Source organism: Oryx dammah, unplaced genomic scaffold (assembly GCF_014754425.2).
Source record: "Oryx dammah isolate SB20612 unplaced genomic scaffold, SCBI_Odam_1.1 HiC_scaffold_5, whole genome shotgun sequence".
Classification (NCBI taxonomy): domain Eukaryota; kingdom Metazoa; phylum Chordata; class Mammalia; order Artiodactyla; family Bovidae; genus Oryx; species Oryx dammah.
In genome coordinates this window covers 59174473-59246561 of record NW_024070189.1, presented here as the reverse complement: position 1 = coordinate 59246561, position 72089 = coordinate 59174473, and the positions used below count along the sequence as shown (strand labels likewise).

Below are 72089 nucleotides of genomic sequence, written 5' to 3'. Positions count from 1 at the left end.
AATTCCCCTCCTAAGTATAGGATTAACTAGATCATAAAAGGCATTGTTTACTTCTTCCTTGTTCTCTTTCTTGGATCACTCGCTCTGGGGACAGTCAGCAGCTGTGTCAAAAGCCTGTGCTCTAGAGCCCACATACGATAACTACTGAGCAACAGCTAGAGAGCAGCCCCTGCTCGCTGCAACTAGAGAAACCTCATGTACAGCAACTGTGTGCCGCAATGAAGACCCAGCACAGCCAATAGAAGAAGTTTGATACTGAATGGCATTGAAGTTGCTCACCCTTTGCCTAACCACAGAGAGATCTCAGGAAGTCTTCCCAGCCACCAGATTGGGTGAGAGCCTTGCCTCCTGCTCCATGTCAGACCAAATATCCTCTATCTGGCCTTGTGCAAGATGTATCATTTCTGTTGGTTTGGTTGTTGGTTTCTTGGACAGACAACAAGCTGTGGGAGGACAGGTCTCAATTTGGCTTGTTCTCTGCTGTGGCCCCGAGGTCTGTCACACAGCAAATTCTCTGTATATAGACATTAATAATGAACAAATAAACTCAGGAGACCTGAGAAATCTCTTCAAATGCCTGAAGTGCTGTATGCAGCCAAAGAACTCTCTTCTTCTGGCCTATAGAAGGCAAAACAAGGACAAAGTGATTGTCAAGTTTAGGTTCTAAGTCAGGAAGGATCTTCTAATAATAAAGGCTGCCTGTGTTACTGACCCCGGTTCTTAGAATCTTTAATCGATAGAAATTGATAAGAGGCCAGAGGAAAAATGCAGGCAAAGCTTTACTGGGACCGATTCTACAGCAGGAGGGAGTGAAAACAAGTAATGGATTGTCTTGCTTGCTCCCCTTAGTTGGGGTGGGGGAGGGTGTGGGGGGTGGTAGTGGATGGGAATGAGGGGGTAAGAGGGAATGAGGAAGGGGAAGGTGAGGTAGTGGGGAGGTGGGGAGGCAGCTGGTCCCTTAAATAAAGTGAAGGTATGGGCAAATTTGTGGGTCAGGCCAGAGGGATGGCTTAGGTTGAGGGTCCCCAACCTCCAGGATCTAATGCCTGATGATCTGAGGTGGAGCTGATATAATAATAATAGAAATAAAGTACACAATAAATGTAATGTGCTTGAATCATTCCAAAGCCATCCCCCATCTCCGGTCCGGGAAATGTTGTCTTTCACAAAACTGATCCCGGGTGCCAAAAAGGTTGGGGCCCACTGGCTTAAGTGGTCTGCCCACCCCCTGGGTGGCTCCATGTGCAGGGATCATTCACAGTACCCTGCTTTTGCTCCCTGAACCCCAGAAGTGGCAGTTTGATTTTGGTCTTTTTGTATCTTGTTCACAATTTGCCCCAGCTGCAGGTGCACAGTTATTTTCACTCCCTTATAGTTTCTTGATATTCTGTTGCTCAAGGAGAAGTTTGTCCAGGTGTAGGAACTGCAGTAAAGGGTCCCAGATTCCAGCCTGTCTCACCTGTAAAGTGGTAACCAGTGGTCACCAAAAGGGTTTACAAGAAGTCTGGTGGGCTCGCTGTGAGGGATGGGCTGTAGAGAGAATTCCAGACTGAGCTGAGGTTATGAGTTCCCAATATCCCAAGCAAGCTGGGCTGCTGGGGAAATCATGAGGGTGTCTTTCTGGTGGGGGAAGGGCAAGGAAGTGGATTATTTTTGCACTTGAGGAACTTGCTTCTGATCCAGGCTGGCTGAGCAAAGCTGGGTGTTTTCATTGGTTCACACTTCCCCATCCCAGCCCCACTTTCCTTCTCAGGCCTGAGGGAGGCTCTGTGGCTGGCACTGGTGACACCTGGTGGCCAGCTGGACTAAGACAAAAGCAACCCCATCATCTACCTGTCCTGTCCATCTGCTTCATAGGTGTCCTATACAGTGCTTGGACTGGAGGAGGCCTGGCTTTTGAGGAATGGATGGATGAATGAACACAGGCAGTAAAGAGGAAGAAGAGATATTGTCTCTCTCTGATCTGGAGATCTAAGCAGATGGACCAACCTGGACTACAGGAGGGGGCCAGACAATTCATCCACTCAGAGAAGTATAGACAAAACGGTCTCTGCTCTCTCTTTTGCCTCCCTCCTCTGTGTCTGTCCTGTGTCCTAGGGGAACATATGAGGTAGGGGAAGGGTCTATTTTGGGAAAAGGCTAAAGTTAATTATTAATAAAAGTTGCTCCTGCATCTAAGCTTAATTATCGTATGAAGCTATGAATAGAGACCCATGGGCTGATTTGGAAGTTCCCGAATAAAGCTCCTTTCAGGGCAAGGACAATGAGGCACAGAGAGGGCAGGAACCTGCTTAAGGTCCCACAGCAAGAATGTAGTAGGGCCAGGAGTCCCAGGTCCAGTTCCTTAGGTCAAATCATAGCATTTGACCTCCTAACATAGAAGCAGAGGAAAGGAACAGTTGGTATGGAGCCTAGAGGAGCAATTACAACAAGCACCTTAGCCTGGCAAGCAGGGCTTTCCCGTTACCTTATGACACTCCCCCACCCCCAGCACATGCCTTTCCTTTCAACTGAAGAAATGAGTGTGCATCACCTCCCAACCCACCCAGAGCCCTCCTCTCAACCACTCTGCTTTATATCCATCCCTTCCACTGTATGGATGGGCTTAACCTCTCTGAGCTTCAGTTTCCTAATCTGCAAAGGGATTGTTTGAGGTGTGAGAAAGGCTGCTAGCCAAATGCTTAGAACAATGTTTGGCACAGGGTAAGTATTCAATGGGCTTCCCAGGTGGCGTTAGTAGTAACAAACTCTCCTGCCAATGCAGGTTAGACTTAACACATGTGGGTTTGATCCCTGGGTTAGGGACAAACCTGGTTGGGTTTATCCCCTGGAGGAGGGCATGGCAATCACTCCAGTATTCTTGCCTGGAGAATCCCATTGACAGAGGAGCCTGGCAGACTGCAGTCCATAGCGTCGCACAGAGTCGGACACGACTGAAGCAACTTAGCATGCACACACATAAGCATTCAGTAAGAATGACAGCTGTTATTGCTGCTGTAATTAAGACCCAGTTCAAGTCCTTCCCACAACTAGATGGAGACATCCTTGAGCACAGAGGGCGGAATACCTTGATTCTGTGTCCAGAGAAGCCCTGGGACACAGAGAAGACCTCTTTTTGGCTCTAGAGGGCATCTGCTGACTGGTTTCTCTTAGCATCTTCTCTACGTGCTGCTATCGGAGCCTGGCTTTGCAGCTTTCATCCCTTAAAGCTGTAATGAGTCACTTGTCTGAACTGGGTTTGAGATTTTTCTGATGGATCAAAAAGCCAAGAGAGACAAAGTACTGCTGGTGTACCAAGATGCCATCCCCAGCTCCCCTGGGTGGCACAGGGGTAGGGGGGACTCAAAACCCCCAGCAGAAGAGCAGAGGTGGGTTCTTAAGGCCACAGAGAAGAAAGCTGATCCACCAATATGGGTTCTCCTTGGCATCCTTGGGAGGTGGTTGTGCCCTTAATCAGACCCCTCTGAGTAGCAGCGTGAGGGGAACTGGAAGGACCCCTACTTCCTAACCCCTGGATACTTCCACTTCTCCATCTTCAGGGCCAGTTTATTCTTGGTTGCTCTTCTCTCTTCCTGCACCATGCCAGATCCTTGAGCTTGGAATATGCCCAGATATTCATTCATTTGGGATTCAGGAAGTATTTATTGAGTCCCTTCTCTGTGCCAGGCACTTTACCATAGGAGGTTACATTCTGGTTGGGGGTGGGGACAGACAAAGAAGCAGACAAGCAAAATTCCACTTAATAAGTGTTATTTTAGGAGTAAGCCTAGGGCAGGAAAGAGGTGACCTTTAAACTCAGGAAGTGGAGGAGGTATAGTCACCGGGCAAGAGGAACCTGTGTACAGCCCAGGAGGAAAGAGAGCCTTAGCTTCTTTTTTTAAAGATTTTTATTTTTGATGTGGACCATTTTAAAAGGCTTCGTTGAATTTGTTACAAGAGCTCTAGCTTTTGGAGGAGTTGCAAAGAAGTAGGTTTCAATCATGAGAGGCTTATTAGACATGGGTGCCAGTGTCAGGGATTCTGATTTGGTGGACATGGGGGTGGGGATCCAGAATCTTCACATTTAACAAGCTCCACTAGTGATTCTGAAGTAGGTGGGGTTATGGCTCAGCATGTGAGGGAGACATTGCAAAAGACGGGCTGGAGATCGCAGGGACCAGGCTGTGAAAGGCTGGTGGGTCAGCCCGATGAGGTTAGTCTTTATACCAAAGGAATCAAAAGGCCACTGAAGACCTTTCATCCAGGGAACAACAAGAATCTTTGCAATGATCCCTCCTCCAGCTGCAGTGTAGAAAGAGGACAGGACTGCTGGCTGATGTGACCTTCCAGCCTTGAGTAGGTGTTGGCCTGAATTGAGAAAAAGGCAGTGGGGCCAGAGAAGTGGCTGAATTTGGGAGAAGAGGGAGGCGGACAGGAGCAACCCCAGGACTTGGTAATGGGCTAGCTGTGAGATAAGGGAAATGAGGTGGCTAGAGGGCGAGGAAATGGGTGGTGAGGGGCCAAAATCTGGTACAGAAAGTCCAAGGAGTGTGAGGAAATCCCTAAAACCCAGTTCCCATGCTGAATTTATGATTAACATCTCTGTCCAAAGCTTTATTCCCTTTCTTGTCCCATCCCTGTCCCCCTCAGGATTGAGGACTGTCAAAGAAAAGGGAAGACTGAAACTGAGCAGGACCCTGTGGGGCCTTCCCAGGTACAAGCCCCCATTTCTTGTTTGGCCTTCCCTGAGTTCCAAAGAGCAGACTCAAGCAGTTATGACTAGAGTAATGAATCTGAAGAGATATAGACAAAAATGTGAGTTGTTCTGCAGAAACTCAGACCCCCACCCAGTGGAGGAGGATGATGACATGCTGCCCACAAGCATGTAGACTCCAGACTGATTGGAACCAGAAGGCTAATGATTGAGATTCCTGAAGCATCACCTGTTACCTCACCACCATTCAGAAAAATGTCCAGGAGCTGATTATACTCCCTGTAACCTTCACCCCTTCTTGTTACCTTTTAAAACCCTTGCATGAAAGCTATTGGGGAGTTTGGGCCTTTTGAGTACTAGCCACCCGGTTCTCTTGCTTGGTGCCCTGCAGGAAACACTGTAATGTCCCTCACTGAAATCAAGTATCAGTAGATTGGCTTTGCTGCATTTCAAGAAAAAAGACCTGAGCTGGGTAACAAAGGGATTCAATGTGGAATCTGAAGGGTCAGAGAGGTCAGATCATATTGTCAATGCCTGATACCTAAGGGTAGGGAAGGTACAACCCCTCAGGGACCCCAGAGTCGGGGAAACCACACAGCCTGGTGCATCCCTCATCCATAGTAAGACAGAGACCACCAGAGAGGCCTGGCCCACAGCTGGGTCCATACCCTTCCTCCATCCCTCTGGTTACCCGCCCCAGCAGCTGCCATTCCTGGCACGCTTCTGTGCAGTCCCCTCATGGGGCTTAGTTGCCAAGGGCCCGGGCTCTGCTAGATGGCCCTGATCCAAGCATCTCTCAGCCCCTCCTGCTGCTTGGCTAGCACTGGGAAAGGACCAGGAAGGCAGGCCGCTTGCTCCTGCTATAGTGCCCCTTGTGTGGCTGATTTGGGCCTTCTCTGTGGACATGGCCAACCCATCAGAATGGGTCCGCTGACTGGCTGGCTCTGGCTCTCATCTCTGTACTTTGGCCCAGAGAATGTGTGCTTTTGCCTGTGTTTCCTAGGTGCGCAAAACTGGGCATCATCCTTGAGAGGTTTTCATCCTCACTCCCACATCCAGGCAGTCATTGAGTCCAGTGGTTCATTCTGTCTCCCAGTCATCTCCAGGACTCTTTCACTGATCCCTGCCCTTTCTCAGGTCTGCTAGCATTACAATTAAAGGAATAGATTCCAGGATCAGCACCTTGCTATGGCTTAAGGAAACAATCTTTTCATACTCTGCTGCTGCCGCTGCCGCTGCTGCTAAATCACTCAGTCGTGTCCAACTCCTAGTGACCCCATGGACTGCAGCCTACCAGGCTCCTCCATCCATGGGATTTTCCAGGCAAGAGTACTGGAGTGGGGTGCCATTGCCTTCTCCATCCCATACTTTAGTTTCCCTTAAAATCATATGAAAAGAATACTAGTTCAACTTAAAATTGTTGGTAAGACTAAATGAAATAAACTCTCTTCATTACAAAGCAAGTGGTCAATAAATGTCAGCTATTTAACACTTCTCTTTGTGTTTCTGGTGTATACTCACTAGTCCAAACTCTTCAATGACTTCCAACTGCCCTCAGGATCCCATGCAAACCTTTAGCTTGGCCTGTAAGGGCCTTTCAGTCTCATTTCCTGTCACTTCCCATCCTTTGGCTTTATCATAGATTCCTCTGTGCCTTGGCCTATAGACTCTTTCCCATTTTTCCTACTTGCTAAGACTCTCTTTGCCATCTGATGGTGGTGGTTTAGTCACTAAGTCGTGTCCGACTCGTGTGACCCCATGGACTGTAGCCCACCAGGCTCCTCTGTCCATGGGATTTCCCAGGCAAGAATATTGGAGTGGGTTGCCATTCCCTTCTCCAGAGGATCTTTCCAACCCAAGGATTAAACTTGGGACTCTTGCATTGCAGGTGGATTCTTTACTGACTGAGCCACCAGGAAAACCCCAGATGCCATCTGAGACTCATCTCAAAAGCCTGCCTGTCACATACCGTGCAATGACCCCAGAGCTTTAACATGCCTGAAACCGGAAGTGTTAGTCCCTCATTCTTGTCCAGCTCTTTGTGACTTCATGGACTGTAGCTCACCAGGTTTCTCTGTCCATGGAATTCTCCAGGCAAGAATACTGGAGTGGGTAGCCATTCCCTTCTCCAGGGGATTGTCCACCCAAGGATCGAAATGCATTGCAGTTCAGATTCTTTACCATCTGAGTTCATCTCCTGAACTAAGGACAGTGAAGGAGGAGAGCTGGAGAAATGGCAAGAGGATAACATGGGAGGGGCTGGAACCTCTGGAGGAGGTATCTCAGCCCTTGGTGTACCAGGGAACAACAAGGGACCCATTTTTGTGGAAGGGGGCTTCTGGGAAACTTGTTTTGGAGTTCTACCTGCATAAGAATTAAAAGGCATCAATTATCCATATCAGAGAAAGAGAGGGGACTCCCAGCTCCCTATTGGCACTGCCAGGATCATGTCCCTGACTCTCCTCCAGGTTATCAGAGATACAACTGCTAACACCAAAGAGTATCAAAAAAGAGACTACCAAAGTTCTTGGGTGTTCTTTCTTGCTACTGCTTTTCTTTAGACCCAGAAGTTTAAATCTGCTGGGGCTTCTTACTCTAGAATTTATGGGCCATGGGAGGCAAGAATCCATCAGAGGGTAAATATAAAGCCAGTCAAAGGCCATTAACTCCCATCTCTACCCAAGTTTTTCCAAATGTGGGCTTTTCTCCCTTTACTACAGGATTAATACATGCTCATTTGCAAATAAATCAGAAACCACAGATAAGCAACAGCAAGAAATATTTAATATAATGTTTTATCATTTTCTCCAAAACTATGAAAAGTTAAATAAAAGACATTATAAACATTTGTTTCTGTCACTACAACCTGCTGCTGCACAGTTTGTAATGGCTGTAGCCTGTTTTGTTGGAGATGGGGAACAGGGGCTGTGCAAGCATATGCCTGCATGCGTGTGCCCCAGAAAGGATGGAGGGGTGGCTGGACTGGGAGGGATCGCTTTGTGACCCCAGAAGTGTCTTAAATAATTGGAGGGACAATGATAGACGATGGAGAGTATTGAAAATACCACTGGGTGTCCTGAAGGTGAGAGAGGGGTCTGGAAAAAAATTCCTGGTAAGAGGTCAGGGGAAGCTGAAGCACTGCAGAAGGAAGAGGACTGACAGGTTTGAAAGTGCAGGCTGCAGGGAGGTGGGGCATACTGGTTTCAGAATCCCAGCAGGACTTCAGATGCCAATCTGGCCCTTTGGTTGCCATAATTTTGAACTGTTAAGGACCTTCTGTCTTCTTTTCCTTGTCTGTAACAGTATCTTCTTCCCAGAATAGTTGTGAGGGATTTGGTACCTATTAAGTACTCAATCAATGCTAGCTATTATTATTATTACCAAGTGCTAAAGATACGGTCCCTTCTGTGCTCTGTGCTCAGTAACAAGAGGCCACTGTTATGTATTACTGGTCCACCACTGGAGGGAGAGGGATCAAAGGAGGCCTGAGCATCTTGAATGTGAAAGCCCCTCAGGAAGCTCCAAGGCCAGAAAGGCCTTTATGATGATTATTAAGCAATAGCAGAGGCCCAGTCCTAAACCTAGCCCCATCACCCACCCCCTCTTTCTCTGGAAGGGTCAATAGTCCCCCTAGGGCTTTGTTAGGCAAAGTTTAAAGACCAGGTGGGGGACTTCCCTGGTGGTCTGGTGGTTAAGGCTCTGAGCTCCCATTTTAGGACACCTGGTTGGGGAACTAAGACCCCACATGCCAAACAGCATGGCAAAAATAAATCAAGATCCAGGTGGAACTAGGTGAAAGCCACAGCGGAAGCTGGGCCAGGCGAGAAAGTTCTCCTCTCTCCATGCCAGCAGATAGCATGCAATCTCCAGATACAGGTGTGGGCAAAGAAAGAATGAGAGGTGCTGCTGTGAGCACCACCCCCTCTCATGCCTCCGTCTCTCCCCAAGGGTGTTTGACAGACTGTGCCTGGAACCAGAGGGAAAAGAGTAAGTTACAGAGGGTCTTAAAAATAATCTTCCCTAGCTACAGAACTCAAGTGAAGGAGCTGAATCGGCAGTAGGAGGGATGAGATTAGACTACAGAGGGATTTTATTTACCCACTGACAGCAATGTAAGAGAGCTACTCGAGCGTGTGTGTGTGTCTGTGTGTGTGTGTGAGTCGCTCGGTCCTATCTGACTCTTTGTGACCCCATGGACTGTAGTGCCCTTGGCTCCTCTGTCCATGGGGTTCTCCAGGCAAGAACACTGGAGTGGATAGTCATTCCCTTCTCCAGAGGATCTTCCTGACCCAAGGATCAAACCCAGGTCTCCTGCATTGTGGGCATATTCTTTACCATCTGAGCTACCAGGGAAGCTGGAGCTACTTACAGAGAGGTTAGAAACCTTCTGTCAGAAACCTGTAAGAATAATAACTACCTAGTTACGTGCCTGGTGCCTGGCATATGAATTCACCAGATTCTGCAGCAATCCCATTGGGTCAGTGCTATTATTATCCCCAGGTGAAGAAACTGTGCTCAGAGTTGGGGAAGCCACTGGTGCAATATTATTCAGCAAAGTAAATGGCAGTGGGGGCAAAACCTCCATCCGGTGGGTAACTCTGCCTCTTGGACACACACTTTAAGGAGGGACTGCGTGGGCCCACTTTTGGAGCTTTCCTCAAGGCCTCTCAGGGATACTTGTGTTTGATTTGTAGTGTCTGGTAACTCTCAGAAAGCTGTGTTATCTTCTTAGAGATGAACGTGGATGCTATTTGTCACTGGCTACCATCAGTGGGGGCTTCCAATGAGTTACAAATAAGGCTCAAAAGCCACTCGGTAGAAGTCCCTAGTGTCCTCCCTTCAGGGCCAGGGGCTTTATTCAAAAAGGGAGCCATCTTTTGCGCGGTTCTCATCTGCAGGGTAGGAGGTAAGAAGGCAGGAACTGCACAAGCATTGCCCTTCATTTTTATTTTTTACAGATTTATTTATTTAATTTTATTTTTTGGATGCACGCTGGGTCTTCATTGCTGCATGCAGGCTTTCTCTAGTTTCAGTGAGTGGAGTTACTCTTCATTGTGGTGTGCAGGCTTCTCGTTGCAGTGGCTTCTCTTGTTGGGTAGCACAGGCTCTAGGCACCCAGGTTTCAGTAGCTGCATCAGGCAGTCTCAGTAATTGAGGCTCACAGGCTTAGTTTCTCCTTAGCAAGTGGGATCTTCCTGGACCAGGGAACAAACCCGTGTCCATTGCAATGCAAGGCAGATTCTTAACCACAGGACCATCAGGAAAGCCCCATTCTTTTATTTTTTCCAATTGAAGTATTGAAAACAGATTTACAATGTTTCAGGTATATAACAAAGTGATTCAGTTACTCTCTTTCAGATTCTTTACCAATATAGGTACAAGATGTAGTTCCCTGTGCTATAATGTAGGTCCTTGTGGTTTATCTATTTTACACATAGTAGTGTGTACCTGTTAATGCCAAATTCCTAATTTATCCCTCTCCGCACGTCCCGTTTGGCAGCCGTAAGTTTGTTTTCTATGTCTATGAGTCTGTTTCTGTTTTATAAATAAGTTCACTTTAATCATTTTTTGATTCCACATGTAAGTGATTTCTATGGTATTTGCATTTCTCTGTCTGACTTACTTTACTTAGTATGATAATCTCTCGTCCAGCCATGTCACTGCAAATGGCATTATTTCATTATTTTTATGGCTGAGTAATATTCCATTGTATATACATCACATCACCTTTATCCATTCATTCAACCTGAAGGACATTCAGGTTGCTTCCACGTCTTGGCTATTGTAAATAGTACTGCTATGAACACTGGGGTGTGTGTATCTTTTCAAATTAGAGCTTCTGACTTCTCTGGATATATGCCTGGGAGTAGGATTGCTAACTCATATGATAACTCTCTCCTTTTTTTCTTTTGTTTTTTCAAGGAATCTCCATGCTGTTTTCCATAGTGGCTGTACCAATGTAATTCCCACCAACAGTGTAGGAGGGGTCATTCATTCTTGATTTTGTCATTTTCATGCTTGGGATTCCCATCTGTCTACAATACCATTTTTACAAATGAAGACACCAGCTTGAGAGATATAGACATGCAGGTGTCTGAGCATAAAACACAAGTGGCCAGAAAGCATACGAAAAGGTATACCTAACCCATTTGTGATGAGGGATGTTGTTGGGTGTAGGGAAACATGTGGTCTTATTTACTAATACTGTTGGTAGAGAGTGTAAATCTTATGGCCTCCTTAGGAAATAATCTGGCAATACCTACTAAAAATTTAAATTTGCATATCCTTTCATCCAGTAATAATACATCTAGGATTTATCCTACAAATGTGTCAAGAAAAATTAACCTTAATTTTCTCCTTCAATAGGGGATTAATTAAATTACCTATGATAGAATCCTTATTATGAAAGATTCTAGAGTCTTTAAAAAGAAAAGTATAGTTCTGAATGTAACATGTAAAGATGTCCCTGATATATTGACATGTAAAACAGCAAGTTGAAGCAAAAAATAGTATGCTTCTCTTTATGAAAAGAAAACACATAATTAAAAAAATTATTTGAGTAATTAAAAAAAATTTTTTTATTGGAGCTCCATTTCACCCAGTTTCCTGGGTTGCATGGGATGTCTTCCCTATATTTGGCACATACTAAGCACTTAATAAACATGAGCTGAGGGGTTTCCCTGGTGGCTCAGTGGTAAAGAATCTGCCTGTCAGTGCAGGAGACCTGGGTTCCATCTCCAGTCTGAGAGGATCCCACATGCCACAGAGCAACTAATCCTGTGTACCTGCACCACAACTATGGAGCCTGTGCTCTAGAGCCTGGGAGCCACAACTACTGGGCCCATGTGCCCCAGTTACTGAAGTATGTGCCCTAGAGCCCATGCTCTGCAACAAGAGAAGCCCCTGAAATGAGATGCCTGCTTACCTCAACTAGACAGTAGCCTGCACAGCAACAAAGACACAATACAGCCAAAAATAAATACTTAAATAAATCAAAGTATTAAAAAGAAACATGAGCTGTTATTATCGTGCCACAGTCCTTTTCAGAGTCTCATCCTCAGGGCCCTCTTCTTCCCTTTACATTCAAATATTCAGCCTCTGGCCCCAGTTAGGGACTCAGTCTGCCAGGGCCAACCACCACACATAGAGAGCTTCCAGCAAAAGCCCCAGATATGGCAGAGCAGAGATGAGCCATCCACTCTGTCCCCTGTCTGAATTTCTGACCTGGGAAATCCATGAGCATATTAAATTATTACTTCACTGAATTTTGGGGTAATTTGTTACATGGTTACAGTAACTTTAAACACTCCTTCATTAGGATGTGAGCTCTGTGAGGGCTGGGACTTTATCTCCTTTACATCCTGGTGCCCACTGTTGATAGCATAGGAGCTAGCACAAAATAGCTGCTCCATGAATGTTTGTTGAAAGAGAGAAGGTATCTTTCTCATTGAAAGTGAAAGTGAAAGTGAAGTCGCTCAGCCGTGTCCCACTCTTTGCAACCCCATGGACTGTAGCCTACCAGGCTCCTCCCTCCATGGGATTCTCCAGGCAAGAGTACTGGAGTGGGTTAACATTTCCTTCTCCATCTTTCTCATTATTCTCTATAAAATAACTCATATAATTTGTCCTAAGGAGTTAAGGGCTGAAGTGTCCCTTTGCAAGGGTTGTTTATATTTTAGAAGGGAAATTTTGATTCCCTGGAGTAAACCTCAAGGTGGAGATTCTGGGGCTGGGGTAGGGTGTGGCTTACCAAGGAGACCCCACACACATACACACATGCATGACTTCCAGTCTGGCTTTGGTGTTGGCAGCTGAACATGCTGATCTTACTCAGGCCACCCTGTGAGTGTGACAGGCCATCCATTCCCAGGGTCTGGGCAGTATTTGGAGTAACCTCTTATTCTCAAAGGGTAGTTTGGTTGCAGGGTCTGGTCTACAAGATGACAAAGGGGTCTTGGGGAGAAACAGGTAGAGCTGGCAGGGGACAGATGCTTGTCCTGGGAATTCTGGAACTGGATGCTGGTACAGGGGAGAAAACGGCCACAATAGCTCCCTCAACTCACGAGCCCTTGTGCCTGCTTTTCCTATGCCTGGAAAGGCAGCCCTTCTTCACCAAGGCCTGATGCCACCTATGTGTAACTCAGTTTTCAAATGAGAGGTTGTCCCCTCCAAAACTCCTTTCCTGAAACCCACAGTCTAAATGAAGACCCCTCCTTTGTGCTACACAACTGTCTGTGCTTATCTTTACCAAAGCCTTGGCTTCCTGATCTGGAAATCGTTTACTCATCTTAAAAGTAGTATCTGCCTCATAGGGTGGTTTGGAAGATTAAATGAAAATAAAGTTCAGAGTCACGGGTCAGTAAAAATGATGACTGTTGTTGTTTTTACTGTTGCTATAGGATTTACCCCAGGGCTTCCCTGATAGCTCAGTTGGTAAAGAATCTGCCTGCAATGCAGGAGACCCTGGTTCAATTCCTGGGTCAGGAAGATCCGCTGGAGAAGAGGTAGGCTACCCACTCCAGTACTCTTGGGCTTCCCTTGTAGCTCAGCTGGTAAAAAATCTGACTGTAGTCCGGGAGACCTGGGTTTGATCCCTGGGTTGGGAAGATCTCCTGGAGAAGGGAAAGACTATCCACTCCAGTGTTCTGGCCTGGAGAATTCTATGGACTGTATAGTCCATGCGGTTGCAGAGTTCGACATGACTGAGTGACTTTCACTTTCATAGGGTTTATCCCACATGATTAAAATCACCTATATTTTTGTCTTGGGATTATTAATATGGTCCCAAATCAAAACCAAAATGAGCTGCCATTTCATACCTACTAGGATGGCTATTTAAAAAAAAGACAAGCATTGGTCAGAATGTGGAGAAGTCAGAATCTTCTTACACTTCTGGTGAGAATGTAAAATGGTGCAGGTCTTTTGGAAAACAGTTTGTTAGTTATTCAAAACGTTCAACGGAATTTTCATATGACACATCAATTCTACTCCTAGGTATCTACCCAGAGAAAGGACAACACAGGCCCACACAAAGACTTGCATGTGAATATTCATAGCAGCCTTATTTACAATAGCCAAAAAATGGAGACAGCATTTCAGTTGTCAATTAACGGATGAATGCATAAACAAAATATGGCATATCCTCATAATAGGATACTATTCAGCAATAAAAAGGAACAAAATATTGACACACAGTACAATATGGACGAACTTTAAAAGCATGGTATGTGGAACATATATTGTATATAATTTCACTTTCATGAAATGTCCAAAAAAGGCAAATCTATAGAGATAAGAAGTAGATTACTGTTCATATAGGGCTGGGAGTATGACTAAGGGTTGACAGTAAATGGACACTAAGTTTATTTATGGGGTGATAAAAATATTCTAAAATCAATTTGTGGAGATGGTTGCCTAACTATAACTTATAGAATGATGGTTGCATAACTTATAGAGTTATGGTTGTATAACTATAACTAATGTACTAAAAATCATTGACTTGTACTCTTGAAATGAGTGAATTTGATGGTATAAAAATTATATGGCAATAAAGATTTTTTTACAAAAAAAGAAAGGATTGCTAGTGACCAATATTTTATTGTAAGTGTGGGAAAATAAGTAAGTGCAAGAATTTTCCTGGAAAACAATCTCTTCATGTATATAAAAATCTAAAACATTCACATCATTTGACCTAACACTTTTACTTCTAGAAATTTATTCTAAGGAAATGGCTAGTTGGGCAGTTCGGTTCAGTTCAGTTCAGCCGCTCAGTCGTGTCCGACTCTTTGCGACTCCATGGACTGCAGCAAGCCAGGCCTCCCTGTCCATCACCAACTCTCAGAGTTTACTCAAACTCATGTCCACTGAGTCGGTGATGCCATCCCAACCATCTCATCCTCTGTCGTCCCCTTCTCCTCCTGCCTTCAATCTTTCCCAGCATCAGGGTCTTTTCAAATGAGTCAGTTCTTTGCATCAGGTGGCCAAAGTATTGGAGTTTCAGCTTCAGCATCAGTCCTTCCAATGAATATTCAGGACTGATTTCCTTTAGGATGAGCAGAGACAAAGATATTTCCTGCAGCATTGTTAAGAATATTAAATATTTTGAAAGCAATCCAAATATCCTCTAATAGGGAATTGTTTATATAAGTATGGAAGTATATGTAGCTCTTAAAAAGCATGAAATACAGAAACCTTTTTTCACGAAGATGGTGGCAAAGGCTAAGAAGGAAGCCCCTGCCCCTGCTAAAGCCGAAGCCAAAGGAAAGGCTTTGAAGGCCGAGAAAGCAGTGTTCAAAGGCATCCACATCCACATCCACAAAAAAAGAAGATCCGGATGTCACCCTCCTTCCTGGCATCAGCCAAACACTGTGGCTCAGGAGGCAGCCCAAATATCTTCGGAAGAGTGCCCCTAGGAGAAACAAACTTGACCGCTATGCCATCATCAGATTCCCCCTCCCCACCGAGTCAGCCATGAGGAAAATAGAAGACTACAACACACTGGTGTTCATTGTGGATGTCAAGGCTGACAAGCACCAAATTACACAGGCTGTGAAGAAGTTCTATGACATTGATGTGGCTAAGGTCAACTCCTGATCAGGCCTGATGGAGAGGAGAAGGCACATGTTCAACTGGCTCCTGACTGATGCTTTGATTGTTGCCAACAAAATCAGGATCATCTAAACTGAGTCCATCTGGCTAATTCCAAATATAAAAATTTTCACTATTAAAAAAAAGGAAAGCATGAAGTACATCTCCATATATTGACATGGAAATATGTTCATTAATACATATTTTTATGGAAAATTTTCAACATACACAAAGGTGGACAGATTAGATTACAATAAGTTCTTATACCTCCATTCAGTTCACTTTAGCCGCTCAGTTATGTCCTTTAAGATTGACTGGTTGGATCTCCTTGCAGACCAAGGGACTCTCAAGAGCCTTCTCCAACACCACAGTTCAAAAGCATCAATTCTTCAGTGCTCAGCATTCTTTATGGTCCAATTCTCATATCAGGTCAGTTGGTAAAGAATCTGCCTGCAATGCAGGAGACCCCAGTTCGATTCCTGGGTCGGGAAGATCTGCTGGAGAAGGGATAGGCTACCTATTCTAGTATGCTTGGATATCCCTTATGACTCAGCTGGTAAAGAATCTACCTGCAATGTGGGAGACCTGGGTTCAATCCCTGGGTTGGGAAGATCCCCTGGAGAAGGGAAAGACTACCCACTCCAGTATTCTGGCCTGGAGAATTCCATGGACTGTATAGTCCATGGGATTGCAAAGAGTTGGACACGACTGAACAATTTTCGCTTTCACTTTCTCACATCCATACATGATTATCGGAAAAACCACAGCTTTGACTAGATGGACCTTTATCCGCAAAGTAATGTCTCTGCTTTTTAATATGCTGTCTAGGTTGGTCATAGCTTTCCTTCCAAGGAGCAACCGTCTTTTACTTTCATGGCTGCAGTCACCATCTGCAGTGATTTTGGAGCCCAAGCAAATGAGCCTGTCACTGTTTCCACTGTTTCCCCATCTATTTGCCATGAAGTGATGGGACTGGATGCCATGATCTTCGTTTTTTGAATGTTGAGTATTAAGCCAGCTTTTTCACTCTCCTCTTTCATTTTCATCAAGAGGCTGTTCAGTTCCTCTTCGCTTTCTGCCATAAGGGTGGTGTCATCTGCGTATCTGAGGTTATTGATATTTCTCCCGGCAATCTTGATTCCAGCTTGTGTTTCATCCAGCCTGGCATAGCTCCATTACCCAACTTCAATAATTATTATGTCATGGGAAATCTTATTTCATTTGTACCTTCACTTGTTTATTTCCTGACTCATTTTAAAAGAAATCCCATACATTATTTCATCTATAAAAATATTTCAGTATGTATCTCTGAAAGTAAAAGGCCCTATTAAAAACCATAACTATCATCCCATTGTGTGACAATCATACTGTCATCCCACTTTTAAAAATAGTAATAATTTTTTTAATATCCTGAAGTATCTAGTGTTCAAATTTCTAATTGTATCATAAATTTCATTTTTAATAATTTGAATCAGAATATAAATAGGATCCACATGTTGTGATTGATTCATATACTTCTTAAATACTTTTTAATAGTTTTATTGATATGTAATCACATACCATATAATTCATCTATTTAAAGAGTAAAATTTAATACATTTTAGCATATTAGAGGACTTCCCTGGTGGCTCAGATGGTTAAGCGTCTGTCTACAATGTGGGAGACCCGGGTTCAATCCTTGGGTCGGGAAGATCCCCTGGAGAAGGCAATGGCAATCCACTCCAGTACTATTGCCTGGAAAATCCCATGGACAGAGGAGCCTGGTAGGAGCCCATGCGGTCGAAAAGAGTCGGACACGACTGAGTGACTTTACCTTAGCATATTAGAGTTATACAAGCAACACAGTCAATTTTAGAACACTTTCATCCCACAAAGTAACCCTCACTCCTTAGCCATTACCTCCCAAATTCCCCATCACCCCATATATGCTTTCTGTCTCTATGAATTTGCCTATTTTGGACATTTCACATAAGCAGAATCATACAGTCTGTGGTCTTATGACTGGTGTATTTTGTTGAGCATATTTTCAAGTTTCATCCATGTTGTAGCATGTTTTTATTGTTGAATAATATTCTACTGTATGGGCATACCACTTTATCTGTTCATCAGCTAATAAATATTTAGGTTTTTCCATTTTTTTTACTATTATGAATAATGTTGCTATGAACATTTGTACAAGTTTTTGGTGGGGATTCTTAAACATCTTTCAATGTATAAGTTTCCTCTGTGTGTGTGTCCTTACTTGCAACTTCTTGTTAAAGAAACTGTGTTGTTACTGTTCTCACAATCCGAATTTTGGGGTTGCATTTCTGAGGTAGTTTTGACCTGCTTTTCTGTCCTTTGTATTTCCTGTTACTACATAGTTGGATGTAGAGATTTGATAGCAACACTGCTTCATAGTTGGTATGGTGTACTTCTACCAGAAGGCAAATAATGTCTGATTGTCTCTTACTAAAAAATTAGGAGCCATTTACGCTCCATGCCTAGATCAGTTAATTCATTAGAGGTCACAAAATGCTGATACTTTCTCATTACTACTTAAAATATTAGCTAGACTACTTTTATAAAGAAAAATTGCCCTTCATGTACTATTTTGTTAATAGGTGGCATGATACAGTTTTAACAAACAAAAGTACATTATAGAACATCCATGTTCATAGCAGCATTTTTCAAAATAGCCAAAGGTAGAATCAACCCAAACGTCCATCAGCAGATGAATGGATTTACATACAATGGAATTTTATTCAGCCTTAAAAAGGAAGGAAATTCTGACATGCTATCTCATGGTTGACTGTTGAGGACGTTATGTGAAGTGAAATAAGCCAGTCACAAAAGGATAAATACTGTATGTTCTACTTATTTGTGCTACCTAGAGTAGTCAAATTCATAGAGATAGGAAGTAGAATGGTGGTTGCCAGGGGATGGGAGAAGGAGAAATGGGCATTATTCTTTAATGGGTACAGAGTTTTAGTTTTGCAAGATGAAGAAGATTTCTATGGATGGGTGGTAGTAGTGGTTGTATGCAAGTACATTAAGCATAATGTAAATATACTTAGGGCCACTGAACTGTACACTTAAAAATGATTACAATGGCAATTTTTGTTATGTGCACGTATTTTACTACAATTTTTAAAAAAGTTTTAAGTACATTACAGAATGGAATACTACACAGCAATAAAACACAATAAATGTTGAGACACGTAAATGGATCTCAAGGGTATTTTGCTGAGTGAAAAAAGCCAGTCTCAAAAGGTATCTCAAAACCCATATATACAGTATGAGTTCATTTATATATCATTCTCAAAATGACAAAATTACAGAAATGGAAAGTAAATTAGTAATTGTCAAGGGTTAGAGATGTTGAGGTTGATGGTCGGTGGACATGGCTGTAACAGGTACTGTGAAGGAGTTTTGTAGTTTTGGAATAGTTCTGCATCTTGATTCCAGTGGTAGTCACAGCAATCTGTACATGCGATAAAATGACATTAAACTGTATATACACACTGTGCCAACATGAGTTTCCTGGTTTTTGATAATGTACTATCATTATGTGAGATATATGTATTGGAGGAAACTGAATGAAGGGCACTGGAACTTTCTATACTATTTTGCTACTCCCTGTGAATCTGTAAGAATTTTAAAAATTCATTTGAAATTACATTTATAGAACCACAAAGGTAGTATGAATCTATGTCTATAAAAAATTTTTTTGAAATTTTTAAAAGGAGCTATTATTTATTATTATCTTCAGTTTACATTTGAGAAAACTGATGTCTGGGATACAGCTGAATTGTCAAAGTTAGTCTGTATCTAACAGGCTAACTTTTTAGTGGTTAACCTGTTAACCACTACATCATACCATATGTATATTTATACATACAATATTTACATTAAAAGATTTGGACAGACACACAGTATTTGTTATGGTAGTTATTTCTGCTGCTGCTGCTAAGTCCCTTCAGTCGTGTCCGACTCTGTGCGACCCCACAGACGGCAGCCCACCAGGCTCCCCTATCCCTGGGATTCTCCAGGCAAGAACACTGGAGTGGGTTGCTCTAGGAAGGTAGAACTAGGGAAGGTGGCTTTAATTTTCAGCTCTATAAGTTTCTGTATTGTTTGACAATAAATAAAACTTTAAAAATCAGACAAAAATATTAAAAGGTAAAGCAGTAAAGCTACTGAGGCAGACCTTCTTCCATGCCTCACGATGGATCTGGGTTACCCTACTATAGTCAAAATATTATTCTGAAAGCAAAGCTTGGCAGGTGAGCCCCCAGCCTCTGTTAGAACGTCCCCTTTCCTCGCCCTGTTCTGTGTTCATCTCTTTGATCATTCTGCTTTCTTTGAGCCCAATCATCCCTCTAAATCTGTGTGGATCCTGGATTGTAGGTGGGGCTGGATGCAGAGGGAAGACCAACCGTTCGGGTTAGTCCCCCGCCCCACTTGGCGGGATGGCTGCAGCTGCCCCCAGCAGAGACCCTGGGACCAGGACAGAGCCGAAAGCTGTGAGGAGGCGACCGGCTGTAGACGCAGCTTTCTCACTCGCGGCTGAAGATTCTCGAAACCAGTCCCGCCTCTCAGGTCTCCGGTTCCTGTTTCCCATTGGCTAAATTTTATGGGACCAAGAACCTCTCCAAAAGAATGCTTCTAGGGCATCGTCAAAAATAAGACATTTAAAAAGTGATAATCTTCACGCAGAGCTTTGCTGCCAAACTCCAGTTATTTCCTAAGAGACGTGTGGTCATGAGACGGTACCTAGCATTAAAGTTCGTCTGCTTTCTCCTTGAAACAAAAGTGACTTCAACCAAAAGTTCAGTTTCTTTAATGCAAATTAAAGGGGAAATCAGTAATACTGTCATGTGGACTGGACACAGTTTGCCTGAAGCCTTTGGACTGTTCTGACTTCGTTTTCTTTATCCACTGAGAGGGAGGGAAGGCAGCAAAAATGTCCTTGAAATCAATGGAGTGATTTAGGGGACCCCGTAGAAGACAAGGAATTTTATTTTTCTATTTGGTTTTAATAACAAAAGAAAATCATCTTGTTATCTTGCCCATCCCTGAGTCTTGTGGGACCTTAGTTCCCCAGACCAGGGGTGGAACCTGTGGCCTTTGCAGTGAAAGCTCCAAGTCCTAACCACTGGACTGCCAGGGAATTTCCATGTTCATTATTTTAAAATGTAAATAATATAGAGGAGTATATAAAGCAAAAAGTGCAAGTGCCTTACCTCACTTTCTTCAAGTAATTCCCCAGGAATAATTAAGTTAAAAATTTGGTCTTCATCTGTTCAGATATTTTCCCATGCACATTCTAACACATACACAGATGTAACCAGAATTTCATAAAGATGAAAAAACTTCTATTCAGATATTCGTCAGGCACATGCCTGGTGGTCCGGTGGCTAAGACACCAGGCTTTCAGTGCAGGGGATCCAGGTTTGATGCCTGGCCAGGGAACTAGATCCCACATGCTGCAACCAAGAAAGTCCTTGCATGTCACAACTAAAGACCCCACAACTTAGACCTGGTGCAGTCAAATAAATATGGGGAAAAAAAAGAGATATTCGTTAGAATAAGTTGTGCAAATCTCCAGTGTAAGCAGCTCCATGAGTTTTTATTGGACATTTTTAACCCACAAAAATGGAATTATATAAACTACATTTTACTGCAGTTTTTGTTTTATACCTCAACAATATTATGATAGTTCTTCCACAGTGGGACATATGGATTTAATCATTCTTTTCATGGTAGCATAGTATCCTGTAGCATGAATTTAGTATTCTAATTAACCTTTCTTAATTGGTGAATAGGAGACACAATTGGTGAACAGGAGACACAAAAGGCAAGATTCGATCCCCTGGGTCAGGAAGATCCCCTGGAGTAGGAAATTTTTCTTCTACAGGTAGTAGAGGAAAAATTAGATACTATGAGTAAATTTATTCTAATGAATTGGACAACTTAAATGAAATGAACAAATTCCTTGAAAAACAATGGACACAAGAAGAAAAAAAATCTAAATAGCCCCATACATATTAAAGAAGTTAACTTATTATCAAACTCCTCCTGCAAAGAAAACTCCAGGGTTAGATGGCTTCACTGGTGAATTCTATCAAATATTTATTTAAGGAAGAAAAAAATAACAATCCTACATAAACTCTTTTGAAACACAGAGGAAGGAACACTTTCCAACTTATTTTATGAGGCCAGGATAACCTTGATATGAAAACTTGACAAAGATATTACAAGAAAAGAAAATTATAAATTCTTATCCCTCATGAACTTAGATGTAAAAATCTGATTAGTCTTTGACAGAGCAATTTCATTTCTAGGAATTTATACCCCAAAGCCCTCAGAGTTGTACAAAGATTAACTACAGAATACACACTATAGCAATATTTTTGTTGCTATTCAATCACTAAGTTGTGTCTGACTCTTTTCCACGCCATGGACTGCAGCATGCTAGGCTTCCCTGTCCTTCACCATCTCCCAGAGTTTGCTCAGACTCATGTCCATTGATTCAGTGGTGCCATCCCACATCTCGTCCTCTGTCATCCCCTTCTCCTCTTGCCCTTGATCTTTCCCAGCGTCAGAGTCAATTCTTTGGTGCTCAGCCTTCTTCCTGGTCCAACTGTGACATTCGTACATGACTACTAGAAAAACCATAGCTTACTAAACAGACCTTTGCCGCCAAAGTGGTCTCTGCTTTTTAAAAATATATATGTTTATATTTCAGTTCAGTTCAGCTTGGTCGCTCAGTCATGTCCAATTCTTTGTGACCCTATGGACTGCACCATGCCAGGCCTCCCTGTCCCTCACCAACTCCCAGAGTTTACTCAAACTCATGTCCATTGAGTCCATGATATCATCCAACCATCTCATCCTCTGTCATCCCTTCTCCTCCTGCCTTCAATCTTTCCCAGTATCAGGGTCTTTTCTAATGAGTCAGTTCTTTGCATCAGGTGGCCAAAGTATTGGAGTTTCAGCTTCAGCATCAGTCCTTCCAGTGAATATTCGGGACTCATTTCCTTTAGGATGGACTGGTTGGATCTGTCCAAGGGACTCTCAAGAGTCTTCAACACCACAGTTCAAAGGCATCAGTCCTTCAGTGCTCAGCTTTCTTTATGGTCCAACTTTCACATCCATACATGACTACGGGAAAAACCATAGCCTTGACTAGACAGACCTTGATGATGCTGTGAAAGTGCTGCACTCAATATGCCCCCAAAATAAAAGCCCTCCAAAATAAAAGTCTCTCACTGTTTCCACTGTTTCTACTGTTTCCCCATCTATTTGTCATGAAGTGATGAGACCAGATGCCATGATCTTAGTTTTCTGAATGTTGAGTTTTAAGCCAACTTTTTCACTCTCCTCTTTCACTTTCATCAAGAGGCTCTTCAGTTCTTTGCTTTCAGCCATAATGGTGGTGTCATCTGCATCTGAGGTTATTGATGTCATCTGATAACAATAACAAATGGTGGTGTCATCTGAGGTTATTGATATTTCTCCCAGCAATCTTGATTCCAGCTTGGGCTTCATCCAGCCCAGCATTTCTCATGATGTATTCTGCATATAAATTAAATAAACAGGGCGACAATATACAGCCTTGACATACTCCTTTCCCGATTTGGAACCAGTCTGTTGTTCCATGTCCAGTTCTAACAGTTTCTTTTTGACCTACACACAAATTTCTTAGGAGGCAGGTCAGGTGGTCTGGTTCCCCATTTCTTTAAGAATTTTCCACAATTTGTTATGATCCACACAGTCAAAGGCTTTGGCATAGTTAATGAAGCAGATGTTTTTCTGGAACTCTCTTGCTTTTTTGATGATCCAACAGATGCTAGCAATTTGATCTCTGGTTCCTCTGCCTTTTCTAAAACCAGCTTGAACATCTGGAAGTTCATGGTTCACATACTGTTGAAGCCTCGCTTGGAGAATTTTGAGCATTACTCTACTAGCGTGTGAGATGAGTACAATTGTGCAGTAGTTTGAGCATTCTTTGGCATTGCCTTTCTTGGGGATTGGAATGAAAACTGACCTTTTCCAGTCCTGTGGCCACTGCTGAGTTTTCCAAGTTTGCTGGCATATTGAGTGCAGCACTTTTACAGCATCATCTTTCAGGATTTGAAATAGCTCAGCTGGAATTCCATTACCTCCACTAGCTTTGTTTGTAGTGATGCTTCCTAAGGCCCACTTGACTTCACATTCCACGATGTCTGGCTCTAGGTGAGTGATCACAGCATCATGGTTATCTGGGTCATGAAGATCTTTTTTGTATAGTTCTGAGTATTCTTGCCACCTCTTCTTAATATCTTCTGCTTGTTTTATTATTTATGGCTGTTCTGGGTCTTCATTGCTGTGTGAGGGGTTTCTCCAGTTGCTGAGAGCAGGGACTACTCTCCAGTTATGGTACATGGACTGTAGGGCATGCAGGTCATGCAGGCCCAGCTGCCTTGTGGCATATGAGACTTTCCTGGACCAGGGATCAAACCTGAGTCCCCTGCACTGGCAGGCAGATCATAATCACTGAACCACCAGGGAAGCCCTGATGTCTCTGCTTTTTAACAAGCTGTCTAGGTTTGTCATACCTTTTCTTCCAAGGAGCAAGCATTTTTTAATTTCATGGCTGCAGTCACTATCCACAGTGATTTTGGAGCCCAAGAAAATAATGTCTGTCCCTGTTTCCATTTTTTCCCCATCTGTTTGCCGTGAAGTGATGGGACCAGATGCCATGATCTTAGGTTTTTGAGTGTTGAGTTTTAAGCCAGCTTTTTCATTCTCCTCTTTCATCTTCATTAAGATGCTCTTTAGTTCCTCTTTGGTTTCTGCCATTAGGGTGGTATCATCTGCATATCTGAAGTTGTTGATATTTCTCCCAGCAATCTCGATTTCAGCTTGTGATTCATCCACCCTGGCATTTTGCATGATGTACTCTGTATATAAGTTAAATAAGCAGGGTGACGATATACAACCTTGATGTACTCCTTTCCCAGTTTTGAACCAGTCTGTTGTTCCATTGTTAATATTTATTTATTTATTTGATTGCATCAGTTCTTAGTTGCAGCATATGAACTCTTAGTTGTAGCATGGGAGAATCTAGTTCCTTGAGCAGAAATCAAACCAGGGCCCCCCACTTTGGGAGCATGGAGTCTTAGCCACTGGATCACCAGGGAAGTTCCATATAGTAATATTTTTAATAGTAAAAATATTAAAACAACTTAAATGTCCCCCCAAATATGATAATTAAATATGGTACATTTATGATTGAATATACAACCATTAAAATGTAATAAAAATATGTCTTGACACAGGAAGATTCGCCATATATTGTTTATTTTAAAAGTAAGTTACCTGACAACCTAGAGTGGGATGGGGTAGGAGGTGGGAGGGAGATTCAGGAGGGAGGGGACATATACACACCTATGATGATATCATGTGGATAAATGGCAGAAACTAACACAATATTGTTCAGCAATTATCCTCCAATTAAAATAAATATTTTTTTAAAAGTAAATTACCAAAATTTTAGGTGCTTTTACTGCACACACACAAAATGAATAGAGAAGTTAACTGTCGTCACTGTAATCATGCCATTATGTTTACATATATCAAATCAACATGTTGTACACCTTCAGTCCATATTTTTTTTAAACAGGTATATGACGAAATAGTATAATGGCATGATGCTACATTTTCAAAGAAAAATATATATTTATATAGAATGGGAAAACACAGAAAGGACAGAAACCAAATGTCACAAATGGTTAATTGTTGGATGATGGGAGTATGAAAGTGAAAGTGAAGTCACTCAGTCGTGTCCGACTCTTTGAGACCCCATAGACTGTAACCTATCAGGCTCCTCCGTCCATGGGATTTTCCAGGCAAGAGTGCTGGAGTGGATCATTTCCTTCTCCAGGAGAGCTTCCCAACCCAGGAATTAAACCCGGGTCTCCTGCATTGAGGGCAGATGAGCCACAAGGGAAGCCCTAGACTTTTATTTCCTTCCTTTTGCTTACCTGTATTGCTTATTTCCTTATCTGTATTTCTTGCAATGAAAAATGTAAATTATTTTTTAATACAAAGTATTGTTGAAAAAGTTTTAAAAATGTGACCAATGAGCATTTTTTTACCTGTCCCATTACAGTTCTTAGGAAGAAAAGATTTAGGACTTTGGAATCTTCCTACCTCCAACCTAAAACCTATCCATCCTGGGCTATTGGACATCGCTTTGCTCTCCTTTGACACTGGATCCATGGTGGCCCTGCCTTATGGGTCCAACCTGTATTCAGCAGGTTAGGCATTACAAGTTTTGCGGCTGACTTATGGCATGACTTTTAGAAAGATCCTTTTCCTTAGGGGCTCCAGTTTCTCCTCTCTTAATCAGTGATCTTTAAGGTGACTTCCAGACAGAGGAAAGAACAGATTTAAAATCAGGAAACCCTGGGGAGACTTGGGAATGTAGGCATCACTGCCCAGAAGATATTACTTATTATTCTTTGTGTCTTCAGGGTCCTCAACCAGGTAAAAAGCACCTCCCAGACCAGGCCTTATAAAACCAGTCAGCCTTATATTTCTCTGGTCCTGGTTGCAGGGCTCCACACAGAGTAGTTGCTCAGTGAATTCACTTTTTGCCTCATCTTTTAAAAGTAACCCCAGAATAGGTTTTCTTTCTTTTTTTTTTTTTAATTGGAGGCTAATTACAATATTGTAGTGGGTTTTGCTACACATTGACATGAATCAGCCATGGGTGTTCAGGATGGGGTTCCCCATCCTGAACCCCTCTCCCACCTCCCTCCCCATCCCATCCCTCAGGGTCATCCCAATGCACCAGCCCTGAGCACCCTGTCTCATGCATCAAACTTGCACTTGTGATCTGTTTCACAGATGATAATTTACATGTTTCAATGCTATCCAGAATAGGTTTTCTAAGCTTGCTTTTGATGGTGAGCGGAACGCAAAGTTGGTTTTAATTATTAGGGCACACATTGTGCAAGTTTTTTGCTGAGGTATCGAAAAAGCAAGAGTTCCAGAAAAACATCTATTTCTGCTTTATTGACTACGCCAAAGCCTTTGACTGTGTGGATCACAATAAACTGTGGAAAATTCTGAAAGAGATGGGAATACCAGACCACCTGACCTGCCTCTTGAGAAACCTATATGCAGGTCAGGAAGCAACAGTTAGAACTGGACATGGAACAACAGACTGGTTCCAAATAGGAAAAGGAGTACGTCAAGGCTGTATATTGTCACCCTGCTTATTTAACTTCTATGCAGAGTACATCATGAGAAGTGCTGGACTGGAAGAAACACAAGCTGGAATCAAGATTGCCAGGAGAAATATCAATCACCTCAGATATGCAGATGACACCACCCTTGTGGCAGAAAGTGAAGAGGAACTAAAAAGCCTCTTGATGAAAGTGAAAGTGGAGAGTGAAAAAGTTGGCTTCAAGCTCAACATTCAGAAAATGAAGATCATGGCATCCGGTCCCATCACTTCATGGGAAATAGATGGGGAAACAGTGGCTGACTTTATTTTGGGGGGCTCCAAAATCACTGCAGATGGTGATTGCAGCCATGAAATTAAAAGACGCTTATGAAAAGTTATGACCAACCTAGACAGTATATTCAAAAGCAGAGACATTACTTTGCCGACTAAGGCCCGTCTAGGCAAGGCTATGGTTTTTCCTGTGGTCATGTATGGATGTGAGAGTTGGACTGTGAAGAAAGCTGAGCGCCGAAGGATTGATGCTTTTGAACTGTGGTGTTGGAGAAGTCTCTTGAGAGTCCCTTGGACTGCAAGGAGATCCAACCAATCCATTCTGAAGGAGATTAGCCCTGGGATTTCTTTGGAAGGAATGATGCTAAAGCTGAAACTCCAGTACTTTGGCCACCTCATGCGAAGAGTTGACTCATTGGAAAAGACTGTGATGCTGGGAGGGATTGGGGGCAGGACAAGGGGACGATAGAGGATGAGATGGCTGGATGGCATCACTGACTCGATGGACGTGAGTCTGAGTGAACTCTGGGAGTTGGTGATGGACAGGGAGGAATGGCGTGCTGCGATTCATGGGGTGGCAAAGAGTCGGACACGACTGAGCGACTGAATTGAACTGAACTCGACTTGAGGGAAGTCCCAAGCTATGCCACTGTGGAGCTGTGTGACCTTGGACAAGTCCTTTCCTCCTATGGCCCTACGTGCTCTTCCCCGGTCGGTTTATGCTATGGGGACGGTCGAGTGATCTGGAAAACATTCGCTATTAAACTTTTATTCATCTCATGGATCACGCGAATAAAAGCTGAGAACCCACGGGCAAGGCGATCAAGGACCACTACTGGCAATCCTCTGCGACCAGCGCCACAGGTCTCGCGAGATCTCCTCTCTGCGCTTCTCGGCGTCATCCTCTCGCCGGCCGCGGCGGCGACAGCGACGGCGCGTAAGGTATTCACAGGGGCGGCCCGTATCCCTCCGCCGCCGGCGCGGCCCGGCCCTCCCTTCCCCCGGCCCGCCAATCCTCGCTCTCCCGACCTGCCCCTCGGCCTGGGCCCACCCCGCGCTCCGGCTGCCCCACCCCGGCGGCGCCGCCCGCCCGCGCGTCCCTCGGTCCACCTGCAGCAGGCAGTCCCTCTGGCTGTCCTACCCAGAGCCGCCGGCCGAGCCCGAGGCCTGAGCTCTTGCTCCCCGGCGGAGGGATCCGCGGCGGCTGAGGAGGCGGCGCTGAGCCTAGAAGGAAGAGGCAGCTACCGCGGTGGCGGCGGCGGCGGCGGCGGCGGCGGCTCGGGCGGCAGCGCATAAAGGGGCCGCCGCCGGGTGATGCGGTGACCGCTGCGGCAGGCTCAGGAGCCGAGTTGGCCCCGGCCCTAAGTCCGTCCTGCCGGACTCGCGCTCCCGAACTCCCCATCTTCTCCGGCCGATCCGCAATCACCGAGGCGGCCTTGCGCCCCCTCGCCCCTTCCCCGTCCCTCCCCTGCCCCCGTCCCCGCCCCGGGGCCGCCGCCACCCACCTCCCACGATGGCTCTGAAGAGAATCCACAAGGTAAGCGGCCAAGGATCGGCTGTGTGTTCGGGCAGCTAGGCGGGTCGGCCGAGCTGGCTGCGGCCTGCACTTCCCGCCGTCTTCTCCGCCGGACTCCCGGCTTCTTCGGACCGGGCTGCTGGCGATGGCCCGGCCGGGCGGCCTTCACACCCCACTCCCAGTGATGGCGCCCGTAGAGGCCCCGGCGCGCTGCCCGCACTTAGGCCGGAGGTATGCTCGCCGGTTCAACGTTCCTTCCCGGCCCCCTTTCTAGGCCCCGCGTGGTATGGAGTCCCAGGGCCTCTCCCCGGCCTGGGACTGCTGTGCCAGAGGGCCATTGTCCGGCTGTGCCAGGAGGGGGTGCTGGAACTGGGGCGTTGGGAGGCCCCATCGACGGAGGTCGAAAGGGCTCTGTGCCCCATCTCCGCCTGTGCACCCCCTATCCCTACCTGCCTAGGTTCACCCGCAGAACTCCTTGAGCTTGGGGCCCTTATGAGGAAACCTTTTTGTCTCATCCAGAAATATTTCTTGAGTTCGCTTGCCGTTTAGCGGCCGCACGCTTCCGTCCACTCTGCTTGTCCAGAAACTAAGTAGGAAGTTGAGGAAATAAGCATGACTTTTATGAGGAGGGAGGAAAGTGGAGGGAGAAGCATTTTATTCCATGAGGTTGCCAAATGTAGTCAGAAACATAATTCAGTTTGCAGGAGTGGATTTAATAGAAAGGGTATTGTCAAGGGTAGAGGTAGAAACCTGAACATTTGAAAACCACTGGAGAGAATTACACAAAGTTTCCTTTTACATTCTCTTCGCAAAATGGGTTTTAACGCTTAAATTAGGTGATGTTTTCTGGGAGATCCTTTTAATGTAGAAGGGATTTTGCTAGATTTTTCCATTGGAAAAGATTTCTTTGCCCTTTAAAATGAAGGGTTATCTGTAGTTGTCTCTACGGAGATTTTTCTATTATTGCTTCTAGATTATGGACTTCGCTTAAAATTTAGGGTTTTTTCGCTTCCCTCTAATATTATAACCTCCTATTATTTCTCACTACCTTTTTTACTTAGAGGGGGGAAGCGGCACTGATGATTTGTTTCGTGTTTGACTTGGCTACTTGGAGAGGCTGTACTAAAGCTCTAGCCAGTAAGTAGTAGATCCTGGGATCCATTCTCTAGGATGGGATGGAGATGCAAGGGGGAAGAGAACTAATTTTCACCTTGCATTAAACTCCGTGAAAATGGAGATTTGGTCAGTTTAAACACTTCTGCTCAGCAGTTGGTCCTGGTTTTATTCTTGATCAAAGACCTTTCCTGTGGAATTAATCCCAGTGGTTATTGTAAATTAGGTTAGATCCTCACCAACTTCTTTTGACTTTGATTTCTATCAAATGAAAAAAGGCAGACTTTAGACAGTAAATCTTGTACTAAAGTGAAGCAGATTATTTGTTAAAAGAAGCTCATCCTTAAGTAGAGATCTCTTGAACCCTTTTAAGGGGCAGGAGCACACCGAGGACAAATTATGCAAGTAAATAATAGCATTTTTAAGGCTTTAAGGAGTTAATAGATTCTTAAGGACTAATTGAGAAGTTATTAGCTTGAGATTATACTTGGAGAAGATTGTACACCTTTAAAACCTGAAGAAGAATAAATATGTGCGATCACTTACAGATCAAGAGATATAGCCTTTAATCTCTACTCTGAGTGATATGGAGGTTTTTTTAGAGAAGGAAATAGCACTCAAAACATGCATTTTAATCGTCTTCCTTGCCTTCTTTTGAGTTACTGCATGTTTGCTAGGTTTTCTCTAAAAGATATCTTTATTAAAATTTTAGTAAGAAAAATCAAGTGTATACCATGATTATCTGAACTTTTAAAACTCAGTATTAACCTTTTTTCATAACTTAGAACTGTTCTCAAAGTATGGCTCAACTTAGACTGCCAGGGATTTGAAAAATAAACTTACTTTTTGGTGTACATACTAGTCAATAATATTGTGAAAATAAAATGAAGGTTTTTTCCCGCAAGCATTTTGTATAACACTAATTTTAAATTGAATACAGACTTAACCTAGATATGGATAAAACCAGTCCTATCTCACCCTCAGCCCTAGTAGTGTATCTGCGTTGCAGTTCCCCAAAGACAGACTTGGTTTACATAATTGGCCTTAGTGTTGAATCTTCCCAGTTACTACTCTCTGAGAAAGTAGTTCTGTTTAAATACCTCTCAACTTTGGATAGCATGAACTACTGCATCTGGGTTCTAATAAAATTTTATTAAGAACAAATACTTTTGACCAAGGCAGCTTCAGGAATTCTGTGTCTTGTGTTTCACTGACAAAGGGTAATAGTGTTGTGTGAATCTCACAGTCCTTTAAATGCCATGACTTTTTTGGAAAAAGCTCTTGATGGACTTTATTTTGATAGAAACTTTAAGATCGTATATGCTTTAACAGAGTTTACCAAAGAATTTTCATTTTGAACATCCATTATGGTTCCATGCAGGGTTTGTGACCCTTTGGTATTGTTTGTATCTACACCAAATGGCCCCAGCCTGCTACATTTTGAGGTTTTCTGCTGACATTATGGGTCTTCAGCTTTGATTTTGATGCTTTGAGTGTCTGCCTCTAGCAGCACCACCCCCAGCCTTTTTCCAGTTGGCTGCGTCTCATCTGTTGTGGGCTGGGAAACCAGATCACTGAGCTTATTAAAATTATGTCTAAAATAAGATCCAGTAGGCTCTGAGTGAAGAGGGCTTCATGTGTTTTGTGAACTGTGTGGTCTGTTTGACTGATCAGAGACCTTTTTTTTAAACTTGCTTCCTGTTTTTCTTCTTTACTTTTGTTATACAGTGCACGAGGCTTTTTTGTGCTATTACAGTGCCACAGTATTGAAATACAGGGTAAATTTCTTTATTTTGAGGAAGAGTAAAAGGCTAAATATCATGAGGAATTGAAGACAGACCAAAGTTAGGATACTAAAAGCTCTTAACAATAATAGTGACTTGTACATTTTAATGGTGTCCTGCTAGATATAATTAACATTTGGTATACATAGCTTTAATGCCAGGACTATCACTTGATTTACTGTATTTCTATGATTAAAGCGTCTTAAATTTCCTGAAAAGCCCAGTCAGTCAGTTAATTTTCCAGTAAAATAAAATTTCAAACTCTGATGGCTAGGCAAGTAACCAAAATGAGCAAAGGGAATTGGAGGGAACTAGAAATTGCACGTGCTTTTAGAAGAGGGCAGCTGCTATTCAGCTCCCTCCAAATGTTGCTATTGCCAGGATCTGTGCCCAGAGTTACCAGATTTTTTTTTTTTTTTGAGGGAAGCCACAAAACCAGAGTTTTGGCAACCAATTCAAATTAAAAACAAGGATAGCAAAACCAAAAGACACCTCCATACTTTTTTTGTTAGATTGGTAGGTACCAGTTTAATGGATGAGTTTAAATTAACAAAAGATTGAGGTTCAGCAAGTAACCAGGAGCATAAGGATTAAATCTTCTGAACCATACTTTCTGCCTTTTTCAAAGTTTGGAAGTATTGCTTTATGTAAATAGGCACAGTTAAGTAATTTTGGGGGTAAACTTTTAATTAACTTCTTCAGTGAAGTTTTGTATGGTTATGGTTGTAGGAAAAACCAGTTTAGTAGATACATTGATCCCAGGCAGATGCTTACAACTTACTCTTCATTGTAATCTGTTTCATGTTATGAATCATCTTTCTGTAGACTACATACTTTCAAAATATCTACGATTGCCAGTTACCAAAGGATGAATTTTAAGGATATGGGAAGGGAGTTGTAATATCATAATAGTACTAGTTTTAAGATTATTTTAAAATAGAAGTGTGATATGATACATTAATCTTATCAGAGTTAAGGATTCAGTTTATTCCAGTCAAAATGATGAAACAAATTAGCAAATAGTCTTGTGGAGTATTTGGAACTTTAATATAATAAGTGGTTGACAGAAGATGACTGAATTAGTTATATATTGGAAAACAGACATCCCTTCTTACTCCAAAAGATAAGCTTTTTGAAATCTCTGGGAAGATTTTTTTTTTCCTTTAGAAATGATTCTTTGCTTCACAAAGGTTTGTTGAGTTGAGAAACTTTCTTTGGCTTGTTTGGGTTGCTATTTAAATATACTTTAAACAGCCGTCATTAACTTCGTAAATCTAGGGGTGTGTGGGGGGGTTGGGGTGTGTGTGTGTGTAAGTCTCCCAAAGTGGGTGGGTGTGTGGGTGTTTAAAGTGTCCCAAAGTGTATTACTGTACTGCTGACTGACAAGGAGGAAGTTTTGACGAAGTCCAATTCTGGATATTTTAGTCCAGAGAGAGAAGGCTGCTAAAATATCTTAGGCAGTTCTCAGGATAGGAATACCTGACTCATGCTTGATGCTGCCAGCAGCCTTTGCAGCCTCATCCCAAAATTGAAGGAGCACACTTGTTTTTTCTGTAGAAATAAAGTTTTGGTGGTTAGGTTCCCAGGCTAACCTTCAAAATCATGTTAAAAATATGACATAGAAAAATAAAGTACCGTTTCTTCTTCAGTATACACAATCAAGTGAGATTTCAAGTAATAGAATCATAAAATTTTAGCTCTGCATCACATCTCAGAGCTACGGCCTAAAAAGGCCATGTGACTTAGTAGGGCTGGATTAAGAACCTGGATTTCTTGACTGCTCAGTGTCTTTTCTGGCAGGCACTGTACCCTTACACAGTCATTAGGGGTGTAATCCCAGGGAATGCAATTTTTTCTTTTGTTCAAACAATTGAGTATTTATGCTCTGGAACCAGAAGGTTTTACCTTTAGCATCTCTTTTTATTGTTGGAGAGGTGTCTATGAATTCCCTTAAAACAATGCTGTTTTTGTTTTTCAGTGTTTTAATTCCCATAAAGCAGAAAAATAAGAAACTATGCAAATTTTGGGTGTTCTATCCTCCATATATCTTTCATCATAGTCAAATGGGTTTTTTAATCTCTCCAAAAGACTAAGAATCACTGTCCTACCTCCTTAAACACTCTGTTTTAATCTCAGTAGGTGACCCAATTACCTATTCTGTAGAGAAAATAGAAATCTGCGTGAATCCTTTCAAATTTCCTTTAAAGACTTTAAAAAGAAAAAAGAAAAACCAGACCTCAGAGCTACAATCTTGAGAGTACTCAGTGTGTATCAGAATGACTGAATCTCCTGAACAACCCTGTGAGAATTCTGTTCTCTGGTTAGAAGAGAAAATGGAGGCTTGGAGAAGTAAACAAACTTGCCTGTGATTATATGGCTATGATGTGAAGAGCCAGGATTCAGATGCATTCAGTCTTGACCAGGGAGCCAACCATTGCTCCACATGTACCTTAGCCATCACTCTTCTTCCCTGTTGTCTCTGGAGAAGCTCTGCTTTTCCAATTGCAAGCTAACTTTTGCTATTCATCCTATTCTTTTGCCAGGTCCTTGCTCTCTAGTAATTGTCCCTGCTCTCCTAGTTCTCTCTTCTTTGACTCCCCTCAGTATCCAAACTTATCTAAGACTTTCCTCATCTTAACAAACAAAAAAAACCTTTTAACCTCCTCTCCCCAACTAGAGCTGATTCCTTTCCTTCCTCTTCTTTATCTCTTCCATCTCAGACATTTCAGTGCCAAAATTCTTGACAGAATAGTATCTATTCACTGTTTTGGAACTGTTCAGTAAGGTTAGATGATTACTTTATTGCCAGATTCAATGGATACCTCAGTTTTTATTTAATTTCTGTAACAGTTGATGTGATTATTACTCATTTCCCTCGGCTTCTGATAAACTGTTTCCTCCTTCTGCATACCTAGTGTTCTAATAAAGTTAGTGTTTCCTAACTTTTTAAGAATAATTTTAAATTAATATTATTGATGGATACAAATAAGAGTTGATGAAATAATGTATACTTGGATTAAAATTGACAGCACACATGACCCCAGATAGATTAACATATCGATATATCCCTGGTGGCTCAGAGGTTAAAGCGTCTGCCTCCAATGCGGGAGACCTGGGTTCGATCCCTGGGTTGGGAAGATCCCCTGGAGAAGGAAATGGCAATCCACTCCAGTACTCTTGCCTGGAGAATCCCATGGACGGAGAAGCCTAGTAGGTTACAGTCCATGGGGTGCAAAGAGTCGGACACCACTGAGCGACTTCACCTTCATACTGTATCACAAGCACAAAAATAGGGAAATTATTTGCAAACAAAATACATTAAGAGGAAATATTGTTCACTGTCATTTTGCTGTAAAGTAACAACTAAGAATAGTATTTTAAGAAAACAAAAGGGATCATCATCAGATGCTGCATTAAATGTGTTACTCTGGAGAATTCCCTGTGGTCCAGTGATTAGGACCCCTCAATTTCACTGCTCATTTCACACCCACTTTCACCTGGCTTCAATCACTGGATAGGGAACTAAGATCCCACGAGCCGTGTAGTGCAGCCAAAAAAAGATGCGTTACTCTGTGTTGTTTTCATTACAGTATAATGCAAACATTCGTTTTAAACAGGTGCGCTGCAGCAAAAGCAAGAATTAAAATTGCATGTTTTGCAATATTCATACAGTTAGACTACTACCAACATTATTGTCTCATGGACGGACAGGTCACTTAATTTTTAAAAAAAGTGTTTGCTTTACTTATGTTTATTTTAAAATAATCTGCTATTTTGGGGTTTAAGAAAGGACTCTGCTTTTCATTTAAAACTTCATATTCTAGCTATAACCCCATAGGGAGTGAATTGGTATAGTAGATTAGTGTTCAATATGCTTTGATTAAATAACTTCTCAAATATGTATTGAATTATAATAAGCAGAATAAATCACTGAAGTTAAATAGCTAATACCCATGGTTAAATGCTGTTTGTGCATCAGAGCATAGACATAATTTGCTTTGTAGTGTGCACATTTTTTGAGGCATATTACTGCTTTAAATTAGTGTAAATATGTAATATTTCTTAAAAACATGTATTAAAGATAGGTAAAATTTAGGACAAAAATATTGCCGTCTTTATCCCTGTAATACATGTTAGCATCTCATAAGAAATACTACTGTAATTGAAACAGTTCTCAGAATTATTTTCCTTTAGTCTTTGTGCTTTTCTGTATGCCTTCTCAACCCACCCCCTCCTCCTTCTGAATTCTTATTCATCCTTGGATATCCAGCAGACCACTTCTCTGTGAAGCATGCCCGAGGCATGCAGGCAATAGGGTTCTACTATAGAACTGTTTCTTGGTACATAGACATGATTGATTATTACCCCTTCTAGACTGAATTCTTCTGGGCAAAGTCCCTGTCTTATTCATTATATTCCCAGTACCTGACACATAGTAGGCATTCAGTTTTTGCCAGCAACGTTTAGTGAATGTCAACAGCAAGTAGTATGGTGGAAAAACTAGTAGAATTTTGGAGCTCCATGTCTACTCAGTCATGTTCTAACTCTGTGTGTGTGGCCTTAGGCAAGTTACTTCACTGATTTTCTTTGGTCTCAGCTTCCTTGCCTATAGAATGAGGATAATGTCATATACTTCACAAGCCTGTAGGGGATGAGTAGAAAGGAAATATGGACCACATAAAAGATAGTTTTTAATATTAATTACCACTGACTTAATTGCCCAGTAATGTTGACCCGTGAAATTGGTAGAATCTTGACATCTTAGATGGTGTCAGTGATAAGTGTTTTTTCCATTTTACTTCGTTGCCACCCCAGTCAAAAAAGAAGGAAAAAAATGTACACCCTGATGTTGTAAAAATTATGTTTTATAATACTTCTAACCGGAAAAAGGGATTGAATTCCAAATTTTTTCTTCAATAAACTAACTACTGTTATCTTAATATATTTCCAGTACATGTGATGTTTTTGTAAGCCTAGACGTAAGAACAGTTTTCTTAACAGTATCTTGTGATAGAAGTATCTGCTTCTGTCCTTGGAGCACATATCCCCCACCTCCCCCCTCTGCCACTTGCAGAACGTCAGTACCTGTTTAAATCATAGCCCTCCTTCGTCAACTTTTTAAGGGCCTATATCAGATTAAAAAATTTGAAATCAAAGCTGAATTTTACAGAAGCCACAGTGATAATAGTTTAGAAATAGATTTCTTAAAATAATAGTATACTAATGGGAGTGTGAGTGATTTTCTTTAGATTAAATGTCCTCATGTACACCAGCTGTATCAACTTCGTAGGGCTACTGTAATAAATTACACAATAAATTACTGAGTGGCTTAAAACAGCAGAAATCTATTCTCTCACAGTTTTGGAGGCCAAAAATCCGAAATCAGCATACCAGCAGAGCCACACACCCTCTGGGAAGCTATGTGGGAGAATCCTTCCTTCCTTCTTCCAGCTTCTGGTGACTGTAAGCATTCCTTGGTTTGTGGCCACATCACTTCAGTCTCTGCCTTCATCTTTACACTACTTTCTTTGTGTGTGGTTTCTCTTTTGATACTTAGGGCCCATCCAGGTAATCTAGGATGATCTTATCTCAAGATCCTTAATTTTAAGTATGTTTACAAAGACCCTTTTTCTTTTTCTTTTTCTTTTTTTCAAAGACCCTTTTTCTAACTAAGGTAACATTTATAGGTGATAGGAATTAAGATGTGTCACATGTCATTTTGAGGAGCATTCAATGCAGTGTACCATCTAATCCCCAAATTCTAATAAATGACTGTTTTAGATTGTAGTTGCCTTTAGACTTTTCTGTTTTTAAGTTTCTAAAATTCTGAAATAGTCTCAGACCTACAGGGAGTTGCAGATACAATACCTAGAACATCTTTTTCTTTAACCATTTGAGAGTAAGGTACCAACATGATGACTCATCAACCCTGAATACTTTAATGTGTGTTTCTTACAAACATGGACATCAAAATTAGGAAATTTCCATTGAAATATTACTGCAATCTAATCCTCAGACCCCGTTTAAGTTTTGCCAGTTGTTCCAATAATGTGCTTTATTGCAAAGGATCCAGTCCATAGTTACTCGTTTAGTTTCCTTCAGTTCCTTAGTCTTTCCTTTGCTGCATGGCCTTGACACTTTGAAAGATTAGAGTCCAGTTATTTTGTAGAATGTCCCTCAGTTTGTGTTTTTCTGTTATTTGCTCAAGATTAGGTTTAGGTCATGCATCTTTGATAAGAATGTCACAGAAGCATTACTATTTCCCTCTCTGCATCCTATCTAGTGATCTGTGATTTTGGTTGAGTTTTTTTACATTCCATCCTGTCAGGTACTATTCAATTTTAGTTTGACCCATTATGGAGAATTTTCACTTCCATCACTTGATTAAGGGGATATCTACCAGGGTTTCATACTATGAAGTTACTTTTTTTCCCCTTTATAATGAATAAATAATTTGTTCAGAGACACTTTGAATATATGTACTACTTCTGTTTTTTTTTTTTTTTTTAATCTATTGCTGCATAAGAAAATACCCTAAAACTTAGCTGCTTAGAGCTGGGTGGTTCTGGCTCAAGGTCCCGTGGTTATTGGCAGATCTCAGTTCTTTATAGGTTTCTGGACTTACAGACTCATTTCCTCCCCACATACGTTTCTCCAGCTGAGGGCTGCCTGAGTGTACTTGAGACATAGCGCTGGGTTCCCTCAAAGTGATCTGCCAGAGATAGAGCAGCCAAGTGAAAGCTGGAGTATCTTTTATTAACTTAATCTCAGAAGCAACATACCATGACTACTTCTGTGTTCTGTTGGCCTCACAGATTCCCCCGCGGAGCGGTGTGGCAGGGAGGATTACAAACAGGAGTGAATACTAGGAGTTAAAGATGACTGGGAGCCAACTTGGGTACCTCGCGCTTACTCAGAAATTTTAATTTATTCATTTTAAAATTTATATTTGTATGGACTCATGCTTTCTTTTTTTTAAGTTTGTGTGAGTTATACTAGTTTACTATCATTTACTTTAATGCTAAACTTGTCCCCAGTTTGCTTTTTTCCCCATCAGTTGAGCACTTCTTTAAGTTCTGGCACAAAAGATGTTTCCTACTTTTTCTTACACTTACCCTGCTCTAGCCCTGTAATCATCTAGGTATGCTGATTGCTTTTGGAATCTCAACTGTTTCCACACTTTCTCAGTGTAATTAGTGAATGTAGCTAGGGAATATATGAATGTGTAGATTTGCTTTTCTCTCTGTGTATCAGAGACCATGAATTCACACTGATGCATCTTAATTCCAGTCCAGTACCATAGGGTTCATCCTGTATTTTTTCTTTTCAATATTGACATTCCTTTTCTTACAGTGAAAAACTTGGCTTTCATTAATGTAATTACTCATTTGAGCAGTTCCTCTGTGTATAATTAACTTCCCATTGCTGTGGCCCACCTGCATAGATACTGTTCTTTGCTCCCCTCTCTCCTAGGGGTGCCCTTCTTAACTCTGTCCTTCCTGACTTGGATATCCTGCACTGAGTTATGCCTATCCCAGTGTGGATAGCCTCACTATTTTTAAAAAACAAAATACAGGACTTAATTTGACATAAATATTTTTTAAACAGATATGGAAAAATCAAGTCTAGTGACTGTGACCACATAGCACTTTTCCCAGTTAGAGAATATGGCATTTTCTGTAGCCCTTTTTTTGAAAAGACTAAAACCATGATTTTAGTTTAGTGTTCTTATTATTATGAAACAATTTTGGTAATTCTAGAAGCCTGTGTAAACTCATCTCCATTCTTAGAAACAATTGGAAACAATCATAATTTAAAATCCTGAAGCTTAATCTTTTATTATGAAACTTTTAGATACTGGTAATGACCAACACCTAGGTGCTTACTATCCAGCTTAAGATTCAGACCTACCTAATTTAGCTTCAGTGTTAAAGTTTAGTCAGCAACCATGGCTTCTCTTGGTAGTTTATGAGCTTGGGGTCTTTGCATATATTTAGAAATATTCATGTTTTGATAAAAGTACATTGTTGTTAGTGATGGGGAATTACTTGTGCAACCTCCTCTACTCATTATATCAAGGCAGTAATATATTGTCACTGAGGTTATAGTAGGTCAGTTTCCTGAGGTTACATACAACATTAATACAAGGTTAAGAAAATCGTTCAAACTTTGAGGAACAATGTATTGGCATTTGAATCATGAACATGACTTGAATCTCAAGAGTCTGAGGCACTCTTTTTACTTTTATAATCAGTATTTTCATTATCTTCTAGCTTCTGTTAAGTCCAAAACTATTCTGATTCGTGATCCTGTATATGTGACCACTTTCCTTTCTGGAAGCTTACAGATTTTCTTTGTCCCCAGTATTGTGAAATTTCCTGATGTTTGGTGCGTAGGTCAATTTTCATTTATTTTGCTTGACATTCAGTTGGTCTTTTGGGGTCTGTCTATATGGATTTGCTTATTCTGGACATTTCATATAAATAGAATCATACAACATATGACCTTTTGTATCTGGCTTCGTTCATTTAGGCAGTGTTTTCAACATTGTCCAAGTTGTAGCGTGTATTGGTACTTAATTCCTTTTTCTGACGAAATAATATTCCATTGTATGAATATACCATGTTTTCTTTTTCCATTTATCAATTGATGGGCATTTGGTTTGTTTTAATTTTTCAACTATTAAGAATAATATTGCTATGAACATTTATCTTCAGATTTTTGTGTGAACATATGTTTTCATTCCTCTTGGATATATACCTAGGAGTGGAATTGCTGGATCATATGGTAATTTTATTTTAAATTATTAAAGTTATTTCCTTCTAAGAGTTTTTTAGCTATAATTCTCATATTTAGATCTTTGATCTGTTTTCCAATTTTTAATTTTTATAAGATACATATAAAATTTACTGTTTTCACTATTTTTAAAATACAGTTCATTGCTGATAAATATATTTTGTATTGTTGTACAACCATTGCTATCTCCTGAATTCTTCATTTTTTAAAAGTTACCTATTAAGCAGTGACTCCTCATCTTTCTCCCTAGCCTTTAAGAACTCACCATTGTACTTTATCTCTCTATGATTTTGACTTGGTTATTCATGGAAGTAGAGTCATACAGTATTTCTCTTTTTGTGACTGATTTATTTCACTTAGCACAGTGTCCTCAAGATTCATCTATACTGTCAGAATTTCCTTCCTTTTTAAGGCTATTTAGTACTCTGTTGTGTGTTTATACCATATTTGCCCGTCCATTTATCTGTTGTTGGACACTTGGGTTATTTACACATTTTAGCTCTTCTGAGTAATTCTGCAGTCAGCATGGGTGTATCTTTAAAAGACCCTCTTTTCAGTTATTTTGGGTATATACCAAGAAGTGGAATTGCTGGATCATATGGTAATTATTTTTTAATTTTTGAGAAACTACCATATTGTTTTCCACAGTGGCTCTAGTGTTTTACATTTAACCCTTGCTCCCCCTCCCTGCTTGTGATGCACAAGGGTTTCAGTTTCTCCACATCGTCACCAGCACTTATATTTTCTGTTTTTGGCTGGTTGGTTTGGCCCTTTTTTTTTTAAGTAGTAACCATCCCGATGGATGGAGAAGGCAACGGCACCCCACTCCAGTACTCTTGCCTGGAAAATCCCATGGATGGAGGAGCCTGGTGGGCTGCCGTCTATGGGGTCGCACAGAGTCGGACATGACTGAAGCAACTTAGCAGCAGCAGCAGCATCCTGATGGAATGAGATGGTGGTCTTTGATCCATTTTAAGTTAATTTTTATATCTAGTGTGCAGTAGGCATCTAAGTTCATTTTTGCATGTGAATATCTAGTTGTCTTAGCACCATTTGTTGAAAAGATCGTTCTTTCCCACATTGAATTGTTTTGGCAGCTGTGTCAAAAACCAATTGGCCATAAATATATGGGTTTATTTCTGGACTCTCAATTCTGTTTCATTGATCTGTATGTCTTTTCTTATGCCAGTACCATACTGTTTTGAATACTGTAGCTCTGTATTAAGTTTTGGAATTAGAAAGTGTGATTCCTCCAACTTTGTTCTTTTCCAAGACTGTTTTGGTTTTTTAGATCCCATGCATCCCCTATGAATTTTAGGTTCTGCTGTTTTTTTTTTAATGGCAGTTGATATTTTGATGGAGATTGTATGGAATCTACAGATAAATTTGGGGAATGTTTGAGCTAGTTTTCCTATATTTTCTGTTTTCCATGTTTATCTTTTATCTGTTTTTTGGAAAGATTTTCTCAGAATGTTTGCTTGCTTGCTTGTTTTAAGGATTTACCTCTTACTTCATAGAAGCAGTAGCTTCTCTTTGCTTTAAGGATATTCGTGATAGTTTTTCTTTTAACTTTTTCTTCTCCCTGCATGGTCTTTGCTTTTTCCTGCTTCTTTTTTTCTGCACATTGTTTTGGTCTTTATCTTTCATGTTGAGTGATGTTGAAGATGGCCAGTTTCTTTCATTGTTGTTGTTTATCCTTATTTTAGAATAGGGCATTAAAAAGCTGATTAAAGAGTCTTAGCATATGGGAGTGAGGTTTGGCAACTGTGAAACTCTATGGTTTCCTGGCAGGGCTATTCTCCAGATGAATCACTAGTGTCAGTGAGTCATATAGCTCTTTATCTTGTGCTGGTCAGTTTTTCTTGAGAAGGGTCTTTTCATCTCCTGTCTGGAACGTACAGGTCAAGCTTCGCATGTTTTCAGGGCAAAGTATGTATGTAAATATTCACTTAACCTTCTGATTTCCATACATCATTCATGCCATTATCTATGCTCAGTGTCTCTGAGTTCTGAGATCTTACGTTTTATCCTCTCTGGAGAACAAACCTCTGGTTTGCTTGGATGGGAAGGACATTCACTGGTCGAATCAGGGAAGTGATCTAGATGTCATTTTTAGTTTTATTTTCAGATTTTTACCCATAAACAACATATAATACTGCTTTGGTTGTTGTCAATTTACGTAGATGTTATGGAAATGTATACATTTTAAATAGCATGCATTTTCAGTGAATATAAATATTCCAAAAATATATTTTAAAATTTATTCCCCATAATAGACATTTTGTTTCCAAGTTTTTATTAGTAAAGATGTTGAAGCTCAGTGTTGCCTTGATGCATATAGGTGAGAGGTTCTCTTTATAGTCAGTAGGATTGTTTGGTTGTAGAGAGAGGCTCTTTATTTTTGTAAGATAATGCCAAATTAAATTTTTTCTTTAAAATTTTTCATTATTTTGAACATAACACGCTATATAAAGGTACACAAAACAGTGAAGTCGCTCAGACATGTCTGATTGTGTGACCCCATGAACTGTAGCCCCCCAGGCTCCTCCGTCCATAGGCTTTTCCAGGCAAGAATACTAGAGTGGGTTGCCATTTCCTTCTCCAGGGGATCTTCCCTACCCAGGGATCCAACCTCGGTCTCCCACATTGCAGGCAGACGCTTTACCATCTGAGACACCAGGTATCTAATAAATTTCAGTGAAAATTTCAGATATATCCAGACATTCAGTAGTCTACAACGTATCACCATGTGTCCCATCACCTGTCATTTTGTGTTTATTCTTGATTACCTCTTCACCCTTATGGATTATTTCAAACTCAACCCCAAATGTCATATCATTTTATCTGTAAAGAATTCAGAATGTGTTACTTAGAGATAATGCATTGGTTCTCAGTAGGGATAGTTTGGCCTACCAGGTGACGTTTGGCATTGGAAACATTTTTAACTGTCACAGCTGGGAGGCTACTGGGTGCTACTGGCATCTAGTAGATAGAGACCAGGGAGCTACTGAACATCCTACAATGTGTAGGACAGACCCCCACAACAAAGAATTATCCTGCCCCAAATGTCAAGTCATTTCCCAGATTGAGAAATCCTGAGATAAGGAAGTCTGAGGTACATTCAGTGATTCTTCCTGTATATATTTCTAAACACATGCTGTTCTATTACACAAAAATTTAATTTCTGGGAATTATAACTCTAAAAGAATAAACACTTTAAAAGTCATGCAAAACTCCTGTGTCTCTTACTGTGTTTATGTGGCTGATAAACGTATTGGACATTTACATATTTTTAAAATAGTTCATGAATATTATTTGGTGTTGTAAAGAACCCTGGGCAACATATTGAAATGTCAGTTCTGAAGGGATGTGGATCACTTGAAATAAACTACTTTTGTCATGACTTTCCACCTTCCTTGGGCCAGTAACTTCAGGTAGCAGGGTAGTTTGGGGTGGGGATTGTGTGTGTTTGTTTTCCAGTATGTTGCAGAATTAGAAATTGCTGTGGTAATAATTGTTGGAAGGATCTATCATTGAATCTTATTATTTTTAGAGGCTGCTTAGGGATGTTTATCAGTTAGGTTTGCTGTATAACAAATTATTCCAAAACATAAAATAGCAGTGATTTATTTCTTAGCATTCTGGATTGACTTGAAGGTTTTGTTTCATGTGTTGTCAGCCAGGGTTATTCTTGTGGCTGTGTTCAGGGTTAGAAGGTCCAAGAAGATCTCTCTCATGTGTCTGGGGCCTTGATGCTGACTTGGCTGCAATGTGCACCACTGTCCTCCAAATGGTCTTTCCAGCAAGAAAGCCTGACCTCCTCTGTGGTGGCTTAGAGCTGCTGTGGTGGAAGGAGCAGAAAGAAAAGCTGTCAAGTCTCAACACTAGACTTGTAACTGACGCAGCGTCATATTTGCTTAATTTTTTTTTGGTCGAACAAGATCCAAGGCCAGCTGGGATTCAGGGGGAAAGGAAATAGACTGCTTCCTAATAAGAGAAGTGGTATGTTCTTACAGTGAGGGAAAAATTGTTGACATGCATCTTTGGAGATTATTTACTGCAGGAGAAGTTGTAGTAAGTGTTGTCTTATACTGGCATGTTTACTTCTTGGATAAGGTCCCTTGTTATAAATTTAATTCTGTAATAGTAGAATTTGGCTTCTTTGGATTCATTAAAAACAGTTCTGAATGGTTGAGTAATATTGTTATTAATAACATTTTTTCCAGTTTTAATTCAGGAAAGTTTTTTATGAAGATTTGTTTGGCCAGTCAATAGGAGGGGGGAAGGGAAGAGGAGAGGGGAAGGGAAAGGTTTGTTGGATGTGAAATGTAAAAATGTGGGTGTTTTGAGAAGAGGTATAACCGTTCACTTGGTTTGTCTTTTCCTGTCAAAATAACCTAAGTTGCTTTGTTTACCTGCTTTATTTTTATTTTTAATAAAATATATAATTGATACATAACATTGTGTAAGTTTCTTATACAGTGTGAATTTGATATTTATATAGTGTAAAAAGATTACCACCATAGTGTTAGCTAACACTGCCATCATGTCCTATAATTCTTTCTTTTTGTGGTGGGACCATTTTAAGATCTACTCTCTTAGCAAGTTTCAAATATACAGTATTGTTAACTATAATTGCCATGTGCATTAGATCCCCAGAATTTATTTATATAATAACTAGAAGTTTGTACTCTTGTTATAGGAACAAATAATTTTATACTACCAGTCTTACTCTTTCCAAGACTGTCACATAACTCATGATATTGCTAACATAATAGGCTGACTAGGCTATGTATGCTTTTTTTTTTTCTTTTCTACTTGATTCATAATGTTTTCATACTTTTCCTGTTACCATAACAAAGAACAACTTCTGCCTGTCACCTCCTCTTTGTTAAAAAAGTGCTCTCAGAATCCTCAAGTAGCACCACTATAATGACTATGTAGGTTAAACATTCTCTGTAGGTTAATTGGTCAGATCTGCCATATCAAAAACTGCTTAGGAGAACTATGTTGTTAACATCAGGAATTTAAAATGTTTTTGAAGCAAGTAATAGTACCAAACCTTTTTCCAGCCTAACTATCGACTAGAATTTTCTGTCTGGCTTCCCCCAGTCTTTGCCGCAGACAAAATGGAAATCCTTTTATACTGCAAACTTCATCATAGCAAAAAGGAAACCGTTCTTTTCTCTTACTGTCATGATACTATAGTACCTTCCCCAAGATAGTAGTATATGTTTCTGTTATCGTGTAGCATATAGTTGATTAAATGGCATCTCAGGTGATTTTAATGTGGACAGAGAACTCTCCTGTCTCTAGGCTGACCTAAAATATAACTTTGAAAAGACATTTCTTCAGAGGTACCTATTCACGCTTTGGTTAATACTGTTTAGTGTCATGTTTTGGAGGTTGGACTGTTCCTGAGGGATGGACAAGTCATTTTTTATCTGTATTTATAGTTGTTCTAAAATACAATCCCAGGCGAGTATGTAGCAAGTCATCTAGCAGAGTACAATTTAAGTTTACTTGACTCTTGGTCACATCTTATAGAGATTTCAGCCTGTAGGAAGACTGATTTAACTATGGAGAGATTCATTGTCTTGAATGGGTGGTGCAGTGGTAAAGAATCCACCTGATAATATAGTAGATACAGCAGACTTGGGTTTGGTCCCTGGGTCTGGAAGATCACCTGGAGAAGGAAATGGCAACCCACTCCAGTATTTTTGCCTGGAAAATTCTATGGACAGAGGAGGTTGGTGGACTACAGTCCATGGGATCACAAAGACTTGGACATGACTGAGCAACTGAGCACATGCTGATTCATCGTCGTGAACTCCTGGAGTTAGTGTTAGAGAACTCATGAAACAGAAGCTGTGCTTTGGAATAGAGAAGAGTAAAGTCCATGGAAAGTGTTATTTTTAAGTTTCGAGGATTTACAGTCTTGTGGTGATTTACTCACCAAGTTGTGTCGGACTCTTACAACTCCATGCAAGACTTACGACTCCTGCCAGGCTCCACTGTCCATGGGAGTCTTCAGGCAAGAATGTTGGAGTGGGTTGCCATTTCCTTTTCCAGGGGATTTTCCTGACCCAGGGATTGAACCCGGGTCTTCTGCATTGCAGGCAGACTCTTAACCAACTGAACTACAAGGAAGCCCTAGTTAAATAGTATTTATATATTTCAAAGCATCTAAGTACCAAAACTTAACCATATGCTACTACTAAAAATAGTACATGTGAATTACTTTAGGGGCGAGTGGGGTCTCATGGTTTTATGGAGTATAATGAGAAAAAGGATGTCGTTTTTAACTCTTTTTAAGGTCCTCATTGTCCTGCCACTTTTAAGTAGCCTAGAAGCACACCAAGACAGTGATAGCATCATTTGTTTATTTCCCCATTTTCTCAGACTTTGGACTGTGGTACATGGTGATTAGTGCCATAAAAGAGTTCTTTAGGTTTCTAGTTTGCTGTGTAGTTGTTAACTGAGGTGGAATTGACTGGTGTAGATTCTGGTTATTTGAATGCCAAGAACGGAGCTCTTTTCTTGGTATTTCAGTGTTTTCTTCTGAGCTTAGTGCTGAGATCTTTTGGCATATGTAATAAGCACATAGACTCTTCCTATTTACTTGGCTATATGCCAGGCTCATTTTGGAAATAGAGTGTGGAAGAGCACTGACCACTGCCTGACTAACTAAAGGAGAGGTAATTTCAGATCCTGACAGAGACCCTGTGTGGAGTCTGACCTAACCTGACAATTTAGCTACCAGCCATTATTAGCTCCAAGAGCAAGAAACCGCTACTTGCCTGTTTTGCTTCTGGTACCATTTGTACCTCCTTAATATTTTTGTCCTCTTACTTATGACAGAATTAGTCTTCTGGAAGACTTGTGATTTTCCTATCATAACTGTCATTTACTCAGGCACTTTCTACTCTGTCGTTGATTGCCAAAATTCTAAACTTGTTCTTTGTTAGGTATTTATAGGATCCCTTGGCTGCAGTATCAGACTATTACTGCCTTCTCAAGTGCCTTACTTCATTAAATCTAAGATGTTATCCATTGAAAGATGTAGAAGTGAAGTCACTCAGTCCTGTCCAACTCTTTTGCGACCCCATGGACTGTAGCCTACCAGGCTCCTCTGTCCATGGGATTTTCCAGGCAAGGATACTGGAGTGGGTTGCCATTTCCTTCTCCAGGGGATCTTCCCAACCCAGGGATCAAACCCAGGTCTACCCGCATTGTAGGCAGACGCTTTACCGTCTGAGCCACTAGGGAAGCCTTGAAAGTTGTACTACTAAGAAGAAAAGATATTGCCAATGAAGCTGACATACCATTGATTATAGTAGGCAGTTTGATGTCAGGTATATTAAAAAAATCATACAATCAATGAAAGACAGTATTATCCTTCTCTAGGTACTTAAAGGAGAAGGAAATGGCAACCCACTCTAGTACTCTTGCCTAGAGAATTAATGGACAGAGGAGCCTGGTGGGCTGCTGTCCATGGGGTCGCACAGAGTCGGACATGACTGAAGCGACTTCACATGCATGCATGCATTGGAGAAGGAAATGGCAACCCACTCCAATATTCTTACCTGGAGAATCCCAGAGACAGAGGAGCCTGGTGGGCGGCATGGGTTCGCACAGAGTCGGACACTACTGAAGTGACTTAGCAGCAGCAGTAGGTACGTAAAATTACTGTGTGTAATTGTAACAATCTGTTCTTCAACAGATATTTACTGGGACTCCCTCTGTATCAGGAACTGTGCTGGATATCAAATTCTTATTTGTCATTGGGTCGAGAGACATTAAATAATCATACATATAAACTATCTTGAGTTGCTAAGGCAACTTTCACTTTACCATCATAGTATTTAACAGAAAATGGGGGAAAAGGGCTTCTAGGAAACCTCTCAGCACATTTAAGTGAAGGCTAAAGGTGCATGTGGTAGGAGGGTGCCTGGAGTATTCCAAGCCCACTGTCCTGGAGTCTTGAGCTAGTTGAAATTTAAAAGCTAATTGATTAAGAAAAAGCTTTGAAATGAGTAAATGGTAGTTCATATAGGTAAAATAAGGTCTTGAAAAGGTTCTTGATCCTCAGTAATGAACAAAGAATATTGTCTTTAATTAGAACATTTTCATCTAAGTGGTTATTGCTGAAGTGCTCAAAGAAATGAACTCCTCATTCTCTAATGTTACCCAGTCTCACTCAAAACACCTATTCAATTCATGTTCAGTAATTAAATCTGAATATATTTTTGTCACTATAGACTTTCTGTTTTCTGGCACTGTAGGTGATTAGGCTGAATTGGACTGGACTTCCTCTTGGAAGGTGTTAATGTACTTTTGTTTATCATATCATTTGCCAGTGTTTGAACATCAATTCTGCTTGATATTGTGCTAGACATTTATTCATCTACTCATTCAGACATTAGCGTGTCTCTTAAGTTCCACTCTGGAAAATGCGGTAAAGATTATATTATACCTTGTCTTTAACTCAAGGAATTTAGAATTAAGTATTCCAGGGGTAGCATTAAGGGTACACATAAATTTTGATAGTTGTGGATAAAAAATTGATCATAAGATACTGCTATACCATATGATGCTAGATTTGTATAGTATAGTTAATAATAAGCTGCTTGGAGAAAGAAGGAAGTCCCTGGGAAATAAGATTTTTTTTCATCCTAAAAAAAGCAGTATATGGACAGTAATCTTTTAAAGTGAAAATATTTAGTGTTGTATTTTAAAATCATAACTGGGCTATTGTGCAGATAGATGAAAGTGAACTGGGGCCTAGCCTTTTTAAAACAATTTTTTAACCTCAGATTCATAATTAGGTTAATCACATGCATTGTCAGAATTTCATATTGGTTTCTCCTTTGTGTGCCAAAACAAATATGAATCCTTATAACTCTGCTGTAATTTGTTTTATAGAAATTTCAGGGAATTCACTGATTGTATAAGCTTTCAATATTTGCAAATTTTTAGTACAACAGGATTATATAAATGACAAATTTTGCTAATATCTTTATATAGCATATCATTTCCCCTTTAAAATATATGTGCCCCCCCCCTTTTTATACAGAAAAAGTATTTTAAGCCAGAAACACATCTGCTATATGTTTGATCACTACTAGAAGCTATCAACATTGTCACACAAATCGCACTTGTAAGGATTTCCTGGAACTTGACAAAAGTAACTTCAAACAAACAAAAAAACATGTCTTTAAAAATTAATAAAAACATGTGATTGCCTTAGAAAGGAAATTTATGTTGTATTAACTATATCTGAAAAGCTATTCATAATGCGCTTTCTCTTACTATAAACATTCTCTTAAAACATTCTGATCACAGTGTTAATGTACTTAATAGCACTGAACTATATACTTAAAATGGAAAAAAAATGGATAAGATGGTAAATTTTATGTTTGTGTATTTTACCACACAAAAAAACCGCACTGAAGTAATTTATAGTCCAGATTGGGGGTCGGGGGGACAAGGTATAGATAACTTTCGGACAGTATTAGCCATGTTGGGTGGATTTCTTTATGTCATGTTTAAAAGTCTTTTATTAAGATAAAAAGTGTTCTTGGTTCCTTCAGACTTATTTCTGACTTTCCCACAGACATTAGGCATTTATGAGAATAAAATCTTGGGTGGGGAACGTGGCATTGGAAGAATGAGCCACAGAAAGAAGCAAAGCCTGGTTCTGTGCCCAAACAATAGTGTTTCCTTTATTCAGGACTTGCTTAGAATCTTGAATATTCTTATAAGGATGTGGATTATAACATTTCCCAAATTGATTTGACCCTTAAACCTATAACCAAACCATGTTTTTTTAGTTTAACTTCATTGTTTTATAGATATGGGAGTTCTGATCTGGAGAAGTCGAATGATTTGCTTAAAGTTACTTAAGAGCAGAATAATAAAACATCAAGGGATGTTAAAGACTTCGGAAAAACTGACTTCTGCCTGTTGCCCCTGTTGATATCAGCAGGAACATAAACAGTTGTAGAATAACCGTTATAATTCTTATGAAGCTAATTTTCATTTAACATAATTACACATGAGATGGTTAGTTTCCAGTATTTACAGAAGGCTTGTCAGATAGTGGTGAATGACTATTCAGATGGTGGATAGTTTCTATCATGTTCATCTCTGTGTTCTTAGATGTTTGCAGGTGAATTGATCTCTTAGTTAATCATGCTCTAGGGATGATTTTCCCATCTCTAGGCAATGGTTGGGTTTGCAAGTTCCAGTGTGTTGAACAGTACAGTTATTTCTGCCTGGGTGTATGGGTTGAGGAAATAATTTTTTAAAACCCATACATAATCAAAGGCTTTGGTACACAGTTAAAAAAGAGGAGGGGTACTTATTATTTATAGGGCTTCCCTGATGGCTCAGTGGTTAAGAATCCACCTGTAATGCAAGAGATGCCTGTGGGAGACATGGGTTCAATCCCTGGGTTGGAAAGATCCCCTGAAGAAGGAAATGGCAACCCATTCCAGTATTCTTGCCTGGACTATAAACAAGAGGAGCCTGGCAGGCTATAGGGCATGGAGTCACAAAAGAGTTGGACACAACTTGGCAACTAAACAACAGCTTGTTACTTAAGTCAAAGGAGTGTTTAGTTGGAAAAACTCATGTGTATACAAGAATGTGGGTATAAGAATATTTACCAAAACATTGTAATAGTGAAAAATAGGAAATAAATATCTGTCACCTAAAGAAAGGAAACACTGGTTTAGGTACCCAGTAGCAAAATGAACAGTGGTAAAAAGGAATAAACTATATCTTCATGGAAAAATATTAATGTCTTACTATGTTGAGGGAAAAGCAAAGTATAGAAGAATACACGCCATGTAACACTTTTTAAATAAAGTTTAAAAACATGATAACAAGACTGTGTTGTTTATGGACACATAGAAAATGTATGTAAGTATGCAAGAGAATGATAAACTCTAAATTCAAGGTAATCATTACTTTGGAGAGGAGAACACAGGGGACTTCTTAAAGATCTAGTTTGATCTAGCAATGTTTAGATTGGGCTAAGCTGAGTAAAGTTCAGTTTTCATTCCAATCCCAAAGAAAGGCAATGCAAAAGAATGTTCAAACAACCACACAACTGCAGTCATCTCACATGCTAGCAAAGTAATGCTCAAAATTCTCCAAGCCAGGCTTCAGCAGTACATGAACTGTGAACTTCCAGATGTTCAAGCTGGATTTAGAAAAGGCAGAGGAACTGGAGATCAAATTGCCAACATCCGCTGGATCATCGAAAAAGCAAGAGAGTTCCAGAAAAACATGTACTTTTGCTTTATTGACTATGCCAAAGCCTTTGACTGTTTAGATCACAACAAACTGTGGAAAATTCTTAAGAGAGATGGGAATACCAGACCAGCTGACCTGCCTCCTGAGAAATTTGTACGCAGGTCAAGAAGCAACAGTTAGAACTGGACATGGAACAACCGACTGGTTCCAAATTGGGAAAGGAGTACGTCAAGGCTATATATTGTCACCCTGCTTATTTAACTTATATGCAGAGTACATCATGAGAAACGCTGGGCTGGGTGAAGCCCAAGCTGGAATCAAGATTGCCGGGAGAAATATTACCTCAGATATGCAGATGACACCACCCTTATGGCAGAAAGTAAAGATTTAAAGAGCCTCTTGATGAAAATGAAAGAGGAAAGTGAAAAAGTTGGCTTAAAACTCAGCATTCAGAAAACTAAGATCATGGCATCTGGTCCCATCACTTCATGGCAAATAGATGGCAAAACAATGGAAACAGTGAGAGACTTTACTTTGGGGGGCTGCGCCCCCAAATTCACTGCAGATGGTGACTGTAGCCATGAAATTATAAGATGCATGCTCCTTGGAAGAAAAGCTATGACCAACCTAGACAGCATATTAAAAGGCAGAGACATTACTTTACCAACAAAGGTCTGTCTAGACAAAGCTATGGTTTTTCCAATAGTCATGTATGGATGTGAGAGTTGGTCTATAAAGAAAGCTGAGCACTGAAGATTTGATGCTTTTGAACTGTGGTGTTGGAGAAGACTCTTGAGAGTCCCTTGGACTGCAAGGAAATCCAACCAGTCCATCCTAAAGGAAATCAGTCCTGAACATTCATTGGAAGCTGAAGCTGAAACTCCAATACTTTGGCCACCTGATGCAAAGACCCTGATGCTGGGAAAGATTGAAGGCAGGAATAGAAGGGGATGCCACAGGATGAGATGGTTGGTTGGTATCACCGACTCAATGGACATGAGTTTGAGTAAACTCCAAGAATTGGTGATGGATAGGGAGGCCTGGTGGGCTGCAGTCCATGGGTTCGCAAAGAGTCGGACATGATTGAGCGCCTGAACTGAACTGAAGCTGAGTAATAGGTTTTTGCTGGGTATTTTCCATAGTCTTAGTTGACTTGAATTTTTTAAAAAGAGTACAGACATTAATCTCAAATAAGGTTACTACTTCTGCTTATACTCAGTTCAGGGAAAGATTGCTATTGATAGATTTTTATCAATTTGTCTTTAAAATAGAAGGCAGCATTATTAAGAGGGAAATAGAAAATATTTGAGAGTGCCAAGGGATTAAGTGTATCAGTACCAGATATAAAAGATTCTGTAATTTGCTGTTTTCAGAAATCATAATTTTTTTTTCAAACTGATCTAGGATAACTGAGTTACTAATATTTCCAGAGTTTTAAAAATTTGTAATTTTAAATACTCTAGCAGTTAATTTTTAAATACTAACTTCAGATATTATGCTGGACATGAGTTAGTGTTTCTGTTGCAACCCTGGTAAGATAGGGGTAGGGCAGGGAGAATGCAATGCTAAGGTAATGACAGATGCTTGCCTTCAGTGTGCCTTGAAAATGTGGAAACACCCCTTTCTTGTGTTCATTCTGTGCTGCCATGTTTTCCTTCACCTTCCCTTCACTTTAGGTCTTGCTGGTAATGAGTTTTCTAGCCTTGCCTTTTGTCTTTGATGCTTAATTCGTCAAACATAAAGGCATTCAGGATTTAGTGTACATCACAATTTCCTGGGGGACTTGTTAAAACGCACCTTGTTAGGCTTTGAAACTGCAGAGTTTCTGATTCAGTAGGTTTGGTTGGAGCCTGAGAATTTGCATTTCTAATAAGTTTTCTTGTGATAATGATGCTGCTGTGCCAGGGTCTCATTTTTGAGAACTACTACTGATCTAGTTGTTCTTTCTTTGCTGTTCATTCATCTTAAAGGAGGTTCAGTTTGATTTCCTGGGCAACATATAGATTCTCAGATATTCTAACTTGTACATTTCTACTATTTTAGATTCAGACTAAAGAAGCATGATATAATAGAACATATATAGTACACCATGTCCTTACTCTAATTACAAGTTTTCCTTGGATTAGCTACTTTGTATCTTTTTTATGTATATAAAATGGGGGATTAGTCTAGATATCTCTTCTGATGTTGAATCATAATTTCTGCTTAAATCTTCTCATATCCTGATTTTCCACCAAAGACCTTTGATTTGTACAGGAAATTTTAGAACTATTGACGCTTGACTTTGGAGCCAATTTTCTATGAAAGTAACTATAATCTCCCATGTCCCCATCTTGTTCCTTTTACTGTTTGCTGTAGGGTAAGACCGAAATGGTGAAACAAATCTGTGTTCCATACTATGTATATTTTGCTTCATAATTGTTAAGACTGGGGAAACAGGGTTTTTTAAAAATTGCTAATACCATCAAGTTTTACCAATTAATGACCTATTTGAGTATTTGAGGATACAAGGAAAGCAAAGTCAGCATAGCCCTTGTAGGACCCCCTTCCCACAGTTAGGAAGTCCTCTTTTTGCTGTAGTGCTGTAATACAGAAATATCACAGGCTTAGAGGCTTTAGTGTTCTGTTTTCTTTAACAGTGGTCCCTTTTAAAGAAGGGTTAATCCTTTGGAAAATAGGTATTCTTAAGATAATAATGTATAAGCATTATAATCATTCCTGTGTATCTTTATTGGAAAACATATTCCTGAGCCAAAAAAGATAGTAGTAGGAAATGTGTTTAAAAGTTGGAGGACTTCCCTGGTGGTCCAGTGGTTAAGACTCCACAATTCCACTGCAGAGGGCAGGAGTTCAGTCCTGGTCAAGAAACTTAAGATCCTGCATGCCACGCAACATGGACCAAAAAGCTTGTAGTGAATTAAACTTTACTTGAAAATAATTAATTGGTATAAGGTTTGGGGGCTGTTTGAACTAAATTAAACACTTGGGAAAGTTTCAGATAATCAAAATTGTCTATAACCCTTAATCTTTAAAAATAATGGTTCTGTATACTTAGAAACAAGGAGAGTATATAATGTCAAAGAAGAAAATCTTAATTGAGAACTATTAAAATCCACAGTTTATTTCAAAAATAAGACCTTTGTTGTAATATTTTTTTAGATTTCAAAGTTAAGACGATAAAGTCTCTTTAGAAATTGAGGATTCTTTACCTTAACTGTCAAACTTCCCTCCTCCCTTTTTTTCCCTGAATTTAATTATATGTACTTTGTCTATAAGGGCTTCCCAAGTGGCTCAGATGGTAAAAAGTCCACCTGCAATGCAGGAAACCTGGGTTCAGTCCTTGGGTTGGGAAGATCCCCTGGAGGAGGAAATGCTAACCCACTTCAGTATTCTTGTCTGGAGAATTCCATGGGCGGAGAATTCCATGGGCAGAGAATCCTGGTGGGGTACAGTCCTTGGGGTCACAAGGAGTCAGATATGACTGAGTGGCTGACACTTTCACTTTCTCTCTATTGCTCCTACCACAGAAAAGAAGTTTTCCAATAAACAGAAAAATTGCTTGGTTTTGGGTTTTGTCCTAGCTCTACTCTCAATCCCAGTAATGTATGATTTGCTGTATGATATACAAGACAAAATCTGAGTACTATTTGGGGGAAAATAAAAAGTCAAGGAAATTAATGTATAGGTATAAAGCCATATAATAAAGCCAACAGCCTGATGTAATAGGGTATTTTTTTCTGTCCAGTGATTTGGCTAGATCAGTGCCTTTAATTTCAAGATTTATCTTTATTTTGTTTTCTTTTTGCCACACCACTCAGGTTGCAAGATCTCAGTTCCCCCAGCCCATGGTAGTGAAAGCCCAGAATCCTAACCACTATATCAGTAGGGAACTCCCTTCTGTTTTTTTTTCCCCCTTCAGTTTTAATCATAATGCAGGGACATCAGATTTTGTGGTGGTTGGTCATATAGTCGCTAAATTATGTCCAACTCCTGTGACCCAGTGGACTGTAGCCTGCCAGGCTCCTCTGTTCATGGGATTTCTCAGGCAAGAATTAGAGTGGGTTGCCATTCCCTTCTCCAGAGGATCTTTCCAACCCAGGGATCAAACTTGTGTCTCCTGCATTGTAGGTGGTCTTCTTCATTGCAGGTGGATTCTTTACCACTGAGCCACCAGGGAAACTTCAAATTTTGTAGCTTCTGTGTTTATTTAGTCTAACTGGGTTTTCACTATTCTCATTACTGTTCAGATAGTCACAGCTTTTTCAGAACTTTTTTTTTTTAATCCAAATGTATAGTCAGAACTGCTAAGTTATTTTTTAAATAGACAATAAATATACTTGTTAAAGGTATGAAAGAAATACATGTAGTTCCTATTCTTACCCCCAAAGCAAAGTTTCCTTCTGAAGGCAAATACTTTGAACTAGTTTTGTATCTATTCTTCAGAGATACTGTATGCATATATGAAGATGAATGAATATATCCCTTTTAGTAAACAACTTTTCTAAAAAGTATATACAATAAATCTATATACAATATATACAATAAAGTATATACAATAAATCTATATACAATATATACAATAAAGTATATACAATAAATCTATATACAATATATACAATAAAGTATATACAATAAATCTTTACTATGGTGTATACAATAGAATCAACAATTTTAAATATACAGTTTGAGTTTTAATGAGTATAATTCACAGTTTTGCAGTCCCTACCAAAATCATAGAATATATCCATAGCCCCCCAGATTTTCCTCATATTCCTTTGTAATCAGTCCTCTCCAACTCCCTCTGGCCCCTAAAACCATTAATCTGGTTTCTATTGCTATAAATTTGCCTTTTCTAGAATGTGTATCAATGGAATCATACAGAATGTAGCCTTTTTATGTCTCATTTCATTTAACATACTTAAGTGAGTACCTTGAACCAAGGAAGTGTTGGAATGAGTATGTTAATTGTAAATTAGCACAAATTTCAGTTAAGGTTTTCTTTTTTTTTTAAATTATATAATACTGACTTATGAAGAGGACAAGGATTTTTTTTTTCCTTTTAGCTTTTTGAGATGTAATTGGCGTAAGTTTAAGATGTTCAGCATAATGATTTGACTTACATATGTCATGAAATTATTATCATGGTAAGTAGTGAACATCCATTATCTCACAGGTACAAAATAAAAGCTAAAGAGAAAAATTTTTTTTCCTTGGGATGAGAACTCTTAGGATTTACTCTGCTAAACTTTCATGTATAGAATACAGCAGTGTTAATTAACCTCTTCTTGCCTGGAAAATTCCATGGACAGAGGAGCCAGGTGGGCTACAGTCCATGTCATTGCAAAGAGTAGGACAACTGAGTGCGTGCGTGTGTGCACACACGTGCACACACATACATATTACAGCCCTACCACTTAAAACTGCTAGTAAGTATAGTTGACCTCCCACACTATGTTACTGTCTTGTGTACAACATAGTGGTTTTGATATGTTAAAAACTGATCACCACCTGATGAATCCTTATATTCAGCTTAGATGCGGTTAGTTAAAAGATGTAGTTTAACTTTTGTGTTTCACATCAAGCAAGCTCTCTAGTTATAGTGACCTGTATTACAAACATTTGGGAATGTGAACTGTACAGTAGGTTTTTTGTTTTCTCCTTGAGATGGGCAAGGAATCTCTGTTGTAGAGAAATACAAAATCTTCAAATTGAGATGTGAAAGGAAGTAAATATTGTTAAATCTTTATCTCAATCCCAGCACTTAAAAAAAACTTAACAGAACTTTATTTCTATACTTTATGTTTATCCTCCAAGCTTACAAATAGGATAAAACAAAATAATTGATGTAATGACTGGTTGAATAAGTTAACTCAGAAGAAGGAACTTTATAGAAATACCTGTGTTGCAATTTAAAATATTTATTTATATAACTCAATAAGATTTGAAATACTTTTTAAATGGTAGGTTTTACCGTTGTAGTTTTCAAAGATAATTAAAACTAGTCCTTCCTCAGAGTTTGTTTTTATCTCACATACCAAGCCAAAGGGAAAGGGAATATAGTATGATTTCCTGCTTTGTGGTTTTTAAGGCATCCCCACCCAGTAACAAATCTCAAGTTTGTGGGTTCTTGTATTAAAATAGCTAAGAAGCTGGCATCTTTTGTAGAGCATGCTGCTGCTGCTAAGTCGATTCAGTCGTGTCCCATCAGGCTGCCCCGTCCCCGGGATTCTCCAGGCAAGAACACTGGAGTGGGTTGCCATTTCCTTCTCCAGTGCATGAAAATGAAAAGGGAAAATGAAGTCGCTCAGTCATGTCCAACTCCCAGCGACCCCATGGACTGCAGCCCATGTGTAATTCCATCTCTGATTTCAAGACTTTATGATGGGTTATATCCAACCAACCTTTGTAGTATATCCCTTTTATAGTTTTTCCTACTACCTTTGGAAGCTTTGTAGTGGATATGAGCTGAAAAAATGGCAGTATCTTGTCAGACGGTTCTGTATAATTTGAAGCATTTGTGACTCCGTTCATCTGAAGTGTAACTTAATGGCTTTGAGGTACAAAAACCAGCTGTTGATCTTTATTGGAAAATAATAAATAAAGTGTTTACTTAAAAACAGTTTTTGTGAGACTTCCCTGGCAGTCCACACTCCCAGTGTAGGTGCATGGGTTCAATACCTGGTCTGAGGACTAAGATCCCGCCGCATGGTGCGACCCAAGAAAACCCAAGGAAACAGTTTTTGTGGTTCTTTAGTATATGATACATGTTTACTTTCATTATATTTAATACCTATTAAATTCCAAATAAAGCAAAAATGATCTTCTTTTAAAAACATACATTTATATTCAGGAATCCCAAATATTTTAAAGATTTAATTTAATCTACTTTTCTCTTCTCTGACTTTGAAGGAGTGCTGCTAAAAGCTTTACTGGTGAAACAGAGATTAACAGTGATGGTGTTATTAATGGATAATAGTTACATTTATGTTAAATAAATGTTTCTTTATTCTCTCCTTCTTGAAGGAATTGAATGACCTGGCACGGGACCCCCCAGCACAGTGTTCAGCAGGTCCCGTTGGAGATGATAGTAAGTATCTAAAAGGAATACTAAAATATAAAACAGCATAACAGTCTGCCTCTGGTGAACTCTGGTACTAATAAATATATATCTGCTGAGGTTATTTGTATGAAGAGTTAATTATGCAATTTTCCTTTATTTGCCCATGAAAGGTGCAGTTTTATGTATATTCCATCATCTTTTGTACTGTATTTCGTTTTGAACGTCTTCTGCCAGATGTTGTCTGTGTAGTTGTTCTGGCTCTCCCTTACCTACCCTTTCTCCCTTCTGGGTATTTACCTAAGTCAAAATATTTGTCTACAGCAAGCTATTGTTCTTTAGTAAGATAATAGTAAGTATGATTGGGGGGGGCGGTGTGTATGTGGGTCTGTGTCTTTCTTTGTATTGACTCATATTTGTGAAGACAGCTACAACTTACCTTTAATGTCCAGTTTATCTTCTTAATCCTGTTTGAAATAATTTATTGTATCTTACCATACATGTTGGATAATAATTTTACTTTTGTTCCACTTTGTCTCAAGACAGCTTTTCCCCTAATACCATCTTTCAGCCTTTTAAAAATGAAGGATAGTTGAACAGGCTGTGTAACTAATTCTCACACACAAAAAATGCAACATTTAGCAAATAGGGGGAAAGTGGAATATATTGGAGTATATTTAGAAGCATTTGTATAAGGGAAGTGTATAGGTTAAAACAAAATAAATGAGGTTATACGTACTTGTGTGTAAGATTAATTTTTTCCTAATTTTTCTTAAGATTGTTGTTTTGGTTTGCTAAATCCTTAGGAATCAAAGCAGAATCCTTGTACAAGGATTGCTTTATAGATAAAACAGATGTTATAAATTATAAGACTTAAGTACTTGTTATGAAAAAATCCCATTTATGTTATGTTTAGATCTGTCCAGTATTATTGAGTATATATAGTATTTGATATCAAACAGGACAGGCCAAATACTTAAACACATTATCTCATTTAAGCCTCACAATTCTTTAAGTGATTGGAAAAGAAATTGTTAACTGTTTTAGAGAAGAATCTAGTGAGAGAGCCTTGTGGTGGTTCTTGAAGTAGACTTATTCTCAGATTTTCTGATTCTAGTTTTGTCATTCCATGGTATCATATCCATCTGTATCAGTGTGGTCATTCAGTTTTGAAAGAGTGTTTTTATTTCAGGTAAATTCCTCAGAGTTGAGAGAGGCTGATTTTTTTTTTTTTTTTTTTTGAGAGAGATTTTTAATTAAAAGTGTTTGAAGTCTGGGGATTAGATTTCATTTTTGAAGTTCTGTAGTGTGCTAAAGTAATTTGCCTTTGTTTCTACCATAGTTGGTACTACTACATTCCTTTCTCAGGTTGAGAAGTGGTTACCCTGGAGAGTTAAACTCCCCTAAAGCATAAGCAATAAAAGAAAAAGAAAGATAAATTAGACTTCATCAAAATTTATAAATTAGGTACAGCAAATAATACTGTTAAGAAAGTGATTTTAAAGTCTTTATATCTCAACATTATAAAGATCAATAACCCAAATTAAAAATGAACAGACAATCTGAGTAGCTTTTTCTCTAAGATATTCAAATGCATTAAGAACATGGAAAGATGTTCAGCATCATTAATTATCAGGGAAATACATATCAAAACCATAATGAGGTGTCACTTTACACCCACTAGGATGGCTAGAATCAAAAGGTCAAATAGTAAGTGTTGATAAAGGTGTGGAGAAATTTGAACCATCATACTTTGCTGGTAGAATGCAAAATGGTACAGCCAGCTTGGAAGACAGTCAGTCTGACAGTTCCTCAAAAAGCAAAACACAATTTACCATATGACCCAGTGAGTTCATTCCTAGGTATATGTCCAAGAGAAATAAAAACATATATCCCTATAAAAACTCACACATGATTGTTCATAGAAATTTTATTTATAATAACCAAAAAGTGAAAACAACCAAAATGCCTACCAACTGATGAAGGGATAAATAAAATATGGTGTATCCATATAGTAGAATATTATTTGATGATTAACAGGAGTGAAATATTGATATATGCTACAACATGAATGCGCATAAAAACATTGTGCTGGAAAGACCTATACTCTGAACACCATTAAGATGCTGGTGAAAGAAATTGAAGACGACATAAACAGATATTGTTAAAATGACCATATTGCCCCAGGCAATCTACAGATTCAGTTCAATCTCTTTTGAATAACCAATGGCATTTTTCATGGAACTAGAACAAAACAAATTTAAAATTTTGGAAACACAAAAGACCTCAAATAACCAAAACAATCTTGAGAAAGAAGACTTCCTGACTTCAGACTGTACTACAAAGCTACAGTAATCAAAAATAGTATGGTGGTTGCACACACAGAAAAAAGCATATGGATCAGTGTAACAGGGTAGCAAGCCCAGAGATAAACCTATGCATTTACGATCAATTAATCTACTGCAAAGGGAGCAAGAATATACAATGGAGAAAAGTAAGTGATACTGGGGAAACTGAACAGGTGCAAGTAAATGAATGAAATTAGAGCATTTTTTCACACCATTTATAAAAATAAACTGAGATCTGAATGTAAGACCAGATACTCTAAAATTTCTAGAAGAAAACGTAGAACACTGGCGCAAATTGCAGCAATATTTTTTGGACCCATCACCTAGTGATGGACAGACAAGTGGGTCATAATTACTCACAAGCTTTTGCATAGCAAAGGAAACTGTAGACAAAACAGACAACCTGTGGGATAGAATATATTTGCAAAATGATGCAACCAACCAGGAATTAATTTCCAAAATATACAAACAGCTCATACAGCTAGGTATTAAAGAAATGCAAATCAGAACTACAATGTGGTATCATCTCACACTGGTGAGAATGGCCATCATTAAAAAGTCTACACGTAATAAATGCTGGAGAGGGTATGGAGAAACAGGAACCCTCCTACACTGTTGGTGGAAATCTAATTGGTGCAGCCACTATGGAGAACAGTATGGAGGTTTCTTAAAAAACTAAAAATAGAGTTGCCATATGATTCAGCAGTCCCACTTCTGGCATTTATCTAGAGAAAACTCTAATTTGAAAAGATATATGCAGCCCAGTGTTCATAGCAGCACTGCTTAACAATAGCCAAGACATGGAAGCAACTTAAATGCACTCCAGAGAAAGACCTAAGTCAGTGACTCTACTAAGTTTTCTTCTATGTAACCAGTGTGGCAGAATATGCAATTAAGATTTAAAATGGTAGGTCTCCAAATGCTTTTTGTTAATTAATATGGGGTCTTTAATAGAACCTTTGTTGAAGATACTAGGACTGATCTTAGTGACTCAAAGTAACTTTCTCCTTAGCTACTTAATCCATAAAAAAATTAGTTGGCAGAAGAGGAAATTTTTCTCAGTACTAATGATGAGTAATCTAAAAAGGAGAGTCTCAGCAATACCTATCCTTTATTTTTAATCCCTAGTAAACAGACTGCTCTTTGTAGCTTCAGGCCCCAGTGAGGGGCAAGCCAACCATAGGGGCAGTTCTCATACAGATGATCAGAAGGAATTTAAGGGTTTGGGCTGACATCCGAGTGGATTTTTGTGTGGCTTTCTAGTCTTCACATTCCCTCCTTGCATCAAGAGTTAGCTGGTTTGAGTTGCTCCTGTGTAATCCCATTGACAGCATCCCTTAGTTTGCTCAGATCCTAGTGTGAATGTTAAGTGCTTAATAGCTTGCTTAGAAGTGAAAACTGGGTTTTTGATCTTTGTGTTGTACTTAGTGGCATCACCTTTGAAACAGAACATGCACCGTTTTTTGCAGTTTGAAGAGAAAATTTCCTTACTAAACAAGTTTATGATTTATTGAGATTATCCCTAGAGTTTGTAATCAAGCTTGGGACTTTCAGCATACGTTTTCTTTATTTATTGAGATACCAGTAATTCTAAAGATCTACACATGAGAACTCTTGGAAATTTTTTTCTCACTGGAAAAAACTAGCATTTCCTAATTTGAGTATTATCTACTTTAAGTTTATTGTTCTGCTCTATACCAGTACTATAAAAGGAGTATATTATAGATACTTGGGTTGGGGAAATGATATAATCAAAGAATTGAATCTTGTGGTTCTTTTTTACCCTTTGAGTTAAGTGTCTGTTTAAAAGTGAAACTTCTGGCCTTGTCAAGAATTTTGTCTCCCTGACATGAATTTTTAAGACATTTTAGCCCAAATACTTCCTTGTTGAGCACCTTATCAGTATTCTGCACCATGCTAGTCATTTTTGTTTTCTCTCCTCAGACTCAAAGTTAATTTAGATGACTCATCATGTTTCTTATGAATGAACTGAGATTACATGGGGAATAATAAATGTTGTTATGGTATAGGTATACTGTTGATATTACTTCATGGTGACTTTTTGTTGTTCTTTTTTCAGTGTTCCATTGGCAAGCTACAATAATGGGACCAGTAAGTATTCAGATTAATTTCAGAATAAATAGTTTAGGTAATTCACTCATTTTAACCCAACTTTTTTTTGTTATCAACAGAATGACAGTCCCTATCAGGGTGGAGTATTTTTCTTGACAATTCATTTCCCAACAGATTACCCCTTCAAACCACCTAAGGTAACTGGGATATGCACATCTGGTTTTTTATCTACTTTCTACAATGCTAATGAAACCGTTTATAAGAAGTTTTCCTTGTTTTGATAGGTTGCATTTACAACAAGAATTTATCATCCAAATATTAACAGTAATGGCAGCATTTGTCTTGATATTCTACGGTCACAGTGGTCTCCAGCACTAACTATTTCAAAAGGTAATGGAATGAATATTTGATATCAAAATAAAGCCTACTGTTTTTTTGTGTGTTTGTGTCTTTTTTAGGTTACTTATTCTCGAAAGGGTTAGTCAAATTCTTTTTCAAGAGAATGTAGTGGTCCCCCTTATTCTTGATCTGGGATTTAGACCCACTAGAGAGAGTTGGATTTTTAAGCATATGTATTCCTTGGTGCTGTGATTGCTCTCTGTCCATTGTTCTTGCTGTTCAGGCATAGATTAGAATATGGCGCTTGTGAATCCGTTTTTTTAAGAGCATGGTTAATGTAGAAGACAAGTAATGTCTTTCCAGCCTTGAGATCCATGAATGGAAAGGATAGATAGTGTTCAGGATAGGAAAAAAGCAGCCCTTGTAGAGGAATGTTTGTACTATAATTATAGATGTTAGTTTCTTGAAGGACAAAGTATAGATGAATTCATATTCACATTATTTAAGGTTTTACCTGTTCTTGTCTTTAGGTTTCTATCAAGAACAGAATCATCATCTAAGATAATCAATTTAATGTATATTTTTATGTGAGCATCTTAGTCTGTGGTATATTGGTGCATGCACGTGTATGTGTGTGTGTGTGTGTGTGTTTGAAAATGTGTGGAGAAAGTTACTAACTTTGTGATGAAAGATCCAGTAGTTCTTTTAAATAAGACCTAATTATATGAGTAGATTGGAGATTTCTTTATATCCCTGAACTGAATATTATCTTACTTGTTGATTTGAAATTCTACAACCTTTCAACGTCATACTCAAATGAAATCACAAGAGGATTGCTGCTACTGCTGCTAAGTCGCTTCAGTCGTGTCCGACTGTGCGACCCCATAGATGGCAGCCCACCAGGCTCCACCGTCCCTGGGATCCTCCAGGCAAGAACACTGGAGTGGGTTGCCATTTCCTTCTCCAGTGCATGAAAGTGAAAAGTGAAAGTGAAGTCACTCAGTCATGTCGGACTCTTCGAGACCCCATGGACTGCAGCCTACAGGCTCCTCTGTCCATGGAATTTTCCAGGCAAGAGTACTGGAGTGGGGTGCCATTGCCTTCTCCGCACAAGAGGATTAAATGTTGTCAAAATACAGTACAAGAAATAGGCTACAAGTATGATAATGGGCTGATTGGATTGGGAAGATCCCTTGAAGAAGAGAATGGCAACCTATTCCAGTGTTGTTCTTGCCTAGAGAGTTCCATGGATAAAGGAGCTTGGCAGACTGCAGTCTCTGGAGTTGAGAAGAGTCCGACATGACTGAGCAACTAACACATAGACACACACACACATATGATAATGGGCTAGTATGTTTAACAGATATGAAGAACATGTATAAATCAGTAAGAGGAAAAACCTAGATCCCAATAGATGAATGGACAGAAAGGAACAGAATAATCAAGGAGATACAAATTAAAATAAGTACCTATTCTTCACCTTTTGGGGTTTCACTGGTGGCTCAGATGGTAAAGAATCTGCCTACAATGTGGGAGAACCGGGTTCAGTTCCTGGGTCAGGAAGATCCCCTGGAGAAGGGAATGGCTACACACTCCAGTATTCTTGCCTGGAAAATCCCACAGACAGAGGAGCCTGCTGAACTACAGACAGTCCATGGAGTCACAAAGAGTCAGACATGACTGAACGACTAACATTTTCACTTCACCTTTTTAATTAACAAAGATCTTTTAAAAAGGAAACTAAACATTTTTTCTTTTTAAAAGAAAAAGTACATTGAAGTACTTTGTGAAGTACATTGGAATGATTGCTTATATATGCTACAGATAGATTTGTTTAGTCTGCCTGTATGTATTAAGAGATAGGAGTTTTAATCATTAATATTAACACCCTTTGATGCAGTAATTCAAGGTTCATTTGTTTGTTCTAAGAAAACAAATCCAACTGCTAAAATCTCTCCCTGCATCTGCAACAATGTGATTTCTGAAAATTAGAAATGACATATAGGTTCAACAATAGAAAAAACACATTCGTTTCTGGCACATGCATTCAAAAGAATATTGATCCTTACAAATACTGTGGAAAATGGGAAAATACAGTGTTTGATAAAAGCAGAAAAGAGATAAAATATTATACACTGTAACTTGCATTGTAGAGAAAGTATAGTAAATAGCTAGAAAGAAATAGTTTGTGTATTTGAGGCTGAAATTTGGTACATGAAATTTTTTTTTCCTCTACTTAAATTTTATCATTTCTTTAATGCATGCATTTAGACAGGAGGCAACATAGTTTCATGGTAAAGAACGTAGATTCTGGATGCAACTGCCTGTGTTAGGATCTCAGCTTCACATCTTATTGGTTGAGATTTGAGACGGATTAGCTTCTGTATTCCACAGTGTTTTCATCTATAGAGTAGGGGTGATAAAAACTATTTCACTATTATTCTGGAGCTTAAAAAGCAAAAATGCATAGTTAACTGATTCCTTGTAATCACCCAAATAACTGGGATAAAGGCACTGTTGTAAAAAGTATTGGATATTTGTCATGTTATAATTATAGTAACACTTGTATACCCTTCCACATTAATTTTTTAAAGGCACAAAAACTCTGAGGCATTAAGATTTCTGGGGTCCTAGGCAAAAATATGAACAAAAAAAATAAAAGGACCACATTTTTAAAAGTTGTGACTGAAATAGCTTTACAGATGAGTGGCCCCTTTTATTTTTGTAGGCCTCTGTGCCATTCAGTGGTTGCTTGTGAAAGTATTCATATGCCTGTTGTTCTTGTGATTTCCTGACCTGTTTGCTCTTGTTTTACCAAGTAACTGTGGAGATATAAATCTAGATATAAACGGGGCCAAGAGAGGTGGGACTCTATGCATGGGTGGGTTGGGTGGATGGATGGTGGCTGTGGGGGGAGTCTGTCTAGATAGCTAAAATGGTTACCATAGCTTTTTTTCCTTCCCTTCTGTGCCTAGTGGTGGTGGTTTTTGTTTTGTTTTGTTTTTCAATTATTCTGAGTCATAAGGGTTGTTAATTTATTTGACTTGATATGTTCTGTCTGGATAGCTATCTTTTAGAATAACTACAGTAAGTACCATTTTGTTGAACTTGGTTTTATCAGCATATCTAGGTTTAGTGTTTTAAAGATTCTTTTGTAAATTGAAGTATGGGCAAGCATTTCTGTGAAAGACCCAAATTCTATGTATGATATAATTATTCTTTAGCATATTCTGTTTTTAAGGGCAATAATCTAGACCCAAAATACCCTCCTCTTTGAGTATATAGGTAAGGGACCTAAATATACAGAAAACTTGAAGCAGGTTAACTGTATCATAAAGCTACTTGATTTAGAATTTGATTTAGAATTGGAAGTGACTGAGTTATGACACTAATGAAATTGGTTATGTACTGAAGAAGAATATATATATAAGTGAAAATTCAGTTACTTCAGTAAAGAGTCTCTACAAGCTGTAGAAATAGAAGTTACTCTCTTTATAGAGAAAGAAAGTATAGTATATTATAAGCCAAAATGAATTTTCTACAAATTAAAGGAACTAAGTAGTGTACTAAAAATCCTTTCACTAGATCCAGATAACCACTATCCTACCTTCCTTTCCTGGAAAGAAAGTGAGGAAAGTTATTTACTTAAAGCTTATCTTTCTAAAGTGATGCAAATGAACTTATTTACAAAACAAACAGATTCACAGACTGAGAAAACAGATTTATGGTTGACAGGGAAAGGGGGATGGGAGGGATAAATCAGTAGGAGTTTGGGATTAATAGTTATACACTGCTGTATATATAAAATAAACAAGGACCTACTGTATAGCACAGGAAACTACATTCAGTATCTTGTAATAACCTATAATATAAAAGGATCTGAAAACAAATGTATATGTATAACTAAATCACTTTGCTGTATACCTGAAACTAACACAACACTGTAAATCAACTATACTTTAATTAAAAAAATATCTCTTTAAAGTTGCCTATTTTAAATAGTTGGACAATAAGTAAAGGGAACTTATACTAATTTGGTAGTGTATCTAATTTTAGGCGAAGAGTCGGTTGTATTCTTGCCAGCTTGATAGGTCAGATAAGTTTCTTCTGTAGTCAATAATTTCATGAACAATCAAAAATCTATAACTCCCTGTTGTCATTTCCAGGAAATACATGAAATCTTTCCTAATTGCTGTTAGAATGTTCTGTGCTTGAAGAGGGCATCAGGTGATACACCTGACAAAGGGAAGAGAAGATGTTTTGGGAATGCCATCTGCCAGAATTGTGGGCAACAGGAATGAAGAGTCAGAAAACATCTTTCCTGATGTTTTTTATTTTCCATATACTCTTAAGGCAAGGAAATAGCTTTTTTGTTAACAACTGAATGATAAAGGGCATGTAAACTTTCTTTATCTCTCAGAAGCCCTTGATCTCTGTAGGACAGATTTGATGGGAAAATGAATAAATTCCTTTTCCTGCTGAATTGATGTTTTGGGAGTACAGTGGGCTCTAAATTATTGTCTCTTGCTACAGAACATTAGAAATAAGATAGCTCAGTTCTGTTAACATCAGAATAGGAGGATTGGAATTTATTTTGGTATGTCAGAGGCCACTGGATTTAATATAATTAGTGGCTTTGGCCTCCTCTTTGCCTTCAGTAAAGGAATATGTAAGTTAACAAATTTAAACAGAGGAAATTGTACTATTGAGGTTTGTCTGCCACATTTCAGGTTGTCATTGAGGAAATGGCTGAGATGAGATTTTAAATCGTTACTGAAGATAATTTGAGACTTTTGTTTGAGATATGGCATATCTGTAATAAGTGTGGCCAGCCCCATTTGGGGACAAGTACTGGCCTCCGTGTTCTTAAACTAAATTGTTTTCAACTAAAAATGAAACAAATCCATTGCATCTGAATATGGTACCTGCCATCAAGAAAGTAATAATTGTTGGATTTCATAGTTGTCATTTCTTACTAAGAGCATTCAGTAGTGTGGTTGTCTTTAGAATTTTGAAAGCCATTTATCCCTGAACATGGGCTTCTAAAAATTGAAATTTATAAGCTGGGGAAAGTCTTATTGGTCTAGGATTTGAAAGACCTGTATTCTATTAATAATTCCACTCTGATTACTCACTAACCAGGGAAATGGGGCAAGACAGTTCACCAGCCTGGGCCAGCTTTCTTACTGGTTCAAGCTTAGAGAAGTCTTAGAATCTTTGTTAATTACTGTTACTGTAAACATAGGTAGAGCTTACAAACCTGCTAGACACTACAATAAATAGGGTCTTAGAATTTTCTCTTATGTTGGCATCTCATATTTCTTTCAGCCTTTTTGCTTTTATCCTCTACTAATTTATATGTTTTTTTCATTCTAGTACTTTTGTCCATCTGTTCTCTGTTGTGTGATCCCAATCCAGATGATCCTTTAGTGCCTGAGATTGCTCGGATCTACAAAACAGATAGAGAAAAGTAAGTATGGTCTCCAGACAAAAGAGTGTTTGATAGGGTGGAGATGTTTGTGTCTAAGGTCTGAGCATGGGTCAGACACTTAAAACGAAGTCCTAATATATCAGTTGGGGACAGGAAAGAGCAGTATTTGCATCAAGTATCATTATAAGTAGATGATTTTATCTGTTTTGTATGATTCCTACTGTCTAGAAGAACTTTTCTACAGTATATTTTCCAACAGCTTTATGTCGTCTTCTTGGTTTTTGACTTGTAAAGATTTTGCATCAAGAGCCCAGTTGTCTTAGGTGGGTATTTATAAATTAATGGGAAAGAGAATTGATGTTCTACCATTTGGAATAATCTAAAAAAAGAAAGTAAATAAATGCTACAAGACCCAAAAGCCCCAAATTTCATTTAAAATAAAACTTGCAGAATTTTCACATTTTAGAATTGTATTATGAATTACTGAAAAGTGGTCAGGGTATCAAAAGATATAGTAAATGAAATGTTGTAATCTTTTGTTTGTTTTGCATATTATTCAATAAGATTGTGAAGGAGATAGATGGGAGAAAATGATTCATTTTCAAAAGTTAAAATATAAAAGGTTAAACAGTTATTTGAATTATTGGCTAGAGAGGCATATATGTAAGATATTTTTAAAAGGAGCTGCAATGAGAATGGGGTATTCTAATAGCAGTTGGGTCTTAGTTTTTTTTTGTATCTGAATCTACATAGTATCTATAAGAATTAAAGATCCTTTGCCCTGCTTATTTTATTACTAGAATGTTCTTCTGAAGCAGTAAACCCATTCATTTTAGCAACCAAATTGTTAAAATAAGTTCTGCCAGAACTGGTTGTTCTATTGATGCAGGAAAAGTATTATGTCAATTTGATCATTTTTATGTGATATCAAGAACCATATAATATAGAATTATATTGTTTAAAGAACTCCAAATAAGTAAAACAAGGGTTGAAAATCATCTTGGAAATAGGTCAATGGAGTAGAGACAGAAGATATGCCAGCAAATGCTGAAATTTAATTAGAATCCTATATAGCATTTATAGGATATTGCTAATGTTTATTAGAAATTTGGAGTAGGAAGATGGCTTCACTTGAAGTTCTATAAGTTCTTCCCCTCAAGTTACTAGATGGGATAATGAATGAACTCTGTTGCTTTCTGACTGACTCCTCACCTTTGTTAAGCCAAGCTTCTCTTTGTGTATACAGGTACAACAGAATAGCTCGGGAATGGACTCAGAAGTATGCGATGTAATTAAAGAAATTATTGGATAACCTCTACAAATAAAGATAGGGGAACTCTGAAAGAGAAAGTCCTTTTGATTTCCATTTGACTGCTTTCTATGAGCCCACGCCTCATCTTCCCCTGTGCACATGTTTACCTGATACAGCAGTGCTGCGTGTTGTACATACTTGGAACAACAAACTAGAAATACTGTACTTCTGTACCAACATTGCCTCCTAGCAGAGAAGTGTGTGTGTGACAAGCCAGTTCTCCAGGCATAACCTAGGTGTGAGACTAAAAGCTTTCCTTATTGACTTAAATTTGGATAACAGCAAGGTGAGGGGTGGTGGGTATGGTGTGTTCTTGGATGGGGAAGAAAAGCTCCACTGACCTGTAGGAGATTGTTTTTTAAGTGAAATCCTATTAAACTCAAAACAGTTATGAAAAGCAAGGTGAAAAACATGAATATGTTTCTGTATTCCTTTTATTCCGAAGGACTTACCTCTTAGGTGAAAGTTATGACCAACCAGATTAAACTCTACCCACATCCTGTATTTTAAGGTCTAAGTTTAACTGGTCAACATTTAAATGGATTGGAGCTATTAGTAAGTAACATGTGATGGGCTTTGCTCCCAACTCTTTTACATCTCCCCACCCTTCAACCTTCATCTTTCAGCCCCTCTTTCTCTCTTCCATATTCTTTGGTTTGTATGTGGTTTCTCAGTTAATACATAGCTAATAGCTCTTATTTTTCTTATGTTTTTAACTGCTTAGGTCTATCTGGATGTAAGGGTGACAATTCATTTGATGGAAATACTTGTGTATATTTAAAGACCCAGTTGCTCCTCTGGAGCTTGTACGTTCAAGAATGATTAATCTGTGTAATAAACTGATTACTACAGTCATTACATATAATTTGTGTGAATAGGCTTTTTGATTTTAAGAACTTTGTCTAGCTGAGATTAGTGGTGGATTTTCTCCCACCCCTGAAATGTTTTCACTTACATTGGTTGCACTTCAAAATCATAAGACAATTCCAGTTTACACAGTAAAAAGTATATCTTGAAAGTAATTTTATTGAACAAGATAAACACATAAGCTTAAAAGAATTTCCATGAAACATATGTGCAGTATTCCAGGGACATGACTGTTACATAAGAAATTTGCTTTATTATTGAAATTAAGCTGCATTTCACCAAAACCTTGTGACATTCCTTTGGTACATACGACATAAAACAAAGGCATCGCTGTTTGGTAAGTTAAGCTTCTGTGATTGTGATTGTAAAAGAGCAACATTGACCAAACCTGGGAAACATGAGCACAATCTTGTATTGGAGAGTCTACATAATTACTTTGCACTAACATTGCAGGATGTTCATCCAATTTTAAATTGTACTGTATGTGGCTTTTTGAAGTCTTCCCTTGACGCTAGTAAAATGTAGTTTGAAACTTGTAAACAACTGTGTTTGCCAGAAACATCGTTCATGTGAACTAGGCAAGTTACCGTTTTTCCCCCTACTTCTCCTAATCTAATTGTAAACCAGGCTAGCCTGAAAGCCATGGCTGATGTGCTTTAGCCGTCAGGTTCCTTCAAATGCATCTTTACACTCTTGCACAAAAATTGAGGAATAAATGTCCACTGCTTTTGGTTTTAAACTTGTTTAAGTTGTCTTATCTCTCAGTGTCACTATATCTCAGAACTAAAGTGTGATACACCAAACCTTTTAAAGTCCTGTATTTTAGCTGCTGGGTATTTATTAGTATTTCTAGTATCCTTGACTTTGCAAAGAAGGTTTGACTGTTAATAGTTGTGGGTAAAGGAGTTAGAATTGAGCTCTAACCTAGAATTACCCTCATTCTCAGTATCATGGGTAAGTGGGAATTCAATTTTTGACTCTTGACCATGGATTAGTTACACAGATCCTGAAAGCCTCATTCTGTGGTCATCTTAGAGACCAGCCAGCTTATTACCATTTATTAGGCCACAACATAGATATTTTTACAAGAATGCTTATAAGTCAAGTGCTAAAGTAAAAGTCATTGTCCTGATGTTCAGGTGCTGAATGAAACATTAGGCCTTTGAATGCAATTGGTCTTGCTCATTTGAGGTTGGAACATATATTGTCAAGTTTGGTTGTATATTTCTTGGCCAGAATGAAGGCTCAATGAGGGAGACCATCTTCCCCACTCACAAAAAAAGTGTGTCATTTGGGATGGGTCTCATCTGGGATCACATTGCTTTTTATAGAACTGTCTCTAGTTTTATCACAAAAGCTTGTTTGCAGTAGATTTGATTATCTTGGTGAGGCATTGGTTACAAGGGAATGTCAAGTATAT

At 39.4% G+C, this 72089-nt stretch overlaps 1 protein-coding gene and 1 pseudogene across 1 annotated transcript; both read left to right on the top strand.

The window, feature by feature from the left end:
• Nucleotides 1-14898: 14898 nt before the first annotated feature.
• Nucleotides 14899-15373, top strand: LOC120863593 (annotated as a pseudogene).
• Nucleotides 15374-27803: 12430 nt separating this feature from the next.
• On the top strand, nt 27804-71408 carry UBE2D2 (ubiquitin conjugating enzyme E2 D2). Its single transcript, XM_040239983.1, has 7 exons — nt 27804-28308; nt 58266-58329; nt 62728-62759; nt 62840-62917; nt 63005-63110; nt 68436-68529; nt 69737-71408. The coding sequence occupies exons 1-7, from the start codon at nt 28285-28287 to the stop codon at nt 69780-69782; spliced, it is 444 nt and encodes a 147-aa protein (XP_040095917.1). The 5' UTR covers nt 27804-28284; the 3' UTR covers nt 69783-71408.
• Nucleotides 71409-72089: the final 681 nt, after the last annotated feature.

What these genes read in the sequence shown, in the direction of transcription:
- UBE2D2 (XM_040239983.1), top strand. Translation starts at nt 28,285, where the DNA reads ATGGCTCTGAAGAGAATCCACAAG. An exon ending in AGGTCCCGTTGGAGATGATA is followed by an intron (nt 58,330 to 62,727) that starts GTAAGTATCTAA and finishes TTCTTTTTTCAG; the next exon opens with TGTTCCATTGGCAAGCTACA. An exon ending in TACAAAACAGATAGAGAAAA is followed by an intron (nt 68,530 to 69,736) that starts GTAAGTATGGTC and finishes TTGTGTATACAG; the next exon opens with GTACAACAGAATAGCTCGGG.